Raw genomic sequence first — 72089 nt, 5'->3', positions numbered from 1 at the left:
TCAATTGTTGGAACCAAAAGAACTTGGAGGGAGAGAGTATACACACAAAGAGAGATTATATTACACAATATACCTTTGTAAAAGCTTAAGAGAGTACACACACTAACTTTGCTAAGCTTAAAACTCTCTCTAAAATCTCACTCTCTCACACACTAAAAGTAAAAATTAACATAACCCTATATCTATAAGCACTTCACCGCCTGGACTTTAGACATGAACTTTTCATCTTGGCAGTCAAAAATTGTGGGCTGCGTTTCCTTCAAGTCCAAGTTGCAAGCCACCAGTTCACCTTTCTTCGTACTTCTTGAGATCTCCAGCAGCAAGTATAATAATATTTTATTGTTGTGCCCAAGATACTTGTACTTTCTTCATGATTTTTCTTCTCCGGCGGCTTAGAGAGACGTGGGGTTGTAGCACACGTTTCTTTGACGGTTGACAAACCAACTAACTCTTGCTTACACATAGCCAAAAAAAAATTAAAAGACAAATAAGCTAATCAAAACACAAAACCAATTTTACTATTTTTAACAAAAACGAGATTGAACAATTTTTCTCATTGGTCCAAATCCTCAAATGACAAAGCATGAAATGACATTTAAACAGAGGGATCGTGTTCAGGCATCCCTTAAGAGTTCGCATCACTTCGTCAAGTTTTTTTAGTCAATCTTAAGACACATGGCCACGAGGATAGAAAAAGAGGAACTGCATATTTGCATTTGGATGCTGAGCTGCATAAAGCACACCCACGATATGAGCCTTCACACCACAAGCCCGTGTAGACAGAACCTCCATTTCACAGCACAGCCACTCTCTCTCTCCCTCCCCCCCTCCTGTTATGGCTGCTCGAATTTTCTGTCTCCTCCCATTGGCATTCCTGTTCATACTAGCAAATTCCCAAGGACAGAAAAACATCAGCCTCACCGATACTCTCACTCCCACCTCCAAATCCTCATGGCTCTCGCCTTCCGGTGTCTTTGCGTTTGGATTCTACCAGAGAGGCAACGGTTATTACGTGGGAATCTACCTGCCAGGGACTCCAAATAAAACCGTGGTTTGGACTTGCAACAGAGATGACCCTCCGCTTCCGAGCAATTCCACTCTGCGTTTCGATGGAAGTGGCAAAATCGTTTTGTCATCAGCACAAGCACCGGAGACCTATGTTGCCACTCCTAGTGGTACGACTGCTTCGGCCACAATGCTCGATTCAGGGAACTTCGTTCTATACAACTCTAACCAGGAAGTAATATGGCAGAGCTTCGACACACCGACAGATACCATCTTAGGCGGTCAACGTCTACCGGCAAAACAAGAGCTGCAACGAGAGTTGCATTCAAGTGCTTCGGTCACTGATCCATCTACGGGTCTCTTTCTTGCCATCATGCAGTTAGATGGAGTGCTTGCCTTATATCCCAACGGCAAACCATTTACTCCCGAATACGGTTACTGGGATTCCGGGACGCCTAATAATGGTCAGGATGTGACGCTTCATCTTGAGAATGATGGGTTTCTCTACCTGTTGAAACCCCCAGGCATATACCTTGCGAATTTCACCAGCCAAGGACTTCCTAAAGAAGATATGATCTATCTTGCCAGGATTGACCCAGATGGGATTTTCCGGCTATACTCATACAACATAACCCGGAATGACGATTTGTTCGTCAAATGGCATGAACCAATCGACATATGCAGCCCCATAGGCCTATGCGGGCTTAATGGGTTTTGTGTGAATAATGGTCAGGATTATGCGTGCCAGTGTCTTCCTGGATTCGTACCTGTTGAGGACGGCAACGGGGCTGCAGGGTGTAATAGCACCATCACCGCAGAAAGCTGCAAGAACGCCGCGGCCAGCTACGACATGCAACTTGTTCGCACCATATGGAAGGATGCCACGTATTCCGCTCTTACATCGTTGACCAGGGACGGATGTCTAGAAGAGTGTCGGCAGGATTGCAATTGCGAGGCTGTTACATACAACGCCAGTCAATCCTGCAACAAGCAGAACCTTCCTCTAACATTCGGTGGGAGAGACTCTGACGGGAACTCACAACTTTATGTCAAGGTAGGTCATGCTGGACCTCAAGACGGCGGAAGAAATGGCTCTGAGCAAAAGCATACTCGGAGAGACATTCTGATTGCAGTTGGATCATTGATTGCTTTTGCAATAGTGATGTTGGCGGTGTCTGTAATTATTGTTCACAGGAATCGTTTCTGGGTTTACGAAAGGTCTCCAAAGGAGGGATTTCTCACAACAATTGAAGATGTTGCTCCTACATCGTATACTTTTGAAGACCTGAAGAAAGTGACCGGAAATTTTTCGGAAGAGATTGGCAGGGGAGCATTCGGAACAGTCTACAAAGGCACGCTGATGAAGAATGAGCACAGCAGCAAAGCCGTAGCTGTTAAGAAGCTAAAAGAGATCTCATCCGATGGGGAAAGGGAGTTCCTAGCTGAGGTGAAAACTATTGGAAAGACTCATCACCGGAATTTGGTCCGACTGCTAGGTTATTGTCACGATGGAGAGAATAGGCTCTTGGTGTATGAGTACATGAGCAATGGGTCACTTGCCGATGTACTCTTTAAAGCCGAACACCAAGCCAGTTGGGATGTGAAAATGCGAATAGCTCAGAATGTTGCCAGAGGGCTTCTTTATCTACATGAAGAGTGCGAGACGCAGATCATTCATTGTGACATAAAGCCTCAGAACATATTGATAGATGACAACATGCAAGCAAAGATCGCTGATTTTGGGCTGTCGAAACTGCTGAAGCCAGATCAGAGCAATACCACAACAATGATAAGGGGTACAAGAGGGTATGTTGCGCCGGAGTGGCACAAGCAACTGCCAGTGACGGTGAAAGCGGACACTTACAGCTTCGGTGTTGTGCTGTTAGAGATCATCTGTGGCCGAAGGTGTGTGGATTCGAGCCTTCCTGAGGAGGAAGCTGTTCTCGAGGATTGGGTTTACCACTGCTTCCAGGCCGGCGAGCTGGATAAAATAGTGCATTATCAAACTATTGACCAAAAACAATTGGAGAGGATGGTTAAAGTTGCACTTTTGTGTATCCAAGAAGAGCCAGCTCTCCGTCCTTCGATGAGAAAGGTGCTGCTGATGCTTGAAGGCACGGTCGACGTTCCAATCCCTCCTTGTCTTACTTCCTTCCTCAGTGTTATCTGAATCAATCTTCGCAATTGTAATTATCGCCACCAAAACCTGCTCGATTTAGAGTAAAATTGAGCTGGTCTACTATAGGTATTTCCAGAGCAGAGAACATGTTTTTAGGTTTATCCGTGCAAAGTGTATTGTCTGTCTGTCATTTCAACAGAAATAAGTTCCCTGTTCTGTCCTATGCAATTCTTCGTTCTTACAGGAAGTAAAACAACCTTGAGTTTATCTCAACAATTCTTAACTTTTCCAAGGTTGCAGATATAGTTTATCAGTACGAGTCCTGTTAGCTAACCATGAATTTAAGGATGCGTTTTGAGGGAGAGGAAACAGCACTATTTTGCCTATGGACCATTGCCCATGTAAATATTGGATGCTGTTCTTACTAATTGGCTGACTCATGCGAAAGGTTGACGGAACTTCCCGATCTTTCAGCCTAAAACCGGCTTATGCAGATTCAGAATTATTCAGAGACGCCAAAATTTTTGCCATAATCTCTTTTTTGCCCTCCTAAACAGGATTCACACCTATTTTATGTGTCAAGAATCTGAGCTTTAAATCAGTAATCTTTTTGTATACTTAAGGAGGATATCAGACGTCTCTAGCGTGATAAGTGCGCTGAGAAGCAAACTCAACATTGACACAAGAAAGTGAACTTCTCATTCCTTTCGGTTGTTAATGGGGGCGCGCTTTCCTTTAAGTATGGTCAGATTTACACATGAAACTATACTATCCCAACATGAAAAAACTTATAGTATAGTTGAAGTTTATATGGTATACAGCACCACTCTCTTCTCACTCCCCCAGCTACCTCTCTCTCTCTCTCTCTCTCTCTCTCTCTCTCTCTCTCTCTCTCTCTCTCTCTCTCTCAGTTTCTCTATTTTCTTCTCTAGTTGATCTAATTTTTAGTTCTGGTTCTCTCTCCTTTTGCTGGTTGTGCATCAAAGTCATATACATTAGGGGTGAGCATAAATTCAGGATAAAATCGAGAACCTGAGATTTGGATATGTGAGAATCAATTTGGTTTTAGATTTTAGGGTGCGTTTGGGAGAAGCTTTCGAATGGGCTTTAGGCATCAAAAGCCCCTTGGGCCAAAATAAGAGTGTTTGGGAAAAACTTTGGAAGCCCCTTGTTGGCAAAGCTGGCATTTTGTAAGCTGAAAGCCCAAGGCAGGTGAGGACCTCCCTTGGGCTCTCAGCATTCTCGGCATGCCCATGTATTGTTCATTATTTTTTTTTTTCTCGAAATCATCCTCACTAATTTTTTGTTTTCCCGTTTTTTGCCCTTGTAGGAGCACTGTTGATGCAAGCCTAGGGGAGGCTTTCTCAAACAATAGGATCGGGAGAGTGACTCGCGCACAAGAAACGGGACGAACAGTAATTTCAGCACTGCGCAAGCTCAGGAGAACAGTTGTATCTTTGTCGATACAGGTCGGATCAACCTGATTCCAAAGCCAAATGAACAAAGACTTCTGGATCTACAATTTCTCTTTTTTTCTTGGGTTTTCTGAAATAAGCACTGTAGGATAGTCGAAATTGGGTTGGAAGTAACGAACAGAACAGGAAAAGATAGGAACTTCGCTGGTTGCTCTTCTAGGCCTCCAAGGAAGTTGAGGGGGGGCACCAATTCTTCTAGATCGATGACTGCAACTCTTCAAGGATGCAGATTTCGAAAGCTCCGACTCTTCAAGGACGGAGTGAAAACTCTTCTAGGTTTTCAAGGATATGAACTCTACAAGGTTCATGATGCTTGCTTCAAGCAAAGCTTTTCATTTATCAAAATTCATCAAAAGTTGTCTGTCTTCTACAAGGGATTGGCTTATATCATCAAAGAAATAAAAACAGAACGTTGAAACTAGGAGAAATAAAGACAAAGTGTTGAAAACTAGGAGAAATAAAAACGGAGCATTGAAAATAGGAGATATAGTAAAGGGCATGGAAACTATAAACTAGTAAAAGCGTCACGCGAGCTTCCAAGGTGTCTTTCAAGCTTCCGGGATGGACTCAAGATGTCGTTATGGCTTCTCGGTTTCGTCAAGCTTTAATGCGAGCCGATCTTCTTGGTCGAGAGAGCCGGTCTTCAATGTGGGTTGCATCAACTGTTCATCTTCTCCGGGCGTTCTACCTGACTGCGAGCGGTCGGTGACTGGTAGAGGGACGCCGGCGTGGTTGCGACAACCTAGGCGATCGTCGTCAGAGAGTCGGGCGACCTTCGTGAGTCGCAGAGCTCGCCGTCACCCTTCGTGAGTCGCGGTGACTCAACGACCACGGCGAGGGGCCGCCCCGGCGAGTCACGGTGGCCCAGATCTAGGATGCCGAGGCTCAGATCTAGGCGGCGACCTCAAATCTGAGTCGCCGCGACCTTTACCTCGCGATCTGGGTCGCCCGACCCTCGGCGAGCCGCAGCAGCTTAGATTTGAGTCGCCGCGACCCAGATCCTCGCCGATCTGGGTCGCGCAACCCTCAACGAGCCATCTGGTCGCAGATATTCGCCAACGATTGTCGCCTACCGCACCTCGACTTCCGCACGGAGGTCGCCGAGGCCACTCGAGCCATCTAGTCGCAGGTCTAGTCGTGACCAAATCTGGTGCCGGAGGCTCAAGTGACGACTAGATCTGCAACCAGATGGATTGTGACCTTAGATCCGGTCGCCTACGATCCTCCGGAGCGTCGCGCAACCCTCGCCAGACTACCTACCTCTGCCGGACGGCTTGCATCGAACTGCCCGCCCTCGCCGAACCAGCTGCTCCTCATCGGCGACTAGTTCTTGACCAACCAACTCTCATTTTCTTTTCTTTTCTTTTCTTTTTATAGAATTTTTGAAAAACAAAAGCCTTTTGCAAACATGATGTTTCCAAACACCATTTTATTCAAAGGTACTTGAAAATGGACTTTCAAAGTACAATTTATCAAACACAATTTCCATTTTGAAAAACCATTTTTAATTCAAAGGTCTTTGCATTTTTCCAAAGGCTTTTCCCAAAAGCCTTCCCAAACGCACCCTTAGGATATGTATTCGACACACCTAGAGCCTAAAATTTAGAACAAGTCTTTATATTTTTCTTGTTCTATGTTTTTACATAATTTTGCGGCATTTTATGGTGTCCAATAATGAGTATGTATAAGTTTTTCATTTTCAACGATATCCATGATGAGGACTTTTATTTCATATTTTTTGTGTGTTGAAATATGATTTGTAAATGGTTCATTATAATAAATGGTATTCATTAAAAGTCAAGATTCATCATAATCGTACATAATTATAGATGAAACTTGCACAGACTTTGGAACCTTTCATAGGGCAATCTCTAGATTCTAAAAATTAGGAAATCTGTTTTGGTTGATGGGCCGTGACCTTAAATGCTGACCCCTAATATACGTAGGCTTGTTTACTAGACTTTGACAAAGGGAAAGTCATCTCACGACCTAGAATAGGCAACCACGTAAGACTTACTAAAATTTTAAATTACTTAGCTCCTCACGTCCATAATTTCCGGCATGTTCTTTGACATTATCTTCACTTCTTGCGTGCCGGCTGGATAAATAGGTTGGTCATCTCCTGATTTGTTGGGATCATGTGGTCTCGGCTGCACATGTTTTTTCTTTTTTTCTTTTCCTGGAGTTACTTTTGTTTTCTGTGTGTCCGCAAGAGAAAGACTTCCACAGGCTACACCTATTCCTGGAGAAGATTCCATCCATCCTTTGGCATTAAAAGGGAGTAGCATGAAGACAACCGAGAAGACGAATTCTTCCATGCACACAATATTATCTAACGTGTGGATTTGTTTTGTTTCTTTCATCGATTCCTTGCACGGCAGCCGAAATGTCTGAAAACGATCGTTTATATTTGTCGCGACCTGTTTTTTCGGGGTGTGAACCACCTAGGGTTTTGGCTAATGGATTGTTAAGCCTAGACTTAACTCGGGCTCTCCCAAACCCATACCAATTCGCGACTTAGGTTTAAATTCTTAATATACAAATCATTTTCAATTAGGAGTCGCCACTAATCTATTTTTTTGGTGGGTCGATTAGAAACCCAAATAAAGTAACGGGAGATTTACTTTATTCCTACGAACCAGAGATTTGGGTACGGGGACTTGGTTACGCTAAATTTCTCTAACGCCCTTTCGGTACCTTTCTTTTTATTTTGAAAAATGTTTGGCAAGCAGTTTGGATTGATTTTAAATCTATTTTCCTAACATGTGAGGTGGTCATGCGGGTGCGCAATCCATCAATTTAACACCCAATAAAGCAAATAGAAAATGCGGGACTTACCTCGTAGCAACGAAAGCATCTGCAATGTTAATTCAAAATCCACATCAACAACCTTGGATATGATTTCTAATTAACACGCAAATTCTCTTTTTTGTTTTCACTTATTTAATGAAAATTATGCAATATGCGATGCAATATTAACTAGATAACCTAACTCAAATGACATGTAACTTCTAGTTGAATGGGCCTAGCAACAATACTAAATGACATGCATTTCAATGAATCTAACCCTAATGACGTGCATATGAAATTTTTTTATATTAATTTTCGAAAATTCATGATAAATAGAATGCTTAGCCTAAACATGCAATATTCTAATTCAGGCATATTTCAAGATAAATAAAGCAATCAAGTCCATTTAAAATTACCCGAAAAATGTCGTACATCATTCGATCAAGGGATAATATTTCGCTAGTAAAATCGATAAATTGATCTTAAGCCTTAAAGATCAAAATATCAATTTAATTCCCGCTTGATTAATTATTTCATCTAAAGCCTTATAGATGAAATAATAAAAAATCATAGTGCGGTTGCGAATTAGAATAAATCCTAATTGAAAGTTATGTCTATCACTCACGGATATGAAACTGGATATAAATAGACATATATTAAGCAATAAAATATCCAAATATACGAGAGATGTGCATCTTACCTAATTTGATGATATCCTTCCAAAATTTGGACCAAGTGCAATCGAACCGAGATCGCGACCGGTTTTCGACTGCGAACGGGGACGACGCTTCACGTAAGAGTCGTCACGGCAAGGAGTGAGCTTGGTAGGGTTTTAAGGAAACCTGCAAAACAGAAATTTCTTGAGCTGTAGAGAAGGCCGCCTGTGGCGTTTGTCCCAGCGTGGATCGCGCACGATTTTCCGAAGGATTTGTGTTCTTTTCTTTAGCTCTTGTTCTCCACGTTTCGCAATTCTCACTGAGTCTCACCCAGTTGACATCAGATTGATGATGGTGCGTTGTGGGTGATGGTGGGATCTCTTGGTAAAGGATGACCGTGGGCTCACGGTCAACGAACCTGCAAAAATAAGAACTTCGGGATCGACTTAGTTTGGATGCGAATGGGAACGGTGGCTTTACGGCTCGAATGGACAGCAACTCGTCGTTGGGCGTGGCACAGATCAAAGCGGCAACGGGTCGTCACGGGCTATTTGAACACGGCGGGGGCAGCAGAGGCGACACGCCAAGGATAGTCACAATCGAGCAAGTTCGCGTCCAAGGATAGAGATGATGACCAGCTATTGCGAAGACTCGGATTGAACAGCTGGTGATGAAGAGAGGTAACAGGCGTGTCCTCGATTGGCAGATCATCCAAGAGCCACCTCCCTCTTTGTTGTCTTTTATCCTGGTCTTCAACTTTTAACTTGGATGAGTCAACTTATCGATGACACTATGACGGTGCTTGCTAGTTGGAGATGCGAGCGATGGAGAGCAGTGGCAAAAACATGTCACGGCTACCGTTGGGGCACAGCGAGACCGAAGGGGACAATTTGAAGCCGCGACTGGCTACTTTGTTGTGAAGTTGCTAGAAGTGGTGAGAGGCAATCGCGTCGGAGGTGCGACCACTGGTCTGGTCGCGGAGAGGGCGCTGGCGTGGAGAGTTGTCTCCGCTGAAAGCTGGCCGAAATCTCTCCCTCTCTCCTACGTGATTTCTTATTTCACGAATCTGTGGCCGGCTATTCTCAATTGTGTGGCCTCCTCCTCGCTTTGGTCGTGAAGCGTTCCTTTTATACGTCAACGGGCAGGGTTACGAAGAAAGAAAGCAAATCATGATATCATGATTTGTCCTTTTCTTCCCTCCTTTTGACCGTGAATCCATCTTTTGACGATTCGTGCATATTTCTTTCCTTTTGATCGTATATGCTGAATAATTTTTATTGATTTTATTTCTTCCAACTAAATATCAGCTCACGAGTTGGTCGATTCCGTATATTATGCTAAGGATAAGCGCCTTGTTCATGAAAGGAAAGATCCATATTTTCAATTGCCAAAAGTTCAAGATTATGCTGACGCCACAAAGGAATCGGTGAAGTATATTCCACAGCCTTGTAAGAAAATATTTAGAGTCTCATTCTCCTGAGTCCATCTACCATTTTTAATCCAATGCGAATGCAATAAATAAAAAATGAATGCACTTAAAATTATATGCTATGTAATTACCTTTTTTTTTTTTTTTTTTTTTTTTAGAGCTTAAAGATTAATCCCTATTTTTTAATGCAATAAATGACTAATCAGGTCACCAAAATTTAGGTGTCAACAATATTGATTAAAATAATTAGTCAATAAAAAATATTTTCAATATCGATAACAATTTATATTCATATATTTTCGTGGATGTTGAAAATATGTTTTGTTTATTGAATTTTGTAAGCTATACAAATGATCATTTTAAGAAAATATTTTAAATTAGTCATTTTTCATGAAACAAACATGGTCTCTTTCATGTGTAATAAATGATATTGGGTTCTTCATTGTGTATAATTAGAGAGCTTGTCATGAGTTCTCTACAAGCAAGAACAAGCAGAGCATTCCTTCAATTAAACGTAGGATCTCATGTGAAACCATATGAGGTTCTTTTCTAAAGAGAGACCGCCATTTCCTCAAGATGTACTGGTTCCATAAAAGTCTAGTCCTAATATCCAAATTTTTTCCAAGATACAATGGAATGAATATGAAGACATGTTTCGACTTCAACTACAGTAAAAGCACCGCTGTCTCCATAGAAGCTTCGTTTGGTCGAAATTGGTTGCCATTGCATTGCCTCACCGTAATATACTGGTGAGCTACATCCAAGGACCATCAATCAAAGAGCACATTGTCATAAGGAAAAACTCATTGCCCCGGTCAGTAATTGAGATAGATAGATAGATAGATAGATAGATAGAGAGAGAGAGGAAAAAATGAAAGGCGTTGGAGCACGCGCAATTTCCGCAAGAAAAGTTCTCGCAAGAAGACGATTTCTTTCTCATGCAGAAGAAAACAAAACAAGACTTCAACGGGGACAGTATAAGAAGCCCTCTCTTGTTACCGACGGCAAAGGAGACAAGAAAAGGGACCAACTTTGGTACATAAACATAGTGTTATTCACATAGAAGAATGGGAGACATATAGACCTATCGAATCCTAATACATGTCCGAACTAGGAACACATAAGAAAAAGTAAGAGATTGGGCAAAGGTTCGTTTTCTTGCAATGATCTTAATTTACCAATTTGGGTATAAAATAGCGAGCAGTAATTATGACGATCTTATTCAATCTTAATTCGATGATTAGTGACGGAGTGATTGGTTAAGACTTGTGACCCTCCTCGAATCAATAATGAATAAGGTGGCTTGTAGAAAATTTTCTTTACATTAGGGATAAATGCTCGAATTATCTAAAATAAATTGTGGATAGAAAACCCTTTGTATCATGGCATGTACTTATATTATTTCTCTTTTTCCCGTAGAATTCTAGAGGATATAAGTTATGATGGAAATTACGTACGCAACTTACCTTTTCTCTTCTTCCGAGAGGAGGGATGGGGGGAGGGGGGAAGACATAAGTTTAGGGGTATTGCCTAAAATGTGAGCCTATAGCTCTCATTTAAGATACATGCTTTTTTAAGCTCGCACCTCGTGCGATGTTAGGTATTTAAGTTGACGCTTTGAGCATTTTTTAATGAGAAGTTGCCACAATCTATTGAGATCGACTAGAAGTCAAGTGAGCCATGAGAGCGAATCTCGCTTCCTACGCAATTAGAGATTTATGCAGAGAGTTGGTTATATTGATGGATTAACTAATGCATTTTCAGTACCTAATATTGTTCATTTCAAAATATATTTATCAAGCAGTTTGGATTGATTTTAAACTCATCAATTAACATGGAAGGTAATCATGCGGGTGCAAAATCATTAAAGTAAAAATCAACAACCAAGGAAGCATTAAATTAATTGAAAGGAAAAACAAGCATTTAACGCTAGTTAATAAGAAAGATACCATTCCTAACTAAGCCAAAGGTAAACGAAAATTAAATACTGAAAGCACACAAACAATTGATAATTCATCTCAAAAAAGGAAACGGGGAAACCCCATCACAAAGCCCTAAGAGTTTGTTTAATTTTGAGCATGATTTTTTATCAAGTGATTTCACACATTTTTTTATGCTAAACCTTTTTTAAACCAAGATTAACATGAAAAATCTAATGAAACTAGTCAAAATCTAATTTCTAAAGTTTTTCTATCTTTTTTATAGCTTTTTCCAAAGAATTCTGAGTTTTTGGAAATTTTTTAATTCTTAAAAAAGGCCTCGGGTCGCGTCAAAGGATCTAGCCCGAATATGGGTTTAACCCGGACGATAGAGGTCCAGGTTGGGTCGGGCCTGAAGATGCAAAGCAGAAAGCTTCTCATTTGTCCACCATCCATCCTCACCCTTTACGAAAGTCACAGTTGGCAACTGTAATGAAGAACAGAAGTGAGGAATCGCGACCGTGACCAACGAAATGTGAACAAGGGGATCTACGGTTTCGGTAAGACGGACATAACTTTCATGAGTACCACAGAGGCATTTCATCGAGCGCTTGGTGGGCATCAACTGGAGGGCCGATGATCACTCAACCCGTCAACCGGGACATCAAACGGCGATCGAGATAGAAACAGACAACCACGCAGGGTCCAGAGGCAACAAAACGCAGCACCTCCGGGTTCGGAACTCCAGCGAAACATTTTTTTTTTTTTTTTTTAAATTTTTAACAAAGTTATCGATGAAACTAATAATTAATAAGAAATTAGAATCAATTTATTTAAATAAATCCATGATTTTTACAATGACCAAAATTTATCATTATTCAAAATTCAATACTTTTATTTTTGAAATTATTTTTAATTTCATTTAAAAAATAATCCCCAAATTCCACCCCTTATTTCGTTCGTCCTTTTCCCTCCACCCCAAGTTTATTTTACCCCTCCCCCTCACACCATCAGATCTCCTTTCTTATTTTTTTTGGGTTTCTTTATGAAAAACCCTAACGAGCCGCCCAGCCCTCCTTTTCCTTATTCCTCCTTGCCGCTCACCGCACGACCTCCTTCCCTCCTCTCCTCTTCCTCTCGTCGCTGATCCATCGCAACAGTGGCGGCCCTCGCCGCTCTCTCTAGCCGTCTCTCGTCGTCGTGGTGGCCCGTTTGTGGCTTTGTCTCGCCGGCGGAAGTTTGCCTTCTCTCTTCTTTCTCTATGTTCGGCTTTTCTCTAGCCGTCTCTTGCCATCGTGGTAGTCCGTTCGTGGCTTTGTCTCGCCGGCGCTCGCGGCCTCTACTCCCTCGCCTCCACCCTCCATCAGTCTTCCAGACACATGTCAAGAAAAGTTGACCGCGTGTTGGAAAATTTGATATGCATTGACCGCTTGTCCGACCGTGTTGACGTGTCTGACACGCTCCGACATGTGTCGGACACGACACGGAAGCATGGACAAGCATAAAGCACACCCACGATATGAGCCTTCACACCACAAGCCCGTGTAGACAGAACCTCCATTTCACAGCACAGCCACTCTCTCTCTCCCTCCCTCCCTCCCTCCCTCCTGTTATGGCTGCTCGAATTTTCTGTCTCCTCCCATTGGTATTCCTGTTCATAATAGCAAATTCCCAAGGACAGAAAAACATCAGCCTCACCGATACTCTCACTCCCACCTCCAAATCCTCATGGCTCTCGCCTTCCGGTGTCTTTGCGTTTGGATTCTACCAGAGAGGCAACGGTTATTACGTGGGAATCTTCCTACCAGGGACTCCAACTAAAACCGTAGTCTGGACTTATGACCGAGATAACCCTCCGCTTCCGAGCAATTCCACTCTACGTTTCGACGTCAATGGCGGACTCGTTCTTCAGTCAGCACAAGAACAGGATAAATATGTCGCCTCTCCTACTGATACGATCGCTTCGGCTTCAATGCTTGATTCGGGGAACTTCGTTCTATACAACTCTAACCAGGAAGTAATATGGCAGAGCTTCGACACACCAACAGATACCATCTTAGGCGGTCAACGTCTATCGGCACAAGATGAGTTGCATTCAAGTGCTTCGGTCACTGATCCATCTACAGGTCTCTTTCTTGCCATCATGCAGTTAGATGGAGTGCTTGCGTTATATCCCGAGGACACTCCATTTACTGCCGAATACGGTTACTGGGATTCCAAGACGCCTAATAATGGTCAGGATGTGACGCTACATCTTGAGAATGATGGGTTTCTCTACCTGTTGAAACCCCCAGGCACATACCTACTCAATTTCACGAGCCAAGGAATTCCTAAAAAAGATACGATCTATCTTGCCAGGATTGACCCAGATGGGATTTTCCGGCTATACTCATACAACATAACCAGGAATGACGATTGGCCCGTCAAATGGTCTGAACCAAAAGACAGATGCCTCCCCAAGGGCCTATGCGGGCTTAACGGGTTTTGTACGAATGTTGATCAGAATTATACGTGCCAGTGTCTTCCAGGATCTGTGAAGTACGGCAACGGGACTGCAGGCTGTGAGAGGAACATCACTGCAGAAAGCTGCAATAACCTCACGGTCAGCTACGACATGCAACCTGTTCTTGACACCACGTGGGAGTACACCACGGATTCCGCTCTTACATCGTTGACCAAGGATGAATGTCTAGAAGCGTGTCGGCAGGATTGCAAATGCGAAGCTGTTACATACAACGCCAGTCAATACTGCTACAAGCAGAACCATCCTCTAAAATTCGGTAGAGTCACTGAAGGGATCTCAAACCCACAACTTTACGTCAAGGTAGGTGGAGGCAATGGAACAAAAGGTGATGATGGAGGTGGAGGCAATGGAACAAAAGGCTCTGAGCAAAAGCATACTCGGAGAGTTATTCTGATTGCAGTTGCATCATCGATTGCTTTTGCAATAGTGATGTTGGCGATGTCTGTAATTATTGTTCACAGGAATCGTTTCTGGGTTTACAAAAGGTCTCCAAAGGAGGGATTTCTCACAACAATTGAAGATGTTGCTCCTACATCGTATACTTTTGAAGACCTGAAGAAAGTGACCGGAAATTTTTCGGAAGAGATTGGCGGGGGAGCATTCGGAACAGTCTACAAAGGAACGCTGATGAAGAATGAGCACAGCAGCAAAGCCGTAGCTGTTAAGAAGCTAAAAGATATCTCATCCGATGGGGAAAGGGAGTTCCTAGCTGAGGTGAAAACTATTGGAAAGACTCATCACCGGAATTTGGTCCGACTGCTAGGTTATTGTCACGATGGAGAGAATAGGCTCTTGGTGTATGAGTACATGAGCAATGGGTCACTTGCCGATGTACTCTTTAAAGCTGAACACCAAGCCAGTTGGGATGTGAAAATGGGAATAGCTCAGAATGTTGCCAGAGGGCTTCTTTATCTACATGAAGAATGCGAGACGCAGATCATTCATTGTGACATAAAGCCTCAGAACATATTGATAGATGACAACATGCAAGCAAAGATCGCTGATTTTGGGCTGTCGAAACTGCTGAAGCCAGATCAGACCAATACCACAACAATGATAAGGGGTACAAGAGGGTATGTTGCGCCGGAGTGGCACAAGCAACTGCCGGTGACGGTGAAAGCGGACACTTACAGCTTCGGCGTTGTGCTGTTGGAGATCATCTGTGGCCGAAGGTATGTGGATTCGAACCTTCCTGAGGAGGAAGCTGTTCTCGAAGATTGGGTTTACCACTGCTTCCAGGTCGGCGAGCTGGATAAACTGGTGCATTATCAAACTATTGACCAAAAACAATTGGAGAGGATGGTTAAAGTTGCACTTTTGTGTATCCAAGAAGAGCCAGCTCTTCGTCCTTCGATGAGAAAGGTGCTGCTGATGCTTGAAGGCACGGTCGACGTTCCAATCCCTCCTTGTCTTACTTCCTTCTCCAGTGTTATCTGAATCATCTTCACAATTGCAATTATCGCCACCAAAACCTGCTCGATTTAGAGTAAAATTGAGCTGTTCTACTATAGGTATTTCCAGAGCAGAGAACATGTTTTTAGGTTTATCCGTGCAAAGTGCTTTGTCTGTCTGTCATTTCAACAGAAATAAGTTCCCTGTTCTGTCCTATGCAATTCTTCGATCTTATAGGAAATAAAACAACTTTTGAGTTTATTTCAACAATTCTTAACTTCCCGAGGTTGCGGATATAGTTTATCAGTATGATTCCTGTTAGCTAACCATGAATTTAAGGATGCGTTTTGAGGGAGAGGAAACAGCACTATTTTGCCTATGGACCATTGCCCATGTAAATATTGGATGCTGTTCTGACTAATCGGCTGACCTCATGCGAAAGGTCGACGGAACTTCCCGATCTTTCAGCCTAAAACCGGCTTATGCAGATTCAGAATTATTCAGAGACGCCAAAATTTTTGCCATAATCTCTTTTTTTGCCCTCTTTAACAGGATTCACACCTATTTTATGTGTCAAGAATCTGAGATTTAAATCAGTAATCTTTTTGCATACTTAAGGAGGATATCAGACGTCTATAGCATGATAAGTGCGCTGAGAAGCAAACCCAACATTGACACAAGAAAGTGAACTTCTCATTCCTTCAAGTTGTTATTGTTAATGGGGGCGAGCTTTCTTTTAAGTATGGTCAGATTTACACATAAAACTATACTATCCCAACATGAAAAAACTTATAGTATAATTGAAGTTTATATGGTATACAGCACCACTCTCTTCTCACTCCCCCGAGCTACCTCTCTCTCTCTCTCTCTCTCTCTCTCTCTCTCTCTCTCAGTTTCTCTATTTTCTTCTCTAGTTGATCTAATTTTTAGTTCTGGTTCTCTCCTTTTGCTGGTTGTGCATCAAAGTCATATACATTAGGGGTAAGCATGAATTCAGGATAAAACCGAGAACCTGAGATTCGGATATGTGGGAATCAGTATGGTTTTAGGTTTTAGGGTATGTAGGGTAGGTTCCAGGTTTCCACATACCTAGAGCCTAAAATTTGGAACAAGTCTTTATACTTTTCTTGTTCTATGTTTTCACATAATTTTGCGGCATTTTATGGTGTCCAATAAAGTTTATCATTTTCAGCGATATCCATGATTAGGACTTCTATTTCATATTCTTTGTGTGTCGAAATATGATTTGTAAATGGTTCATTATAACAAATGGTATTCATTAAAAGTCAAGATTCACTATAATTGTATATAATTACAAATGAAACTTGCATAGACCTTGGAACCTTTCATAGGACAATCTCCAGATTCTAAAAATTAGGAAATCTGTTTTGGTTGATGGGCCGTAACCTTAAATTGCTGACCCCTAATATAAGTAGGCTTGTTTACTAGACCTTGACAAAGGGAAAGTCATCTCACGACCTAGAATAGGCAACCGCCTAAGACTTAGTAAAATTTTAAATTACTTAGCTCCTCACGTCCATAATTTCCGGCATGTACTTTGACATTATCTTCACTTCTTGCGTGCCGGCTGGATAAATAGGTTGGTCATCTCCTGATTTGTTGGGATCATGTGGTCTCGGCTGCACATGTTTTTTTCTTTTTTTCTTTTCCTGGAGTTACTTTTGTTTTCTGTGTGTCCGCAAGAGAAAGACTTCCACAGGCTACACCTATTCCTGGAGAAGATTCCATCCATCCTTTGGCATTAAAAGGGAGTAGCATGAAGACAACGGAGAAGACGAATTCTTCCATGCACACAATATTATCTAACGTGTGGATTTGTTTTGTTTCTTTCATCGATTCCCTGCACGGCAGCCGAAATGTCTGAAAACGATCGTTTATATTGATTAAAATAATTAGTCAATGAAAAATATTTTCAATATTGATAACAATTTATATTCATATATTTTCGTGGATGTTGAAAATATGTTTTGTTTATTGACTTTTGTAAGCTATACAAATGATCATTTTAAGAAAATATTTTTAAATTAGTCATTTTTCATGAAACAAACATGGTCTCTTTCATGTGCAATAAATGATATTGGGTTCTTCATTGTGTATAAGTAGAGAGCTTGTCATGAGTTCTCTACAAGCAAGAACAAGCAGAGCATTCCTTCAATTAAACGTAGGATCTCATGTGAAACCATATGAGATTCTTTTCTTCAGCTAAAGAGAGACCGCCATTTCCTCAAAATGTACTGGTTCCATAAAAGTCTAGTCCTAATATCCAAATTTTTTCCAAGATACAATGGAATAAATATGAAGACATGTTTCGACTTCAACTACAGTAAAAGCACCGCTGTCTCCATAGAAGCTTCGTTTGGTCGAAATTGGTTGCCAATTCATTGCCTCACCGCAATATACTGGTGAGCTACATCCAAGGACCATCAATCAAAGAGCACATTGTCATAAGGAAAAACTCATTGCCCCGGTTAGTAAGAGAGAGAGAGAGAGAGAGAGAGAGAGAGAGAGAGAGAGAGAGAGGAAAATGAAAGGCGTTGGAGAAAGGCGTTGGAATTTCCGCAAGAAAAGTTCTCGCAAGAAGATGATTTCTTTCTCATACAGAAGAAAACAATAGGGGCGATCGGTTCCCGGTTTGGTCCGGTTCCAAGGTGGAACCGGGAACCGGACCGGGAGAACCGGTTCCCAATTTTGGGAACTGTGGACCGGACCGTTTGGTCCTAGGACCGGGAACCGGACCGGACCATCGGTTCCGGTCGAGTCGGGTCCGGTCCAACAAAATCGGCATTTTCCTTTTTCATTAAAGAAAAACCATGCTCCGGACCGATCAATCCAATTCGGTTCCCGGGCATTCTAATAAAACTACTCACACATGTTTCCATGCGCTACGTGCAAAATATTCACGCTTCACTTGCGTGAATATCAATCACAATTTATGTGTTTCACGCTTAATTTTAAGCATAAAAGCCATGAATAATTTGATTAAAAGTTGTGCTTAGTTTAGGTTTTATAGACAATCTCTCTTCTATGCTTTGAATGTTTAGTCGATATCAGACTCTTTGAAGCTTGAAGTGCCTTGTTGTTTGCAAGTGAGGGGAGCAAGAGAGAGAGTGTGAGCACGAGGAACTCCTAGAGCCTTGTCTCACATCAAGTAGAAAATGAAACTAACAAGTAAGTTTTCTCTATAAATAAAGAGTAACAACAAAGCTTTGGTGGTCTCTTGGCCACATAGAAGATTGTTACCTCAATTGCAATTGTAATTGCAATAAGTTTCATATATAATATTCATATATTATATATGTTTATATATTATATGTATATAAATTATATATAAAAAAAATTGGTCCGGTCCGGTCCGGTTGGTCTGGTTCCCACCTTGGAACCGGGAACCGGACCAACCGGCTGCTGGTTCCAAGATTAGGAACCGGGAACCGGACCGCCGACCGTGGGAACCGCCCAAAACCGGCCGGTCCAATCCGGTCCGGTCCGGTCCCGGTTCAGGCGGTTTCCGTTGCACACCCCTAGAAAACAAAACAAGACTTCAACGGGGACAGTATAAGAAGCCCTCTCTTGTTACCGACGGCAAAGGAGACAAGAAAAGGGACCAACTTTGGTACATAAACATAGTGTTATTCACATAGAAGAATGGGAGACATATAGACCTATCGAATCCTAATACATGTCCGAACCAGGAACACATAAGAAAAAAGTAAGAGATTGGGCAAATGTTCGTTTTCTTGCAATGATCTTAATTTACCAACTTGGGTATAAAATAGCGAGCAGTAATTATGACGATCTTATTCAATCTTAATTCGATGATTAATGACAGAGTGATTGGTTAAGACTTGTGACCCTCCTCGAATCAATAATGAATAAGGTGGCTTGTAGAAAATTTTCTTTACATTAGGGATAAATGCTCAAATTATCTAAAATAAATTGTGGATAGGAAACCCTTTCTATCATGGCACGTACTTATATTATTTCTCTTTTTCCCGTAGAATTCTAGAGGATATAATTTATGATGGAAATTACGTATATGTGTCGCAACTTACCTTTTCTCTTCTTCCAAGAGAGGGAGGGGGGAAGACATAGGTTTAGGGTTTGCCTAAAATGTGCCTATAGCTCTCATTTAAGATACAAGCTTTTTTATGCTCGCACCTCGTGCGATGTTAGGTATTTAAGTTGACGCTATGAGCATTTTTTAATGAGGAGTTGCCACAATCTATTGAGATCGACTAGAAATCAAGTGAGCCATGAGAGCGAATCTCACTTCCTACGCAATTAGAGATTTAGGTAGAGAGTTGGTTATATTGATGGATTAACTAATGCATTTTCAGTACCTAATCTTGTTCATTTCAAAAGATATTTATCAAGCAGTTTGGATTGATTTTAAACTCATCCATTAATATGGAAGGTAATCATGCGGGTGCAAAATCATTAAAGTAAAAATCAACAACCAAGGAAGCATTAAATTAATTGAAAGGAAAAACAAGCATTTAACGCTAGTTAATAAGAAAGATACAATTCCTAACTAAGCCAAAGGTAAATGAAAATAATATACTGAAAGCACACAAACAATTGATAATTCATCTCAAAAAAGGAAACGAGGAAACCCCATCACAAAGCCCTAAGAGTTTGTTTAACTTTGAGCACGATATTTTATCAAGTGATTTCACACATTTTTTTATGCTAAACCTTTTTAAACCAAGATTAACATGAAAAATCTAATGAAACTAGTCAAAATCTAATTAAAGTTTTTCTATTTTTTTTTATAGCTTTTTCCAAAGAATTCTGAGTTTTTGGAATTTTTTTTAATTCTTAAAAAATGCCTCGGGTCGCGTCAAAGGATCTAGCCTGAATATGGGTTTAACCTGGACCATAGAGGTCCAGGTTGGGTCGGGCCTGAAGATGCAGAACTGAAAGCTTCTCATTTGTCCACCATCCATCCTCACCCTTTACGAAAGTCACAGTTGGCCACCATCCATCACCGGAACAATGAACGCAAAACACACCACGCACACGAAAGCAACAGTAATGAAGAACAGAAGCGAGGAATCGCGACCGTGACCAACGAAATGTGAACAAAGGGATCTACGGTTTCGGTAAGACGGACATAACTTTCACGAGTACCACAGAGGCATTTCATCGAGCACTTGGTGGGCATCAACTGGAGGGCCAATGATCACTCAACCCGTCAACCGGGACATCAAACGGCGATCGAGATAGAAACAGACAATCACGCAGAGTCCAGAGGCAATAAAACGCAGCACCTCCGGGTTCGGAACTCGAGCGAACCGAAGAACCGCGAGCCCCGGTCCGGCGGCCCGAAAACAGAGCGACGCGGAGCGCACCTATGCGCTCGGGCGATGGGGCCCTGCCCGGCTCGGCAGCGGCGGACAGTGGGCGGGCTCGGGATGGATCAAGCCATGACCGGCCGCCTTGGTGTCGTCGAGACGGGATCCTCGGGCCGAAGTGTCTGAACTAAAAAAAAAAAAAAATAGACTTACCAGAAGAACGACAGACGCGGGAAGTGGGGTCTCGAGCGCGGCCGAGCTTCTCTCTTGCTCTCTGCCCTCTCTCAACTCTCGACTTCTCTCTCCGCTCTCACTCTCAGTCGTTCTCTCAACCTTTCTCTCGGACCTCACTCTCTTTCCCCAAACGAATCCCCCCTTCTGGCCGACTCTCCCTCTCTCGCTTTTAAGCTCGACCAGCAATCGCGCATGGCTCCTGCCACTACCAGCTGCCTTGCCGGCCTAGCCCCGATCCTGGGATGATGCTGCGCGATCCTCTGCCTCGCTTGCTCCTCTGGCTTGCACCTTGCTTTCCCATTTTTCTCCAGAGAGCGTGAGAGAGGAGGGGAAGAGGAAGAGGAAAAGTAGACTGGGCCGGTGAAGGAAGGATGAAATAAATTTCCTCTTGCATGAAAACCCGACGAAGAAAAATAATCCACATATATACTCGCTATAGAGAAATTAGATCTCTCTTCAATTCAAAATTCTCATTAGAGACTCTGTCATTCCTTGCCTAAGATTTTCACGTTCTTGCAGTGGGTGGGGCTCTAATTTTTGGATGACAGATTGATCTTCTTAATTGCTGCAACCCCGAGACCAAGGCTATGGTACGACGTAACCACGCGCAAATGCATTGTAAAAAGAGTAATTTTGTTTGACGATTTGAAGATGCGAATATACAGACATGAGTCACTAAATAAACTGGGATCATTCAGACTCAACAAATGACTATATCTAGTCTTAGTAATATATATGTTGACACCTAAAATTGCCCAATTGACTATCAACTTGGACTTGATAAGACCAAGCAAAAAGACAAAGCTAACATAATTTTGGTCAACAACTATAGATAAGGCGATGAGGAGTTGCTGACAAGCGATATAAGAGGAAATTACTAAGTATTGAGCCACGAAATGTCAGTAAGTAAATTTTGGTTCAATCATCTAAATAGAATTGCAGAGATTGTTTATATCAGCATCATCTGTGCCATGTAGGACGGTGTCACATCAGCGATTTCTTGTTAAAATTGGTTCGAATGACTAAATTGAAAAATCTTTAAAATATTTAAGACTAAATTAATAGATTATCAAAATGTTTAGGATTAATTTGTTACAGTTGAAATATTTAGGACTAAATTGGCAAGTTGTCAAAATGTTTAAGACCGAATAGATTTAAGAATTTTTGTACAATTTTCTCATTGTTTTACAATCCTAAATAATTGACAATGTTGGACAAAACAAGCAATCGAACAATAAAACTTCAGTTAAAGAGATAATTCAAGTCAATTTGAGGAAATGCAAGTTAAATAGGACTTCTTGCTTTCGCATCAAGTGAGTTCATCCATCTGGACACAAACACGATTAATTACCAAGCACGTCAATTGTTATAATAGTAATTGATTACAAAAAAAAAGCCATAGAAACTAAAGATTAAATCAAATTACAGAGCTTGATGCAAGTTGGGTATACATATCTATGTCATATGACCAGATTTTAGCAAAACCTGATTAATTTAAACCCAGGTACAAATCAAAACGCACAAAGTGAACACTTCATGTACTATTAACATGATCAGTATGCTTTGCGACCTTTTCATGAGCCATCATCACATTGCTCTAACAAGTTAAAGGTAAGTCACAAACACCAATAAGCGGAGTGCTAGATTTGTCGCCCCACAGATATCCATAAACACAGCTTTAACTATGTAAAAGAAGAAATTTAGGTAAGGTAACAGGACAACCATATTATAGGAAAGTATAAAATTAGAATAAAAAAGAAATTAGATAGGTGGTAAAAGATTAAAAAATGGCAATTAGTAAAGGCCCTACATGGGAGCTTTGCATGGATGTGTCGCCCTATAAAGGCCGCTTACAATACTTTTTGGGGAAAAAGGACATGACAATTATTATAACTTTTGTGTGGTACTTATTCAACTGCTATATTTTTCTTTCTCATTTTCTTGACTGTCATAGCTTAGTACATCACTCACTTGAATGTTATAACTGTTTTTTTTTTTTTATCACTTGAGTCATATATAACTTTTCATGCATTCTTTTGAGTGCCATGACTTTTTAAAACGTTCACCACGAGTCTTATATCACGTCAAATTTTCGGCACTTGGGTGAATGTTTAAAAAAAAATTATGACACAAAGTGATTAGTTGAAAGTTATAATACTTTTAGAAATTATGGTACTCAAGTAGTCGAAAAATAATATTATTGTAGTTAAAAAATTATGGCACTTGTGACATGCAGTCCTTATCCCCACTACTTTGATATATGACTTTCCCATGCACTCATGCAGAAGAAAACAGAGAAAAGGCTTAAAGCCTTCTAGTGCTTCCCCATACGCGTTGAACGGATCAACCGTGGAAGAAACTCTCTCACGTTTTGGACAAAAGCATTGGAGAGGCATGTGGAAAAGAATAGAAGAAAACGACAGTTTGGTACGAAAATGAAACACCATTAATGTATGCTAATGAAAGACATAAACCAATAGGATAAAAATGTATTATGTCCTTATCCATAAGAAATAAGTATATTGAAAGTCCTAAAAGTTATTATAAGAGTGCAATTAAATTTTAAAATTTTCAAAAAGTATAATCAAATCATAAAATTTATCAAATTTGTATAATCGAGTCCCAAAAACTTATCATCATTTTCCATTCGTCAAAATTATACAAAGTTAGTAAAAGAACTCGAATACATCAATATGACAAGTATTAGAATTTGATTACACTTTTAAAAGGTTATGATTCAATTGTATTTTCGTAACAAGTTTTAAAACTTAATTATACATTTTGAAAACTTTAGTACTCAATTGTAATTTTCTGACAAATTTTAGGATTTCTAGTTTGCTTATTCTTAAATAAAACTGTAGAATAGTGCAACTTACGGAAAATTGGAGAAATAGAAGGCGTTGGAGCGTGCAATTTCCGCAAGGAGTTCACGCGAGAAAACAATGACTTTCTCATGCAGAAGAAAACAGAAAAAAGACTAAAAACTTCCAGCGCTTCCCCACATGCGTTGAACGGATCAATGGTAGAAAAAGCTCTCTCTTGTTATTGATAAAACATTGGGGAGGCCTGTGGAAAAGAAGCGAAGAAAACGACAACTTGGTACGAAAATTGAACACCGATTGATGAATGGAATGAAAGACATATAAACCAATCGGATAAAAATTATCAAGTCCTTATCCATAAGCAATCTTATTCATCCTTAATTTGATGATTACTGAAGAAGTGGGTGGTTAAAACCCCCAAATTAATTGTAAATTGGGTAGCTTGTAGAAAATCTTCTTTTCTCCGGTGATATATGCTCTAAAATAAATCGTGGGTAAGGAGTATTGTGTATTATTACATATGTTTATTTTATTTCTCTTTTTCCGATGAAAAATCGGGTAATGATGTTAAATGTTATACTACATACATCATTCGTTGGCGGTGAAAAATTCATTGAAAATTTTACCTTGAGCACTGAATTAATGTTGAGACATTGGAAGCAATTATTGCATAAATTAAGTCTACTTGTAACGCTTCAAGTTCGACATTGTATGAGAGACTTTATTGAGTTATCATAAGTAAATGATCCCAGCCAGTGTAATTACACTTTGGGTACTCCTTCACCTCTTGTGTGATTACACTTAAATTTTCTCTTTGAGGCATGGTCCACACGGATGAGTCGAGTCGTCATAAACAACATCAAAGTGGGGACCCTTTTATTAGATTGTATGGTTCGAGGATGGATTAGGCTTAATTGATTCGAAGAGGGTTAGGCAGTGATTACGAGGACGAAAAGGCAATATTCTTTTGGGGATTGGACCCACGTATAATGGACTTGATTTTTAAACTACTAGGTCAAGCTGTTTGCTTATTAAGATGTAAGACTCGCGTTGAGATCTAATATGATCGGTTTTGTCCATTGCAACACCCATAGGCTAGTTTATAAAAATAAGAGTTATGTTATTTTTTTTATGAATTTTTATTTACCACTGACTTATTAACTTTTTTCTGATTAACTTAGAGTACATTGTCAACATTTATTTGTATTGACTTATAAGCTTTTTTCCGATGAAGTTACCGACGAAATTTTTAGTTACAAATGATCACTTGTGTTACTTCCAAAAATATATATTTTTATCTTTTTTAATATACCAAGTTGTCTATTTTTTTTTTTTTTGTCGAGTTCTCTTTCTATTTCTACTCTACACTCACTCTCGGACTTTTCCCTGCCTCTTGCGGGCGTGAAGTCGAAATCCTCACAAACTTATGCGTCCCCACCCCATTCCTCCATGAGAAAGTGGGGATTTGAACCCTTCACCTCCCCCTTTCATGTTGGAAGGGTGGCCACTGGGGATGAATCCCAATGGTTACCAAGTTGCTAGGATAAGTATACTAATAGTGCCGTAAGTTGTGTACGACGCTCACTTTGGTGTCAAAAGTTTTCGCCAGATCACTTAAGTGCCAAATCGGAGGAAAAACGATCACTTTGGTGCCACCGACGACAGATTTCGGCCAAAATGATTACATGGCTTTTATATTTAAAAATAAATAAATCGATAAGCCTTTTAAACGACGTCGTTTTCCGTCTTCCTTAAGAAAACGACGTCGTTTTGCCGTCCTATGTGGATAGCCTCACAAAAACGACGTCATTTGTTAATTTTATTTGGAGATTGAAATTAGGGTTTTTTTTGTCCGCCATTACTTGTCCACCGTCGCTCGGCCACCGTCCCTCAGCCACCATCACTTGGCCGCCGTCCCTCGGCCATCGTCGCTCGGCCGCTATCCCTCAACCTCCATTGTAGTTGCTTGCCACATCAAGACAAAAGTAAGAAAGAAAAAAAAAACGAACAAAAAATCCCGAGAAAGAGGGAGGTGTCGACGATGAGGACGGAGGAGGGAATGGCGGGGCCACGGCCACCGCCTTCGTAGCAGCTGACTTTGCCGACAACCTCCATGGCGTTCCAGATCTTCGCGGCTACTATTGGCCGGATCGCTCGTGCTTCTGGGGATTCTGCGAGCTTGCGTTTCCTCTACACCCAGCGATATTTCTTGGGAAAAGGCGATGGTGAGGCTAAGATTCGTGAATTTGAAAGGTTGATAAGGTGATTAAAAATGGGGGAAAACTACTGGGGGAGGGCGGAGGCGAATGCGTGGTTTCTTTTCTGGAAAATTATTGGTATTACTGGTTCTCTGCTGTTGGTGTTGTTGGTTTGGTGCTGTTGGTGTTGCTGGATCTGTTCGGGGAAGAAGACGAATCTTCTCAGGGAAGAAGACGACACAAAACGGCGTCGTTTTGGTGTTAGGATGCTAAAACGACGTCGTTGAAGGCCTAAGTGATCTAATGGAAACTCCGGTGAGCCACATCAGCATAAGAAATTAATAAAAAAAGGCCACGTCAGAGGCCGATTAGATCGACGTTAGCACTAAAGTGAGCGTTTTTCAAATTTTTTGGCATTTAAATGATCCGACGGAAACTTTTGGCACCAAAGTGAGCGCCGTACATAACTTATGGCATCATTAGTATACTTATCCCCCAAGTTGCCTATTGAGTTGCCAGCTTTTTCTACCTTTTTCTAGTAACATTTTTTTAATTTACCAACTCTTTTTAGAAATTACCAACTACAATTAAAGTGATTATAAACTATTTTATGTTTAAGTTGTTAATTAATTTTGTATTATCAACTCTAATTTGAGTTAATTACGAATGTTTATTAGAATTCTTTCTTCAAATTATCAACTTTTTACATCTCTACAAATACAAAAAACTTTTTTTGAACTTGAAATCCTGGATCCAACAAGTGGATGCTCAATCAAATCACATCGTTTTGACAAAATTGAAGCTTTGCCTTGATAAACAAACGTCGTTCCTTTTCGACCGCAGATTAATAATGAAGTCCAAGTCTTCAAGCGCATTGCCGTGCTGAACACACTGGAGGTCATAATGAAATCCAAGTCTTCAAGCGCGTTGCCGTGCTTAGCACACTGGAAGTCTTGAGATGACCTTGGCCAATTCTTTCTAAAATGTAGACTTTTCTAGAGTCAAGGTCTCTGTAATAGAGAGAAGGAAAAAAAAAAAAAAAAAACATTAGGCACATTATCTTCCAATCTAGATGCTTAGCTCTATAAAGTACAAGCAAGGAACTGATTCTTCACACCACAAAACAAGTTCAAACATCAAGACAGTCTCAAGAGCTACATGATCTCGCTTTGCTTTGATGGCTGATTCAACCCTCCATTGCATGCGCTTCACTTCTATAGTTGCTCCCCTTCCCATTCTTCTCTTATTTGCATTCATCTTCATAACTGCTACTTCACAGAGACAGACAAACATAAGCCTTGGTGATCTCTCACCCCTTCCTCCAACAACTCATGGCTCTCACCTTCTGGCCTCTTCAAATTCGGATTCTACCGGACAGACCGTGGTTACTGGGTTGGAGTAACTCTAGGCGGAACCGTGGTTTGGACGGCCAACCGAAACAACCCTCCAGTCCCGAGCAGTTCCACCCTGCTCTTCACCAATGACGGGAGACTCGTCCTGCAGTCCACAGGAGCGCAAGATACGCTCGTCGCCAATGCTAGCGAGAAGGCAGTCTTGGCTTCCTTTTCCGATGCGGGCAATTTCGTCTTGTATAACTCGAGGGGGGACAAAATATGGCAGAGTTTCCATTCGCCAACTGATACCCTCTTGGCAGGGCAAAATTTATTACCGGACCATCGGTTGCTTTCGAGCGTTTCAGATAGCGACCCATCGATCGGTATCTTTTGCCTTGACATGCAAGCAACTGGGAACCTCGTGCAATATCCGATAGATAGTCCACTGAACTATTACTGGTCGTCCGACACCTTTGGATTTAGTGACGGTGCAACACTAAATCTCGACAATGATGGCTCTCTCTACTTGTCAAACAGAACAGGTGAAATTTTCAAGAATATCACCCGTAGTAGGGGACCTCCTAAGGAAGGAATCCTCTATCTTATGAGACTCGATGTAGATGGGATTTTGCGACTGTACTCATACAACGGGACCAGGAAGAACTTGGCCGCGGAATGGAGTTCTTCTAATGACAAATGCAGCCCTGGTGGCATATGCGGCTTCAACATGTTCTGCGTGATGGTCGATCAGAACGCCGAGTGCGAGTGTCTCCCAGGATTCGTGCCTGTGAACAAGGGCGACTGGAGATCTGGCTGCAAGAGGAAGTTCACCGCCCAAACCTGCGAGGAAACAAAACCCCTCCCTGGATACAACATTGAATCGGTCAATAACACCGTGTGGGAGAACACCACCTATGACTCACTGACGTCCTTGACCGAGAAAGAATGTCAAGAAGCATGTCTGCGGGATTGCAATTGCGAAGCTGTGATATACAAAGACGGAAACTGCGGAAAGCAGAGGCTCCCTCTTAAGTACGGCAGGAGAAACCTCCACGAGTTGAGCACTCTTTATATCAAGGTTGGTGAGACTGGATTAAAAAGATCTTCTGGGAGAGAGATTCCAATCTCGATTGCATCTTCTGTTGCTTTTGCATTAGTCACACTAGCTGTGTCTGGATTCATTGTTTCCAAGTATCGTGCTCGGGTCCACGTAACATTTTCCGAGGAGGGAAATACTAGAATAGTAGAGAACGTTTCACCGAAATTATATACTTATGAAGAGCTGAAGAAAGTGACCAAAGATTTTGCCGAACAGATTGGCAAGGGAGCATTTGGCACAGTTTATAAAGGCACGCTGTCCAATGGCCGCGAGGTTGTGGCTGTCAAGAAACTAGAGAAGATCGCATCTGATGGGGATAGTGAATTCCAAACTGAGGTGAAAATTATTGGGAGGACGCATCATCGGAATCTCGTCAAGCTGCTCGGCTATTGTGTTGATGGACACCACAGGCTTTTGGTGTACGAGTACATGAGCAATGGATCACTCGCAGATTTGCTTTTTGCACCAGAAAGACGACCTCGTGGGGATGAGAAGATGGGAATCGCTCGGAACATAGCTAGAGGTCTCCTCTATCTACATGAAGAGTGCGAAACCCAGATCATTCACTGCGATATAAAGCCCCAGAACATACTAATCGACGAGCATAAGCATGCAAAAATATCCGATTTTGGGTTGTCAAAGCTGCTCAAGCCAGATCAAACCAACACCATGACAAGGATCAGAGGAACGCGCGGGTACGTTGCGCCTGAGTGGCACAAGAAACTGCCAGTGACAGTGAAGGCGGATGTTTACAGCTTTGGAATCATGTTGCTGGAGATCATCTGCTGCCGAAGGAGTGTGGATTGGAAGCTCCCCGATGAGGAAGCCGTTCTCGAAGAATGGGTCCACAACTGTTTTCGAGCTGGGGAACTAGAGAAGCTTGTAGATGATGAATTAATGGACAGAAGACAGTTGGGAAGAATGGTTAAAGTGGGTCTCTGGTGCATCCTGGAAGAGCCATCACTTCGTCCTTCAATGAAGAAGGTGCTTCTGATGCTCGAGGGCACAGTGGACATTCCAATACCTCCTTATCCTTCTTCGATAATCAGTGCCATCTAAACTCTCCACAGCTGCGCCCCTAGCCATCAGGGACTGCTCTGACATGAGAAATAATGTATTAGATTGCTAATAACAAAGTTATTAATTAATTTTGCGTTGTTTACTCTTTTTTGAGTTAATTATCAGCATTTATTAGATTTTTTAAATTGCCAACTTTTCTTGTCTCCGACAGCCAAAAAAAAAAAAAACTTCGCCTTTATTTGGAATCCTTGATCCACGACTGACTATTGGATGCCCAGTCCAACCACATCATTTTGACACAACTGAAGCTTTGTCTTGATAAATAAATGTGGTTCCCTTTCCACCGCAAATTCTTGGTGAAGTCCAAGTCTTCAAGCACTAAATTTTTGCTTTGCCTTGCTTGACCCACTAGAAGTCATGAGATGACCTTCGCTATCATTAATGCTATTCTTTCTATAAATCCAAAGCTCTATAAAGCACAGAAAAAGAGTTGATTCTTCGCATTAGAAAACAAGTTCAAACATAAAGATAGGCTCAAGAGCTGCATAATCTTACTTTGCTTTGATGGCTGATTCAACCCTTCATTACAGGCGCTTCACTTCTATAATGGCTGCTGTCACAACCCCTACTCAACAAGAACAGAGACAATGATGTGATCGTCCTTTTTATCCAAAGAACGTAGTCTCAAACATAACCATAATTCAATCTATATCGAAATATGTACATTCATATATATTTAATAAAAAGTCATATTGTTATAATATCAGAGTTTTCTATAGACTGAAAAATAATATTTACCGCTTAAGTTAGCCAACCCAACAACTATTGTCAGACATATATATAACTCTAGCTAACAACTAAATCTAGCAACCTCAACTCAATCATACAAGCTAACTAAGTTTGTACCCAAAAATTCAACCCCAAAGGTCTCCATGATAGCACTCTCGTACAATAGGCCACTAGCCAAGGAACCTAAAAAGCATTAAAGCCGAAACATATTGAGCATTCATTATACACATTTGAGACACAAAAACATAAGTGATTTACACTAAATCTAGATTGTAACAAACCTTCAAGATCAAAATGAGCTATATATTACTTGAACATAATGATACTCATAGTAGAAATACCATTTTCATCACTAAAATCAAAACAAATAATCAATGGTCTAGTCCACCAATCAATCGCATCAATTACATGTCAATTGTCAATTCTATTGTCCAATCTTGTGTTCAAGAATATAACCATGATCACACATAATACCACGTGACAAAACCAACCAAGATTCCCCATCGAGTAGTTCTCTACCTATATTGTTGATAACTGGCCCACAAAGATATCCTTAAACTAGTGTACATACACACAAATCCCTTAATGGGTTGATAGAGGCACTTAGCATAATCTATCAACCTCAATCTCCAATAAGCCACAACCAAAATCAGAAAGCATATTAATACTTTGATTCACAAACTAAATCGTATAATTTTTCACAATTCAATAATCAAAATACCTTTCATAAATCATAATCATAAATCATGAACTTTTTCATGATCTTTCCGTAAAAGGTTTCACAAACAATTTACAACCAACTAACTCAAACCATAATCAACAAATACTTTTCCATTTAAAATGAACAAAATGGTAGTAAAATCTTGATCCATATTATGTGCAATAAACATGTCATTTCAGTACTCATAGTATATCTAATCCGTATCGCTTACTCAAAGAAGAGATGGTACCAGTTACTCAGAAAAGCTTAAAACCAATTTATGACGGTTACTTGAGCTAACACACCCATATTCCAATTACTTAATTGGAAATGACATGAAAAAACCGAGTAATACGCTACTATAATGAACGACTCATCTAAACTATGCCTATTCGTTGATAAAATGACACATGTGCGCTAACAAAGAAACTTGTATATAGCAAACACTCATCTTCATCTGTTTGTGTAAATCAAATGTGACTCGAATGCGGGACTTCAGAATTTTGTTACAATCAAACCAAACTTCGGAATCGATTTTCATTGAACCCTGATCAAATTGTACTTCCAAATCGATTTTCGTCGAACTCCATAATTCCATAATACCCTTATCTATCATTTCCATATAAATCTAAAACTAAAAAACTCATCAGTTGAATCTCGCCGTTCAACTTTTCATAACTCCAAATTTACAACCTAACTTTGAAAATTTCTTCAATTAAATGAATAATAGGCTTGAATACATACTAGGCGTCACAATTTGGATTTGATTTGGCTTGTTGGGATGTCCGTATGAGTGAAAATTCTCTCTCTCTCTCTTTCTCTCCACCTTTTCCTCTCTTCACGAACGTGCTTCTTCTATTTTCAATTCCTTGTTCTGTCCACTGCTTGCTCTCACGTGAATTATCTGGAGAAGAAAAAAATGGGCCAGGCTTTAAACTTAACTAATAAAATAATGGGCTGGATTTATGGCCCATATATTACAGCTCATTTCCCTTTCTTCCCTCATTTGCATTCATCTTCCCACTGGCAACTTCACGAAGACAGATGAACATAAGCCTTGTTGCATTCAGATTCTACCAGAGAGACAGCGGTACTAGGGGGGAGTCTTCCTTGCGAGAGCTATATTAAGAGCCATGGTCTGGACGGCCAACTGAATTTCCGATCGTGAGTTATTCCACCCTGCTCTTCACTGGCCACGGGAGACTTGTCCTACAGTTTGCGGAAGCGCAAGAGATGCTCGTTGCCAATGCTAGTGAGACGGTGGTCTCGGCTTCCATGCTTGATACGGCAATTTTGTTCCCCATAACTAAAAGGGGGACAAATTATGGTAGAATATTGATTCGCCAACCGATACCCTCTTGGCAAGGCAACATTTATCATTGGGTCAACAGTTCTTTTCCAATCTTCAAACAGCAATGATCGGTATCTTTTGCCTTGACATGCAAACCTATGGAAACCTCATGCAATATCTGGAAGATATTTCATAGGCACGAACTTTGCAGGTCGTGCGGAACCTATGGAGTTAGTGAAAATGCGACAGTTATATCTAAAAAATGTCGGGTCTCTCTACCGGTTGAACATAAGAGGTAAATATTTAAAGAATATCACCTCTAGTACTTGTTGGGAGAAATGCTTTGGATCAAGAAGAATTGGAGTAAGATTTTGAGGCGTGATAACACTATCTTTAAGAAATTATTTGCCTCTCAACATTGTTAATGGTACCTGGAAAAAATCTTCCATTATAGAATAAAGTCTCAAATAACAATACCATATATCAATTTTGATATATCTCCAAGAACTCTCAAAGGAAAACAATTGTAAAGAAGCTTGTATTTTTGGAATGAAAATTCTACAATATTTGATAATTATTGATACCAAAAATTTGACATACTTATCTTAGTCCTTTTGAATGGAAGCAATCCATTTGAAAAATGTTGCAAAGTAAACAGATTCTTTCTCAAAAGATACATTGAAAAAAAATTAGCAAAATAACTGCACAAAAAAATAAAAAAATAATGAACAAGGATTAATTCTAGCTATGATCCACAATCTTGCACTTAATAATCATGCGCCTACACGTGAGTATTGTAGGGTCTAGCCCATAGCCCATTGTCTTTATTTAAACAAGTTAGAGGACATTCACATTTATACATGGCCTACATGCTTCTAACTTTCCTATGTGGGATAAGGAAAGTTTTTATTTATTTTACAAACAAACAACTAACAATTCCCTACTTTGTTTGTAAAACAAAATTTCTGAACTAAAATAAAATTTTAAGAAAATATATAGCCAATTTTTTATAAGATTAATAAAAATACATAAAGCCCTATTTCAAGTTAAACTTTACTTCGTGTAAATATCTGAAAATTCTATAAAAAATTTCAAGTAGCTATGCTTTAAACTTGTCATTTTCATAATAGAATCGGATATCTTATTTTAACGATGATAAGTTTATAATTTACTTAGCATGGGTCCTCCTAAAGGAGGAATCATCTATCTTATGAGACTCGATGTGGATGGGATTTTGAGGCTGTACCCATGCAACGACTTGCCATTGGAGTGGGAGTCTTCCGGTGCCAAATGCAGCCCCGGTGACACATGCGGACTCAGAATGTACCGCACGATGTACAATTAGAAAGCCGACTGCAAATATCTCCCAGGATTTGCGCATGCGAACCAGTGCAACTGGACATCCGGGTACAAAAGGAAGCTCACCGCCCAAACCTGCGAGGGAACGAACCCTGGATAATGGATACAACAGTTGACTGGTCACTTTCACTCTGTGGGAGGACGTCACCAAGGAGGAATCTCAAGAAGCATGTCTGCGGGATCGCAACTGTGAAGTGTTGATATGCAAAGATAGAAATTGCACGAAGCAGAGGCTCCTCTTAGATACGATGATTGGTAAGTGAGACCGGACCGGAAGAAATGGTTTTTCAGAGAGAGAGATTCTAGTCGTGATTACATCGTCAATTGCTTCTGTATTAGTCACACTAGCGGTGTCTGGATTCATTGTTTACAATTATTACGCATAGACCCTTTGAACCAAAAAGAAAAAGAATGAAAAGGAAAAGGAAAAATAAAAAAAAAATCAATAAAATTATAAAAAATAGAAAAAATATTTAAAATGTATTGAAATTTATCCACGTTATCGTCGATCGTGCTATTTAGGATGGTTGACATTGACTAGACTACTACATCAATGATTTCCAACCAAAATTAGCCGAATGGATTCAATTAGCAAAACTAAAAAATGTTTGGGATTCAATTGATAATATTAAAATGTTTAAGATTGAATTCACAAAAGTGCAATAGATTTAGAATTTTTTGAACAATTTACCTATCTTGCTATGCTGGTAATAGAAATACCAAGCGGTCTGATCATACCTTACGAGTAGTTCTAGTCATAGTTTAACACCTTTATTATTTGTCGTTTGATTATGAAGATGAGATACCAAAAGAGAGTTTACAATTGCAAATCCTCCAACAAACTTTGCATGCGATATAGTCAAGTGAGAGAAGATGTGACATAGGAATCATTCATGTCTCTCACTTCCATCCCTGGCCAATACCATACAAAGGAGTCCAAACTCAAAAATCAGGTACCCGGATGAAAATCACTCTAAAATTACTTGATCATCCCAAAGAGAGTGGTCAATCATGAAGAAAGCAGGACTTAGGTGTACATAAGCCACAAAAATCTTCAGTCAAGATTCCCACAGAAAAAATATACGCGTGACTTTCGGGCACCATAGGTTCCCCGTATCCAGCAAGGTCTTCTAGATTCCCATCCTCGTATTCTCTCACTCTAGATCATTCCAATTCTATTAACCTCCATTTGTTTCACAGCAAATAAATGATTTAGTAAATATTTTCCATAAAAAAATCACTTGCGTTACTTAAAATAATTAACCAATGGAAAATATTTTCATTATTGATAACAATTGATTTAAGTATTTTTGTGGACGATGAAAATATTTTTTATTCATTTATTTTTGTAAGTGATATAAACGATTGTTTTAAGGAAATATTTTTAAATCATTCAATTTTTGTAAAATAAACGAAGCCTTAATTTCTAAGTCTTTAGCTAAACCATCAGCCAATATCTTAGTTAAAGTAATGATGCAGAAGAGAGGAATTTGAATTTTTTTTTTTCAATTTAATTCAATATATATTAAAAAAAGAATACACAATCCTATTTATAAACTTTATTAGATGACTATCTAAGATAATATATCAATCAAGATATACACGCAATCTTGAGAGTTACAAAGAGTCGACTTAATTATCAAATATCTCTAATATAAGAAGTTTTCCTAGAGAAGTCCTTAATTATCTCTAACAATCTTAATCTTTGATTGTCATCATGTGAATTCTATCTATCAAAAGATGGATTCAGAAGTGCTAATCACTTTCGACTCATGCTATTGCAATAATAATGTGAAAGGACCACCGATGACAATCCTAGTCGTAGCCCCTGTTTTTGTTTCACATTCCAGAAAAGTGCCTTGGCATGAAACCAACACATAACCAATGAAAGAGTCTCTCACAATTAAAATATCAAGGCTTCAAGACCGAAATGAGTTCTCGGGATAACCTTCGGTGTATGGCAATGTCTCTTTCAAGCACACACCGACTCTATAACTTGTTTGAACAGGAAGACGATTCATAATCTGTCCAGCAATTACAATCCATTGAGGAATGTAGAGCCACATGTTTGCCCGACTACAATTGCGGTGCCGTGATATACAACAAAGGAGTGCAAAAAGCAAGGCCTCCCTTTGAGGTTCGGCAGGAGAGACCTCAGCAATTCGAACATAGTTTCCATCAAGCTGAGTACCGCTACATTGGATGCAAATGCACCGAAGCACGTCAAAAAGCAGATCAGGATTGACATTTTGGTCGTGAGCATCTCATTGATTGCTTTGGCGTTGATAATTCTAGTCTATCTCGGGGTCTGCGTTTACCAGAACAGGCTCTTGGGACATCAAATGTTTATAGATCATGGAGTAAGCATCGGATCGGTAGAGAATGTTGGGCTGAGATGCTTCACTTATGAGGAGCTCAAGGAAGTGACCAAGGATTTTAAGGATGAGAATGGTAAGGGGGCCTTCGGAGCAGTTTAGAAAGGCATGCTGCTGAATCTTTGAAAAGTGGTAGCCATAAAGAGGCTCGAGAACATCTCATCTGATGGGGACGTCGAATTCCGAGCTGAGGTGAAAATCATTGGGAGGACTCGTCACTGGAACCTGGTCTGCCTGCTCGGTTATTGTCAGGATGGGAACAACAGGCTTTTGGTGTGCGAATATATGACCAATTGCTCACTCGTGGATCTACTCTTTACACCAGAAAGATAGCCTCATTGGGTTGAAAATACGAGCATCGCTCGCAATATAGCCAGAGGCCTCCTTTACCTCCACGAGGAGTGTGAGACGCAGATTATCCACTGTGATATGAAGCCTCACAACATACTAATCGACCAGAATAGGAGGGCGAAAATATCTGATTTTGGACCATCGAAGATGTTGAACCCGGATCAGACCAAGACCAAGACTAGAATCCGGGGAACCAGTGGGTACGTAGCACCTGAGTGGCACAAGAAATTACCTGTGACATGAAAGTCGACATCTACAGCTTCGGGATTGTGTTGCTGGAAATAATTTGCAACCAGAGGAGCCTGGATTGGTGCCGCTCTGAGGAGGAAGCGGTTCTCGAAGAATGGGTTTACGGATGCTTTCAGGCAGGTGAACTGGCAAAGCTAGAGGACTTCGAGGAGGTCGAAATAAGGCAACTGGAGAGGGTGGTTAAAGTAGGCTTGTGGTGCGTCCTGGAAGAGCCATCGCTTCGTCCCTCCATGAGGAAGTGGTGTTGCTGATGCTTGAAGGCAGCGTGGATATCCCCATGCTGCCTTCTCCGACTTCCTTCCTCAGTTCCATGTGACTGTCTTCTTCATCTCTTCCACTTCCCTCCTCGCCGAAATTTGTCAATAATGTGAGTGACTTGAGCTCAAGCATGCGACTATGCTTGGTCTATTTTCGTTTTCTTGGCTTTAATTACTGTTGTTTGATCCAATTCCAGTTGCTTAGTGTATTTATAATAAAGGATTAGCAAATGCGCTCACTTTAGCAAGATGGTTGATGTTGGCTACGCGCAGCAGAGGTTGGATCCACCTTTCCAATACATACTGTGAGCGGACCACCGAACCATTGGAATGAACAGATTCTCACAAGTCAGTCTCTTCTGCATGGAATGTAGACAAAATTGGTAATCTTCTTTAGGGCTTAAACACATGATCAACTAAGTTATCAAGGGCGCGGAATGCTTATTAGTTGGAAACGTTAATGAATAGACGACTTTTACCAATTACGCTCTACAATTGGGAGATTACCAACTAAGTTAGAAAATTACTAGGCGATCATTTTGCGGGCATACTTGATCGAGCTCTTTGCAAGAATTTCTTTTATATATTTGGAGGATGGACATTGGAACCGCTAAAAAAATTCCTCTCGCCGAAAACCAGATGAGGAAAAATAATCCACATATACACTCTCAAGAGAGAAATTAGATCTCTCTTCACTTCAGATATCTCATCAGAAACGCTACCATTCCTAGATCTCTCTTCACTTCAGATACTCATTGAAAACTTTACCATTCCTTGTCAAAGATTTATCACGTTCTTTCAGTGTATGGAGCTCTAATTTTTATTTTATATTTTGGTTACAGATTGATCTTCTTAACCCCGTGGAGAAGACAATGATGCGGCGTAACCACGTGCAAGCATTGTAAAAAGAGTAATTTCGTTTGACGATGAGAAGAAGCGAATATATGGATATGAGCACTGACTAAACTGGGATTATAAAAGAGACTCAACAAACGATTATATCTAGTTTTAGGGAAAAAAAATCGACTATATTGACATCCAAAATTTCCCATGTCTTGTGACTGTCGACTCGGACCGGATAAGACCGAACAAGAAGACAAAGCTAAAATAAAATTTGGTAAGTCCTTTTGGCCGGCCACCGCACAAGGACCACCTCCACGCAATCGATCATCATTGCCTCTGATCATCATTATCAGCCGGCTGATCTTGTTCCGACGATTAAGGTGAAAAGGAGAAGTAATCGCCGATTACCATCCACGAACATGTCCGCCCATAGAACGTGACAAAATGAATATGATCTCTACTAGCTCTAGCGATGAAAATAGATTGGTCCACATATTAAAACATCGGATCTCACTTCCATTAGTCACCACATATTACTATATCATAATTACATTATTTCTAAATCCCAACTTGCCAAAACGATCTCATATCAGTTTGCAATCCCGTCCATAAAAGCCAAATCTAAGATATTTAGCGTAGGAAAATTACAGATCAATAATCAAGATTTTCGAAATTTTTGGTGCTCCTCACTACCCCAGATCGTCTCCCACGTCAAGTAACGTTCGAGCTTCGTGTGAGGGGACGTTTCTATCCCAATCTAGTCTAGAATTGGAGTTTTTGGTGTGTACGATGTTGGGGTTTTGCTTCTCTTAGGTTTCGTTGGTGCACAGTCTTGTTTCAAATGAGCAGAGGAGTTTTTGAAGGCTTTGCTCTCACAAGTGTAAAATTTGTGTGTGTTCAACCTTATTACTCTAAATGGTGATTTGATTAGGGTTGTCAAACCTAGATGCACATTGCTAAAAGGCAAAGCCGTAGCAACAAATAGAGATCTTGATGTATGCTTAATATTGAAGATGGATTTACTGACTAGCCACCAATTTTGATTTAAAGAAGTGACAAATCTGCTGTTTGAGTGTGTGATCCTAATCTTTTTTTGAATATTTATCTTCTTATCTGGACTTTTTTTGGGGGGGGAGAATTTGTTTGAGATTTGATTGGTTTCTCTACTGTATTTATGTGGAAATGAATGAAATTTTTCATTTGACAAAAAAAGGAAAAAAAAAAAGATTTCCAGCGATGGCCTTCCCGATTCAGGAAGAGGATTTCCCGTCCTCGTGTTCTACCACTAAAGATTATTCCAATTCTCTTAATTTTCAGTCTTCGGCTAAACTACAGGTTAATATCATTATGTGAATTTTATATACAATCAAAAGATGGACATAGAAGTGCCAATCACTTTCAACTCATGCTATTTTAAAAATAACGCGAATGGTTCACCGACAAAATAGTCTCATAATTAAAATAACAAGGCCTTCCAGATTAATATGATTTCTTGAGACAACATTTTGGTGTTTGCCCAATGCTTCTTTCAAGCACACATTATTTATTGGGAAAAGAGTACCATGAATTTCATAACTTTTATACGGCGCTCACATGATGGTCATAATTTTTACTATTACTTTTAAAAAATTGAGAAAAAAGAAGAAAAAAAATTAATTTCATGCATGCATGATTGATAGGCGGATCACTTATTCAATTGACAGGCGCCAATCACAATCAAATGTATTTTTAATAAATGAAATAGTTTCATGCATGCGTGATTCATGTGATGCTTCAAAGGTTTGGATGTATTTGAATTATCAAGAAAGGAAAGCGAAACATTTAGACAAATGAGCATCTCAGTTATGGAGCACATTTAATTGCCAAGGCTAGTTTGGGACACATATCATGCATTCACAAATGTTGCATGCATTTTAAATATGATCCAAACCTTGACAATTCCAATGCCTAATCAAAGTTGAAAAGATTTTAAACAATTAATGTTGGAAGCATCACATGTACCAAATTCACTTTGATATGCAGAATTAACACTTTAAATCAATTTTGGAGAAAATGTCATCAAAAGATCATTTCAATTTTATTTTTTTGAGTCGATCTTTTTCACAATTAAAATAACAGTCCTTCCAGATTAATATGATTTCTGGAGATAACATTTTGGCATTTGCCTAATGCTTCTTCCAAGCACATGTTATTTATTGGAAAAAGAGCACTACAAATTTCATAACTTCTATATGACACTCACATGAGAGTCATAGATTTATTTTTTCCGATTACTTGAGTGTCATAACTTATTCACGAGCTCATTTTTGCATCGTAACTTTTTATTTTTATTTTTGATCACTTGAGTGCCATATGACTTTTCAATTGATCACTTTATTGTCATAAGTTTTTAAAAACATTCACTACAAGTGTCATGCCAATGTTGAATTTCCCATACCTGGGTGAACGGTATCAAAAAATTATGGTACTTAAGTGATCAATTGAAAGTTATGACATTGAAGTAAACATTTTTTAAAAGTTACAACATTCAAGTGGTTTAGGAAAAGTTATAATACTCAAGTAAATGTCTATGAAAGTTGTAGCACTTGTAGTGATCTTCTTCCCACCGACAACTTAAAAAGAGAGAGGAGACTTGACTTAAAAGTTTGTTTGAATGGGTCATTCCCAAGAGCACTCCCAGGTTAAACCCGATTGGCCATCACAGGAAGTGGAGGACTCGCATGGTCCTTCCAGGCGACTACGCCTACCACTTGACACGAGGTAGGAATTTTTTTTTAATCGGTGGATTTATTAGACCTCATGAGAGATTCATCCAATCTAAAAATTCAAGTTAAGATGTGCTGTGCGTACACGGGGGCCGAACCTAAAGCTAATGCATGTACACATAAGAACGAGATTGAACAAGTTTCCTGGATGGTCCAAATCAACAGACAAGTAAGCAAATTTTTGCGATTTTTGCAAATTAGATATTGTTGACGTGGACATCAACCTTCATACGTGGTTAGCCTATGCTAATGTGAACAATTTTTGTAATTTTTTAAAATTTTGAATATTTTCTATTTTTTTTTTTTCACTTTCTCTTCCCTTTTCCCTATGGCGAGTGCCACAAGTGAGGGTGGTGCTCGTCGATTGCAAGCAATGGTCGCCCTTTTTGGCCATAGGTGAGCCTAGGCAAAGGGTGGTTTGCAAGGGCCATGATGCCCTTGCTAGATTTGGTGGGGGCGATGGTTGCCCAAGTGAGGGCGGCCTCACCTGTGGCTAGTCAAGGGGAAAAAGGAAAAGAAATAGGAAAAAAAAGAAAGAAAAGAAAAGAAAAATAAAATATAAAAAAATTGTCAAGTAAAAGGAGTAGCGTTCACGTTATCAATTTTCGGTCAAAATTGACCAGAAAGATTATCTTAAAATTTGGGACTAAATTGAAAAATTTTGAGTTGAATTAATCATAATACAATAGGATTTAGACTATTATGGCAATTATTCCCACTATTTTAGTATAGATAAAGATAATATTAAATTTATGACTCGAGTTTGAGATTCGCTTGACCTTAAAGCTGCACAAATGAGGAAATAATTAAAAGGAGGAATTTTGCCCTTTGGAGTGAAGCCGCCGAAGTTTTTTTAACTTTCGAGGGATGTCGCTGCAGCTCTACGTAGAAGAAGCGAAGAAAGAAGCCCTGCACGTGAAGATTTGTTAAAGTGGTGGGCCCACACGCACACTCAATATTACAAGGATGGGCTGATGGATAAATAAAAAGGGGAAGCTCTCTGCATGTACGCGTGAATCCAACGTTGGTGGGGCTAGGTCAACTATTTGACCGTGGGCACACGATTTTCTTCTTTGGCGTGCGTGTGAAGTCGGTTTAAAAGAAAAGAAAACTCTACGTATGAAGCTGTACGTTCGACGATCAACGTACCCACACGTCAGCGCCGCGTGAGTGCTTAGTGTTCTGTTGTTGATCATGAAAAACTGGTCTTGAAGCGCCGTCTCATTGTCGAGTGCTTGTGAGGAATTTTCTTTGTCGTGAATTACATCTAAGAAAGATTAGTGTTTGTAGTCAATTAAATCTTGTGGTAAGATTTGCGTGTAATTCCTTTGAGAGATTATTTCTTGAGGAATTTTGGGGCTAAACATTACGTGCGTTATTGGATGTAATTGGGGCTTGGAAAATACCGAGAGAGTTTTTGAGTGACTTCTTGATCTAAAGTGGAATTCGTTGCTGCTCTCCCCGTGGACGTAGGTCTTTACGATTGAACCACGTAAATCTGGTATCCAATTTATTTTTTTCTCTGTCTATATTATTATTCGATCGCTCGCCTTTTCGCAACAGATAATATAATAATGATAAAAATGCACATCATTTTTTTTTTTCTGGTCGAACATAATGTTCACCCCTTTAATATAGTTAAAAGATAACAATAATGACAATAACAAATTCACCCGTGGGCAGCGCGAGTTAATTGAGATCTCTCCTCCAGCGAAAAAGATCAAAGGTTCGAAACCTTGCATTTTTAGCGGTTAAAGTGAGTGGTTTCGGCGGTGGGTTTTACTGGGCTAATTTCCCTCGAGATATAGTTGCTGTTGGGCCTCCACCGTGTGAAGGCTCATGAGACCCCAAATCAGTGAAGCCGACAAGGGCAGGCTCCTGTGGATCCTTGATCACCAAAATAATAATAATAATAATAATAATAATAATAATAATAATAATAATAATGACAATTACAATTCACATTATTTCATTTATTAGTAAGGCTGTGGAACAGTAAAAGTTGTGGCAAATTGGAGAATAAAAAGGCGGTGGAGCGTGCACTTTCCGCCAGAAAAGTTCTCGCAAGAAGACGACGACTTACCAACTTAAAAGAACAAAAGAAGACTTATAAAAACTTCGGGTGCTTCCCCACCCGCAATGAACCGATCGACCGCAGAAGAAGCTGTCTCTCCCTCCTTACTAAAATAATCAGTGAAGAGACTTGTGCAAAAGTAGGCCCGGCTGCTAAAATCGACAGAAGTGAGCAACTTGTTGGTCAAAGCTAAAACAAGAAGAGGCAAAAAAAAAAAAAAGAAAAAAAAAGGACAACAACGGAAGTAATTAATGTAGAAATTAGGAACCCTGCTGGAAGACGGTGTGGTTCGACCATTGACTAAACTCAAGCCATCCAATCATAACAGCACCGCGTCAGCGAGTTTATGAAAACAAAAAAAGAAGAAATCTCTGGGAACATGGCATTTGAACGTCCGTGTCTGGAGTCTCATGCTTTCTTTGAACAAGACTTTTCTAGAGTCAAGACCTCTAGTTATTATTTCCATTTTAGAAGCTGATGTTGCTCTATAAAGCATGGGCCAAAGAGCTAATTGTTCACACCACAAACGAGTTCTGTAGCATTAAAAGTAGACCTCAGTTTGCTTTAATGGCTAATTCCGCCCTTCGTTGCAAGCACTTCATTCGTATGGTTGCTACGCTTCCCTTTCTTCTCGCACTTGCATTCATCTTCTTCACACCTGCAACTGCACAAAGACAGATCAACATAACCCTCGGTGCTTCTCTCGCACCCAACACCACCACCTTCAACTCCTTCTGGCTCTCGCCTTCCGGTGCCTTCGCGTTCGGGTTCTATCAGCGGGGCGACGGTTATGCGGTCGGGGTTTTCCTTCCACGAACTCCGCGTAAAACCATAGTCTGGACCGCTAACCGAGACTATCCTCCGGTCCCACGAAATTCCACCCTACGTTTCACCAGCGACGGGAGACTTGTCCTGCAGTCTTCAGAAGCGCAAGAGACGTTTGTTGCCATTCCGAGGGAGACTGCGGTCTCAGCTTCTATGCTCGACACTGGCAATTTCGTTCTGTATAACTCAAGGCGGGACGTCATATGGCAGACTTTTGATTTGCCGACTGACACCCTCTTGGCAGGCCAGCATTTATCACCAAGCCAACAGTTGTGCTCGAGCGCTTCCGAGAGCGACCAATCGACTGGTTTGTTTCGCCTCAAAATGCAAAAGGATGGAAACCTCGTGCAGTATCCTGTAGCTACTCCAGAGACGGGCGAGCACGCTTACTGGGCATCTGGCACCGCCGGAGTCGGTGACAATGTGACACTATATCTCGATAATGACGGTTCTCTCTACCTGTTGAACGCAACAGGTACATATGTGAACAATATCACCGCAAGTAGAGGACCTCCAAAAGAAGGAATAATCTACCTTTTGAGAATCGACCCAGATGGGATCTTGCGACTGTACTTGTACAACGCGACCCAGAATGCGGATTTGTCAAAAATATGGTCGCTTTCTGACAACAAATGTATGCCCAAGGGCTTATGCGGGCTCAACGGGTTTTGCGCCATGAATGATCAAAATCTCGAGTGCAAGTGTCTTCCAGGATTCGGATATGTGAACCCGGGGAACTGGACATCTGGGTGCGAGAGGAACTTCACTGCAGATAGCTGCACGAGAGCAGACGCAGCCCCCAGGTACACTATTCGACCGGTCTCTAACACTGTATGGGAGGATACTGCGTATGCTGATCTTACCTTTTCTACCAACGAAGAATGTCAAAAGGCATGCTTGCAGGATTGCAATTGCGAAGCAGTGATATACAATGCCCAATCCTGCAAAAAGATGAGGCTTCCTTTGAAATATGGCAGGAGAGACCTCACTAATGCAAACATACTCTCCATCAAGGTAGGGAGACTGGATCTAATGGGACTGGAGCGAATGGCTTCAAGCCGGAGGAAAGAAAAGGCCTTCTCGGAGAGACATTCTGATTGCAGTTGCATCATCGATTGCTTTTGCAATAGTGATGTTGGCGGTGTCTGTAATTATTGTTCACAGGAATCGTGTCTGGGTTTACGAAAGGTCTCCAAAGGAGGGATTTCTCACAACAATTGAAGATGTTGCTCCTACATCGTATACTTTTGAAAACCTGACGAAAGTGACTGGAAATTTTTCGGAAGAGATTGGCAGGGAGCATTCGGAACAGTCTACAAAGGCACGCTGATGAAGAATCAGCACAGCAGCAAAGCTGTAGCTGTTAAGAAGCTAAAAGAGATCTCCTCTGATGGGGAAAGGGAGTTCCTAGCTGAGGTGAAAACTATTGGAAAGACTCATCACCGGAATTTGGTCCGACTGCTAGGTTACTGTCACGATGGAGAGAATAGGCTCTTGGTGTATGAGTACATGAGCAATGGGTCACTTGCCGATGTACTCTTTAAAGCCGAACACCAAGCCAGTTGGGAAGTCAAAATGGGAATAGCTCAGAATGTTGCCAGAGGGCTTCTTTATCTACATGAAGAGTGCGAGACGCAGATCATTCATTGTGACATAAAGCCTCAGAACATATTGATAGATGACAACATGCAAGCGAAGATTGCTGATTTTGGGCTGTCGAAACTGCTGAAGCCAGATCAGACCAATACCACAACAATGATAAGGGGTACAAGAGGTTATGTTGCGCCAGAGTGGCACAAGCAACTGCCGGTGACAGTGAAAGCGGACACTTACAGCTTCGGTGTTGTGCTGTTGGAGATCATTTGTGGCCGAAGGTGTGTGGATTCGAGCCTTCCCGAGGAGGAAGCCATTCTCGAGGATTGGGTTTACCACTGCTTCGAGGCTGGTGAGCTGGACAAACTGGTGCATTATCAAACTATTGACCAAAAACAATTGGAGAGGATGGTTAAGGTTGCACTTTGGTGTATCCGAGAAGAGCCAGCTCTTCGTCCTTCGATGAGAAAGGTGCTGCTGATGCTTGAAGGCACGGTCGACATTCCAATCCCTCCCTGTCTTACTTCCTTCCCCAGTGTTATCTAAATCATCTTCGCAATTGCAATTATCGCCACCAAAACCTGCTCGATTTAGAGTGAAATTGAGCTGTTTCTACTATATGTTTTTATGTTTATCCGTGCAAAGTGCATTGTCTGTCTGTCATTTTGACAGAAATAAGTTCCCTGTTCTGTCCGACGCAATTCTTCCTTCTTATAGGGAGTAAAACAACCTCGAGTTCATTTGAAAAATTCTTAACTTTCCTGAGGTTGCAGATACAGTTTATCAGTATGAGTCCTGTTAGCTAACCATGAATTTAAGAATGCGTTTTGAGGAGAGGGGACAGCACTATTTTGCCTATGGACCATTGCCCATGTAAATGTTGGATGCTGTTCTGACTGATCGGCTGACCTCATGCAAAAGTTCGACGGAACTTCCCCATCTTTCAGCCTAAAACCGGCTTATGCAGATTCAGAATTATGGAGACACCAAAAAATTGCCATAATCTCTTTTTTGACACAAGACAGAGAACTTCTCATTCCCTTCGGTTGTTAATGGGGGCCAGCTTTCTTTTAAGTATGGTCAGATCTATACACATGAAACTATACTATCCCAACATGAAAAAACTAATGGTTTACTTCCAAAAAAAAGCACCAACTTTAGGTCGATGGACAAATCTAGCCCAAACTTTTTTTTGTCTCGTAAAAAAGCACCAACTTTAGGTCAATGAACAAATTTGGCCCAAACTCTTTTTTGTCTCGTAAAAAAACACAAACTTTAGGTCGAGTGACAATTTTGGTCCAATTTTTTTTTGTTTGGAAAAAAAATCATCAACTTTCACTTAAATTCTAAATATGGCCACCCTTCACTGATATTCATTAATTGTCCTTAATCCATGTGCACTTGTTGGCTAACACCATCCATGTTCTTCTTGTTTGAGCCATAATTTGAAGAATAACAGTGAAACTATGCCATCTCCTATACTTCACTAGCAAGTAAAAAAATCTCCCAATTGAATTTCTCTCGCTAGACTTTATTGTTTTGTCGTAATATGAAAATCACTGCCTGTCAAGAGAAACCATGGATGAGATCCACCAACCTCACAGCTAGAACATTTTCTTTTGAAATAAGGTTAACTTCAAATAGAAAGTTAATGGTAAGGGTTAGATTTTGGATAGGAGTGAAAGTTTGTTATTTTTTATGAGACAAAACAAAAATTGGGCCATAATTGTCACTTAACCTAAAGTATGTGCTTTTTTTACGAGACAAAAAAAAGTTCGGGTCGATTTGTCCCTTGACCTAAAGTTTGTACTTTTTCATGAGACAAAAAAAAGTTTTGGCGAGATTTGTCCATTGACCTAAAGTTGATGTTTTTTTTTTTTATTTTTTTTTTATTTTTTTTTATGGAATTAGCCCAAAAACTAATAGTATAATTGAAGTTTATTATGGTATACAACACCACGCTCTTCTCACTCCCCCAAGCTACTTCTCTCTTTCTCTCTCTCTCTTAGTTTCTCTATTTTTTTCTCTAGTTGATCTAATTTTTAGTTCTGGTTCTCTCTCCTTTTGCTGGTCATGCATCGAAGTCATATACATTAGAGGTGAGCATGAATCTAGGATAGAACCGAGAACCTGAGATTCGAATCTGTGAGAATCAGTCTAGTTCTAGGTTTTAGGGTATATAGGGTAAGTTCTAAGTTCCAACGCACCTTCAACCTAAAATTTGGAACAAGTCTTTGTACTCTTCTTATTCTATGTCTTTGCATGATCTTGCGGCATTCTATGGTGTCCAATAATGTGTATGTAGAAGTTTTCATTTTCGGCAATATCCAAGATTATGAGTTTTACTTTGTTAATATTTTATATTTTTGTGTGTCGAAATATGATTTGTGAATAGTTCATTGTAAAAAATGGTGTTCATTAAAAGTGTGATTTATTGCAATCGTTCAATTAAGAGTACAGATGAAACTTGGATAGACCCTAGAATTTTTGACAGGGTAAACTCCGGATTCTAACAATTAAGAAACTTGTTATCATTGATGGGCCGTAACCTTAAATCGCTGACCTCTAATATACATAGGCTTGTTTACTAGACTTTGACAAAGGGAAAGTCATCTCACGACCTAGGCAACCGCCTGAGACTTATTAAAATTTTAAATTACTTAGCTCCTCACGTCCATAATTTCCGGCATGTTCTTTGACATTATCTTCACTTCTTGCGTGCTGGCTGGATAAATAGGTTGGTCATCTCCTGATTTGTTGGGATCTTGTGGTCTCGGCTGCACATGTTCTTTCTTTATTATTTTTCTGGAGTTACTTTTGTTTTCTGTGTGTTCGCAAGAGAAAGACTTCCACAGGCTACACCTATTCCTTGAGGAAGATTCCATCCCTCCTTTGGCATTAAAAGGGAGTAGCATGAAGACAACCAAGAAGATGAATTCTTCCATGCGCACAATATTATCTAACGAGTGGACTTGTTTCTTTCATGGATTGCCTCCTACGGCAATTGAGATGTTTAAAACGATCGCTTGTATCAATCAAAATAATTAGTCAATGGAAAATATTTTCAATATCGATGACGATTTATATTTATATATTTTCGTGGATATTGAAAATATATTTTGTTTATTGACTTTTGTAAGCTATAGAAGTAATCATTTTTAAGAAAATATTTTTAAATTAGTCATTTTCTATGAAACAAACATAGTCTCTTTCATGTGTAATAAATGAGACTGGGTTCTTTGTTGTGTATAATTAGAGAGCTTGTCATGAGTTCTCTACAAGCAAGAACAAGCAGGGCATTCCTTCAATTAAACGAAGGATCTCACGTGAAACCATATAAGGTCCTTTTCTATTGAGCATTCCTTCAGCTAGAGAGAGACCGCCATTTCCTCAAAATATATTGATTCCATAAAAGTCTAGTCCTAATATCCAGCATTTTTCCAAGATACAATGGAATGAATATGAAGACATATTTCGACTTCAACTATAGTAAAACCACCGCTGTCTCCATAAAAGCTTCGTTTGGTCGAAATTGGTTGCCATTGCATTGCCTCACCACAATGTATTGGTGAGCTACCATCCAAGGACCATCAAAGAGCACATTGTGATAAGGAAAAACTCATTGCCCCGGTCAGTAATCGAGAGAGAGAGAGAGAGATTGGAAAATGAAAGGCGTTGGAGCACGCGCAATTTCCGCAAGAAAAGTTCTCGCAAGAAGACGATTTCTTTCTCATGCAGAAGAAAACAAAACAAGACTTCAACTTACCGACGGCAAAGGAGACAAGAAAAATGAACCAACTTTGGTACGTAAACATAGTGTTATTCACATAGAAGAATGGGAGACATATAGACTTATCGAATCCTAATAAATGTCCAAACCAGGAACACATAAGAAAAAGTAAGAGATTGGGCAAAGGTTCGTTTTCTTGCAATGATCTTAATTTACCAACTTGGGTATAAACAACGAGCAGTAATTATGACGTTCTTATTCAATCTTAATTCAATGATTAGTGATGGAGTGACTAGTTAAGACTTGCGACCCTCCTCGAATCAATAATGAATAAGGCGGCTTTTAGAAAATTTTCTTTACATTAGTGATAAATGCTCCAATTGTTCAAAATAAATTGTGGATGGAAAACTAGACCCGTCAAATGGGTGGGTCGGGGCGGGTTTGGGTTTGGTAAAAAATGGGTCGACCCATATTTGATCCATTTAACCCATTTGACCCATATTCATGTAGTGTAAATCAAGTGATCCATACTCGACTCGATCTGTATTACTAAAACTTATTAATATTTTAAGAAAACCCACTTCTACTATATGTTAATTGGATTAAAACTTCAAATTAAATTAAAAATAGTAAATAAAATTAAAAAAGTTAAAAAAAAAAACCTATAAATTGAAATATTTATAAAGAATTAGACTATGCACATGCTTCTCTTATTTGAAGTGAACATACCATTGAATAACTAAAAACGTAACATGAAATTTTTTAACTAAATCAAAAAAAGCTTATTTTTATGATTTTCTTATAAAAAAAGTATTGTTAAAACATTTTTATGCAATACAAATTTTTAACAGTTTTTATGCCATACAAATTTAAAGGAAATTTTTTATAACTTTTTAAAATATTTAAAAAAAATCGAATTTTTAATTTTTTAAATATTATTTTTATAATTTTTATTTTTTAAATATAATTTTTAATTTTTCATAATTATTTTTTCTTTTTCTCTTTTCTTTTTCTTCTTTTCGATCGGTCACCAGCCATGACGACGGCTGGCGACCGGCCAAAGGCGAGATCGAGCTTGCCGACGTCGGCGGGGCTCGATTTCACTAATCCGGCGAGGCCGAGGCCTCGCTCGACGCCGGCAAGCTCAAGTCTCGCCAGTCGTCGGCGAGGCTCGAGCCTCACTAGATTTGGTGAGGTTGAGGCTCCACCGGCATCAAGTGAGGCTCGATCTACATGTCTCCCTGTTGAACGCAACAGGTACATATGTGAACAATATCACTGCAAGTAGAGGACCTCCAAAAGAAGGAATAATCTACCTTTTGAGAATCGACCCAGATGGGATCTTGCGACTGTACTTGTACAACGCGACCCAGAATGCGGATTTGTCAAAAATATGGTCGCTTTCTGACAACAAATGTATGCCCAAGGGCTTATGCGGGCTCAACGGGTTTTGCGCCATGAATGATCAAAATCTCGAGTGCAAGTGTCTTCCAGGATTCGGATATGTGAACCCGGGGAACTGGACATCTGGGTGCGAGAGGAACTTCACTGCAGATAGCTGCACGAGAGCAGACGCAGCCCCCAGGTACACTATTCAACCGGTCTCTAACACTGTAGACTGGATCAAGGTAGGGGAGACTGGATCTAATGGGAATGGAGCGAATGGCTTCATGCCGGAGGGAAAGAAAAGGCCTTCTCGGAGAGCCATTCTATTTGCAATTGCATCATCTACTGCTTTCGCATTAATGACACTGGTAGTGTCAGGATTTGTTGTTTACAGGTATCGCGTTCGGCTATGAAATACTTCCCAAGGAGGGAAGCGCTACAATGATAGAGAATATTTCGCCGAGATCATTTACTTATGAAGAGCTGAAGAGGGTAACCAAAGATTTCGCCGAAGAGATTGGTAGGGTGCGTTTGTTTGCGTTTACTGTTTAAAAATTGTTCAGGGAACATAAATAAAAAAAAGTGTTTCTGTTCACAAACAATTTCTGAACAAAAAAACGCGTTTGGTAAACTTGTTCGGGAACAAAAAATAAATAGAAACACGTTTGCTAAATTTGTATAATTTTTTTATTTCTTTTATTTTTTCTATTTTTTTCTTTTTCTTCTTTTGGCCGGTCGCCGGCCTCGGCCATGGCCGGCGACCGGCCGACGAGGGCCGGCGGCCTCGCCTTGGGTGGGCGAGCTCGAGCTCGCCCGGATCCGGCGAGGCCGAGCCTCGCCGACGCCGGGCGAGCTCGGCCTCGCCCGGATCTGGCGAGATCGAGCTCACCCGGCCCGACGTGCCGACATCTCGCCGGGCTGGGCGAGCTCGAGCTCGCCCACCCAAGGCGAGGCCGACCCTCGCCTAGCTACGGCGAGGCTCGGCCTCGCCGTGCTCGGGTGAGGCCACCGGCCCTCGTCGGCCGGTCGCCGGCCATGGCGAGGCCGGCGACCGGCCAAAGAAAAAGAAAGAAAATAAGAAGAAAAAGAAGAAAAAATAAAAAAGTGTTTCTAAGTTTTGTTTCTGTTTGTTTTGTTCCTGAGAACAAAAGAACAAAAAGGAACAAACGCACCCAAACGCGTTTCTGTTCCTTTTTTGTTCCCAGGAACAAAAAAACAGAAATTTCTGTTCCTGGGAACAGAAATAGGTGCCAGCCAAACGCACCCTAAGAAACTAGAGAATGTCTCATCGGATGTTGAAAGCGAATTCCAAAAAGAGGTGAAAATTATCGGGAGGACTCATCACCGTAGCCTCGTCCAATTGCTTGGTTATTGTCTTGACGGACACGACAGGCTTTTGGTGTACAAGTACATGAGCAACGGGTCGCTTGCGGATCTGCTCTTCACGCCTGAGAAACAACCTTGCTGGGATGAAAAAATGGGAATTGCTTGAAACATAGCCAGAGGCCTCCTCTATCTCCATGAAGAGTGTGAAACCCAGATCATTCACTGCGATATCAAGCCACAGAACATACTAATCGACGAATGTAGGCGAGCAAAAATATCCGATTTTGGGTTATCAAAGCTGATGAAGCCAGATCAAACCAACACCATGACAAGGATTAGAGGAACGAGGGGTTACGTTGCACCGGAGTGGCACAAGAATTTGCCAGTGACGGTGAAAGCAGATGTTTACAGCTTTGGCATCGTGTTGCTGGAGATCATCTGCTGCCGAAGAAGTGTGGATTGGAGCCTTCCCGATGATGAAGCCGTGCTCGAAGAATGGGCCTACAGCTGTTTCCAGGAGCGCGAGCTAGAGAAACTAGTCAATGATGAATCGACCGACAGAAGACAGTTGGAGAGAATGGTGAAAGTGGCTCTTTGGTGCATCCTTGAAGAGCCATCGCTCCGTCCTTCGATGAGGAAGGTGCTTCTGATGCTGGAAGGCACGGTGGACATCCCCGTACCTCCTTGTCCTTCTTCCTTCCTCAGTGCTATCTAGACTTTCGCCAACACTGTGCCGATCATCATTGACAGAAATGCATTTGATTGTCAATACCATGTGTAGAAACTGTCCTGAGAGGTTTATTCATGCGAGGCGCGATACTTGTTTGCCAATATTGTTCTTTCTCTGCTATTCTTTCTTCTGGGAAGTTAAAATAATGCAGATACTATTTTTACAGATTCATTGCTTTCCAATAGAGACAGATATGATCATAAGTTCTCTGTTTCCTTATAGTGCTATTCTGCCGGATACGATGAAAGTGCAAAGAATGGGGAGGAGGGAGAGGAGACAGGGAAGTTTGCCTATCAACTGAATTTGAAAACATGTTTCGTAATGTGAGCGGTGGTGTCGTTCTGCTGTAAAACTTCTTACGGATAAAATATTCGACGATTCTACTTTCCTGTTAAAAGAAATTGGAATACTTTTTTGTGTCAGTAGATTTAGAAAGGAGCTAGTGTCGAAAATGAGAGTAAAGGAAAAATTACCCCTCAACTGATTTTCAATAACTTGTGGGTAATTTCTCAACATTTTTATTAAATTATCGAGTCAGCATATTACTAATGTTTTTTTTTTATCCTTCACTAATTTTTCTTTGTCTTTCTTGCCAATGCCTTAAACTTACCGAATCTCATATGAATTTGCCCATCTTTATTGGAGTGATTTAACGACTTTTTGTGATTAAATTATTAATTGATTTTGGATTATCAACTTTTGCTTGAGTGACGGCATTCATTTTTTTTTAATTATAAAATTTTGTTACCATTACCAAATTTTATTTGTCTTTCTTACAGATGTCTTAACTTTACCCTTTCTCATTTGAATTTATCAGCCTTTGTTTTTGTGAAATATACGCTTTTGTCCCTTATTAAGTTACTAAGGGCCCATTTGGCAACTTGCCAAATAGTGTTTGTTTCTATTATTTTGTTCTCGAGAGTAGTTTTGGAACAGAATTGCGTTTGGTAAATTTTTGTTCCTAAACAAATTTGGCGTAAAATCGAGAATTAAAAAAGTTGATTCTCGTTCTTGGGAACAATTCTAGAATCAAGCACCTATTTTCTCTTTTTCCTTTTTTGTTTGTTTGTTTGTTTGTTCTTCTTCCCTCTTTCTTCTTCTTCATCTGCTGCCGCCGCTGTTGTCGTCCGCCGCCTACCGTTGCTGGTTGTCCAATCGATCCGGCGAGCTCGCCAGGCCAGGGCAAGGTCTAGCAAGCTTGCCGGAGGCAAGCCTAGCCGCTAACGAGAGATTTGGCAAGGCCAAACCTTGCTGGTGGCCGGGCAAGCCTTGCTCGGGCCTCCTCGACCACCCGCAAAGCTCAACTAGCCTCGCCGAGGCTTGGCTAGCCCCATCAAGGCTCGGTTGACGAGGGCCGGCCTCACGCGAGGGCCGGTGACGCTGCGATGAGGTCACTAGCCCTCATTTGGCCGATTGCCAATCATCCCAAGGCCGGTGATCGACAACTTGAAGAAGAAGAAGAAGAAAATGAAGGGAAAAAAGAAAAGAAGAAAAAGGAAAAAAAAAGTAATAAATTTATTTAAAAATTAAAAGAAAATAATTTGGAGTATAAATTTTGAGTACAATACCAAACGCAATTCTATTCTAGAATCAGAAATTTTGTACATTACCAAACGCGTTCTTTTGTTTAGAAATTGTTTCCAAGACCATAATAAAAAAAAAAAAAATCACTTATGATCAAAAAATTATTCCTGGAAATAGAATTATTACCAAACGTGCCATAATTTACCAATGTAACTTACTACTTTACTCATAAAGCCCGCAAATTACGCAGTGGGACTGACTCATTTCGTCCAGCCATTCAAAGATGGGTCGGAGAGATTAATCGAATCAACTCTTATCTTTTATTTGTCAGAGCTTGGATACAAAATTACCGCTCACTTTTCCCGTATAGTCCACTAAAGCAAAATCAAGGCCTTCACCTATTTTGTCATAGTAATGTATTTCACCTCAAGATGTACGCAACTTGCGAAAGATTTTATCTTAAGTTAATGTAATCCTACCACCATTAAGCATAAGAGCCGCACAAGCTATTCAAAGGCATTTCACCACTGATGGCCATTTCACTATTCTTGCGCATTCCATTTGTATTGATGTTCCCAACAGCAACTTCACAAAACCAGACCCATCATAAGCCTTGGCGCTTTCTGTCACACCCACCGCCAAATTCCTCAAGGCCCTCACCTTCCGGTCTCTTTGCATTTGGTCAAGAGAGGCGATGGCTGGTCAGTAGTGACTTTTCTTTCCAGTAACTAAAACCGGGGTCCGGACTGCCATCGAGACAGTCCTGTTCCAAGCAATTTTATCACCGCATTTCACTATGGATGGGAGGCGTGTTCCGCAGTCAGCCACTTCTTGAGAATTTGCTGTAAGGGCCGATCTTTGAACTTGCCAACGATATTGTCCGTTTTAGGTCAGAGCCCAGTCTTGTTCTTCTAGGTTTCGCCCAGAAAAGCTCTCCTTGGTAATTAAGACTGGTGCTGCACATTATAAGGCACATTACCTCACTGTCCCCAAGTGATGTGGGATTCAGTCCATTCTTACCCCCATTGCCATCAACACGAGGTGTGCTCTTGGTCCATCTCTCACAAGACTGGGTCATTATAATTGCTGTTCAAGCTTCTCTGCTCGATACAGGCAATTATGTACTTTATGACTCTAAGAAGGATGTAATATGGCAGAGTTCGATCCACCGAATGATAGCATTATGGGAGGCCAGCATCTATCATCAGGTGAACAGATGTTCTCAAGCAGTTCTGCCACTGACATCAGAAGGCATCTTGCGTCTCGACATGAAAAAAGATGGAAATCATATGCAATATCGGGTAAATACTCCAGACATACCGCCAAACGCTTGTCGAGCAACAGCGAAATATGGAAGAGCCGATAATGCGGTGCTCTATCTTGACAATGACAGATTTCTACCTATTGAACACCACAGGTCATAAGATAAGGAGTATCACCAGAGGAGGGTTTCCTAAAGAATGAATAATCTAGCTAATGAGAATCGATGCAGATGGGATTTTATGGTTTTACTTATACAACACAACCAAGAAAGTAATTTGTCCACCGAGTGGTCATCTACTGATGAAAATGCAGCCCCAGAGGCATCTCCGAGCTCAATTGATTCGGTGCAAATAAAGATCGAGATGACCGAATGCTCGCCCCTCAGAGGACATCGCGCCAAAATCATATTCTTACAAATAGATGGAGGACTGGAGATTTTGCAGAAGAAATTGCTGTTAAGAAACTATACAACATCACATCTGATGCGGAAAGCAAACCCCATAGAGACATCAAGCAGGTGCTGATAGAAAGAACTGCATAAAAGACCCAAAGAGACCATATCAAGCGAAGAAGATAAACCTGAGAGCAGGTTTGCTGACTGATTGAGGAACAACAACTAGCTCGAGAACCATCAACTGTGCTATTACATCACGTCTGTACAAAAACATAACATGGTGAAAATCCATGCTACCACACTTTCCAGCGTTGCTTCAGCATCGGTCCGGCTTCCATGTATTGCACATTAATTGAAAAGCACTCAGCTTTAGTTACAAAAGCACTATGATCTTACATTGCAGACAAAAGAGACAACCTTCGCACAGCAACCCATGAATCTTGGTGCTGTCTGGGCTCTTGAAGACGTGAATCTCTTCCTGTATGTTCTCGTTTTGCTAGCTGGGTATGCCTCATCTCCTCTGCCACCCACCCATCATCGCCTTCATTTCGAAGCTCTTGCCAGGGCATCGAAGACGGTCTTCACGGTCACCTCCTCCACGATCACGACCTTGTCCCTCGATTTCGAGCCCGAACCGATCGAGACCTGCCTCTTCTTCACCCCCAAAACCTGCCCCAGAGAACAAGAACGGAAACCAAAACAGAGGATCTTCAATTAGAAAAAATAATAAAAAAACCAATCTTTGCAAGCTTCGCATTCGAGATTGCTCTTCATCTCCGCAATCTTCGCTCACGCGATGCCCTAGCCACGCGCAGGGACCGACTCGTCGCGTGAAAGGGGAAGATAACGAACCGAGCTCATGTACTCGAGCAGCGCCGCGTTGGCCTCGCCGTCCTTGGCCGGCGCGTCGATCTGGACCCCACCGCCTCGTCGCTGAGATCTTCCACCGGCATCAGAACAACAACGACGAGATCAGAACGGAAGAGACAGAGAGGGTCACGGAATCGAAGGTGATTCCGGGAAGGGGCGCGACGGCGAGGGGGAGGGGGAGGGAGGATCGGACCTGTGATGGAGGCCGACTTGGAGCCCGGCTTGGCGTGTATGGTGATGGCGACGGAGGAGGGAGGGACGGGGCGGAGGCACGAAGGGAAGCTCTCGGCGGCGGCGGCGGCGGCGGCGGCGGCGGCGGAAGAGGACCGAGTTGACTGGCCCGCTTTCAGCTGCGATTTGCTCTTCCTCGGCGGAGGCATCGCTTCGGACTCCCCCTCCTGCTGAAATCAACTTTTGTTTTGGAAATATATATAAAGCTTAATATAATTTTTAATATTTATACTTGATTTTCGAATATTAAAAGGGTGCTAATCAATTACATTCGAAATTCGGACAGCTCTGAGAGTTAATTTAACTTGGCTGGTTATTAAACTTAGGTAAAGATAATTAATCTATGATTGCAGAAAACTTAACTTTTTTAAGATTTAAGTTGTTGGCCTAAATGGAAAAACTTGCTTTCCTATGATACAGTGTGATTTACCATTTTTTATGTGAAATAACTCCTCAGAATGGTTATAAGTTGCTCTATGGTTGAGTTATTTTTTATAGACGAAAATAAGTAATTTCAAGGTATCTTTTTACAATAAGGTTTACAACTTTTTCAATTAATAAAAAGTATGATTTAATAACCATAATTTGTTCGATAATCCAACTAAGTATTGAAAATTATATAGTCAAAATTCTCCTATTACCATAAGTAAGGAAGGAGTTACTGTATTTCTTCAATAAAAAAGAAAAAGAAGAATTGATGGTAATTGAAATCTTGTCAAATATATTAATAAAACTTATCAAAAATAGGGTAGGTTTATGTTTGAGAAAAATCAATAATATTGGGTTATCAACTTTCAATTATCATGGAACAATTTCTTTATCCTATTTTCAACACTTAGATTGTCAGCGCTTCAAATTCAGTTTTTACAATTTTTGCACTTAACTTCACTTTTTCCAAACAGTTTTTGCTTAGTAACCCCGAATTACTTTAAATGAATTTTGAATTATCTATAAGCTCTTCATGTGAAAATAAACAAAACATATCACTCTCTATGTAGTAAAAATAAAAAAGCAAGAAATTCTATGTGGCTAGCTTTCCAAATCTGAAAGTATCTGCGTTGATGTCTATAGCGATATTCATATATGAATATTTTATGTACATTGAACTAAAGATTCAATACCTGAAAGTTTATATATCAATGTATTATTTAAATTTCACAAAATTATGAAATATATATGCATCAATCCACATATCAATGTTTAAGTATTATGAAATTTCTACGAATTTCGGATTTTAAAAGGCACTAAAATACATGAGTCCGAAGATTTTGATTAAGCAAAAAGTATGAAATATGAAATGAAAAATCAAACTAAACTGGCAAAAGAAATCTTAAGCCTCAGTGCTGATTTGAATTGAGATGGAATGGAAGATGGAAATTACTAACAAATCTGAACTGGGAACAAAATACAAATACTAATGTTCATCTGCTACTGAAAATTGAAGACTTGCGAATGATTCTGAGCACACTGTAACTCAAAATTATTGTAACATTACGTCCATTCATGACTAGGAATCACGATGAGATCCGAACTCGAGTTCATACGGTGGCGGTGGTAGTCGGACATGGAGAAACCGAAATTTCAGTTGTTCCATCCAACATCATCACCACGGATTTCATCGAAGGACGAAGAGCCGGCTCATCCTGGATGCACCACAGGCTCACTTTCACCAGTTTCTCCAGCAACCACTTATTGACTTCCTCGCCCAGGACCAACTTGTCCAGCTCTCCATCCTGAAATGCCTCTATGCCGAACTGGAAAGAACGATCGCCTCAGGAGTCGACGCGTAGACGTCTATGTGCCTGCAACAGAATACGATCTCCAGGAGTATGATCCCATAGCTATAGACATCTGCCTTCACTGATATCGGGGTGCCCTTGTGCCATTCTGGTGCCATATAGCCTCTCGTCCCCCTGATGACTGTGAAGGTCCTGGTTTGATCTGGCATCAGTAGCTTGGCCAGCCCGAAGTCAGAGATTTTGACCGCCCAGAAGTCATCCATCAGGATGTTTTGGGGCTTAATGTCGCAGTGTATTATGGGTGTGTCGCACTCTTCGTGTAGGTAGAGGATTCCCCGGGCAGTTTCCAAGGCGATTCTCATCCGCTCGTTCCAATCAGGACACCTTTCAGATCGGAAGAGCAGATCTGCAAGGGAGCCATTGCTCATGTAATCATAGACAAGTAACCTCTTGGATGCCTCAGCACAGAAGCCGAGCAACCGAACCAAATGCCGGTGATTAGTGGCGCCGATGACGCGCATTTCCGCATGGAACTCCCTTTCACCTTCGTTGAGCAGCTTCTCTAGTCTTTTGACAGCAACAACTCTTTTGCCCCTGTACAAGGTTCCTTTGTAGAATGCACCGAAAGATCCCTTGCCCAACTCTTCCTTGAAGCCGTTTGTTGCTCTCTTCATCTCCTTGTAAGAAAATGGCCTCAAGAGTAAGTTCCTCCGTCAAGCCAAAATTTCCACTTTCCACTATCTTCTTGTACTCAAGTACTCACAACTTGAAGGCAAAAAAGACCAGCGACTGCCAGGGCGATGCACGAGCATGTTGTAAGGCCTACAGTCACCAAAAGTAGTTGAATTGTTTCTTCCTTGCTGTCGACATTTTCCAGCACCTGTGAATCAGAGTTATTGGTGTTGGCAGCTTCGATACCTTTTGGTGAAGACTGTTGTGAGGCCTACTCCCACCTTGAAAAATGCTCTGAATGATTTTTCAGGAACTGTCCAAGCATACATAAGAGGAAGCTTTTGTTTCGTACAAGTTCCTTGATCGAAGTCGTATAAAGCTACCTCATAATCGCAATCTTCCAAGCATGACATGTTGCAATCCGCTACTTCCATTGTCACCTGAAAATAGGGAGGGTCCTGCCAGTACAAATGGTCGATGGATTTAAAGGTAAATGATGATAAGTTTTCTTTGGCGTCCTTACACCATTCTTCCTTGAAGTTCCTCTCACACCCACTAGACTGGTTTGTACTGTCAACATAATCCGTACCAGGAAAACACCGACATACTGGTTGCTCGATAGTACAGTAACTATTGAAGCCACATAAGCCCTTCATTCTGCACTTATTATCTGGTTGGGTCCACATCAAGGATACCACATCGTCGCAATCAAGAAGCTGAAGACTGCAATCAGGCAACACAGAACTGCAAAGGAACCCAAGCTAATTGATAAGATCAAAATAAGCACCTTCTTTCCCTTGGTCACATGTTGATTGGGCTGCTCTGGTTTTCCAGGAGGGGCAGGCATTAATTTCTTGATCAAAACTGTGGAAGATTTATTTGGAGTTGTAGCTGCATACATGGTGGGAAGCTTGTTTTTCTCACAGATATCACTGATGTGCAAAGCAGCTTCACAACGGCAGTCGTCTGAACAAGACCTGCTGCATTCTTCAAGGGAAAGTTGTATCACAGAATAAGGATGGCCCCCTATCGTGGTACTGTTCATTTGGACAATACTAAAAGACAAGGCAGACTCTTCGGCCCTGCAGAGTTGTTCATAGTTAGACCTCCTGTAACAGCCGAGGAGATCATGACTTCCATCAACAAAATCAAACCCTGGCAAGCAATGACACCCTGCCTTTTTGTCTGTGACTTTGCAGAAGCTGTTTGATCTGCAAAAACCTTCTATATCACACGAGGAATCCCGTGCTGACCATATTACCGACACATTTGAGTTCAAGGCATCACCATAACTGAAAATGTGCAAATAGAGCCTGAAATTTCCATCACAATCCAGCGTTGCACGGTAAAGTAGAATGCTCTACTGATCTATAAGCGCCCATCCTCAAAGAACAAGGCTACTCTATCCTAGACCAATGTGTATGTGACGTTGCTTTCTGTTAGGGCATTGGTGGACCAATATGCATCGGTATCAGCATTAGTGGAATTAACATCGTATGCAACGAGGTAGCGATCACCCTGCATTACAACATGAAATCGCCCACTCGAGTGGTCTACTGGAGATTCGCTTGAAACCAATTCCTTATAATTTAACACATGTTGACCAACTGCAAGGGTGTCTGTTGGAGAATCAAAGCTTTGCCAAATTACATTAGACGGGTTATTATAAATGACAAAATTACCAGAATCAAGCATCGAGGCTGTCTGCCGGCTTTTGCCATGAAATGACCGGCTTGGCTTGTCCTCCCTGATAGGTTCGAACGACGAGCTTATAGAAGGTGAACTCAATAGAAGAACTAAAATAGAGAAGAGGATCATCTCGATTCGCTGTCCAAATAACAGTGTTGTTGTAATATATGGGCCATAAAATCCAGCCCATTATTTTTAATAGCCAAAGCCCAGCCCATCTCTTTTCCTTTCCCCTCAATTAGGGCAATTGAGCGTGAGCATAAATGGAAAGAAGGCAGCGACGGCAAAAGGAAGGAAAATTTCCCCTAAATTAGTGCTATTGAGCGTGAGCATAAATGAAAAGAAGGCAGCGACGGCAAAAGGAAGGAAAATTTCCCTAAATTAGTGCTAATGAGCGTGAGCATAAATGAAAAGAAGGCAGCGACGGCAAAAGCAATGAAAAATAAAATAAAATAAATAAGCGCTCATGAAGAAGGGAAAGAGGAAAGGAAGAAGAGAGAAAGAGAAAGAAATTCTAGCGCACACTCAATCCGGACACCCTGACTAGCCGAATAGACTATAAATCACATTGCGTGGTGAGTATTCAAGTCGATCGTTCGTCTAATTTGAGTGCTTTTCTAATTTATGACACAAATTCAAACTTATGTCAATTCTGAACTTCGAGGTTAGATTGAGGAGTTTTTAGGCTGTGGTTTTGTGGAGATGAAAGTTTAAGATGTGATGGAGCCATGGGGCTTGACGAAAATGGGATCCGAAGTACAAGTTAATTGGAATAAAATTCTGAGTTACGCATAACAGGTAGTACACATAGGGAAAAAAATATGAACGTTTGCTTTAAACGAGGTTACTTGGTTGCGCATCAATGTCGTTTTATCAACAATTAAGCATGGTTTAGACAATCGTTCATTGAAGTAGTGGTTTTAGTTGGACTTTGATATCATTTTTGGTTAACTACTAGGAATTTGAGTACGTTTGCTTGAGTAACCACCGTGTATTGGTTTTCAGCTCTTCTAAGTTAATGATGGTATCTCTTCTAGGAATTTGTAAACTCATGTCTTTAAAATAATAGAGATTTGATATTTGATGAGTTATGAATAAGTATATTTGTTGCATAAAAGTCTAAATTGGGCAATTACTACCTTTTAATATTTGAGGATGATTTGAAAATGGTTCTACGAAAGGTATTATGAAAGTATATTTATATATATGGCATTGTGAACTGGTTTATGAAATGATTTTTGAAATGATATGATACTCTACAAAAATATTTGTAGTGAATGAGCTTATTTGTGAAAGGTTATTTGTTGGTTTAGGGTGAGAGATTACATATTTGGGTTTATGAAGAATTCTGAAATGATGTGAGGAATATCTTGTGAAATTTGTTCATTTTGATTAACGGAGTTTAGAAAGATTATGCTTTTTATTTTGTGAAATCAATTGCTAATAGTGATTGTGGATTTGATTGTTGGTATTGGAGGATGTGAATTTGGTGCTCAATATGGCCGTGAGTCTAGTGAGTGGCTTGTGAGTATGCGCATATTAATCTAGGATATCCTTATGAGCCGAGCCACTAGCTAATAATAGGTGGAGACCTAATTAAGAGGGGAATCTTGGTTGCTTTGTCACGGGCATTATGCATGACCATGATTAAATATTTGAGCACAAGTTTAGTCAATGGAGTGGACCATTGACAAGTGATTTGAGTTTGGTTAATGGAGTGAACCATTGACATGTGAATTAAGATATAAAATGGACAATTGACGTGTGGTTAGATGAGATTAATTAATAGAATAGACCATTGATAATTGATTCGTTACCGTGAACTGATTTCATTATTGATTTATAAGTAAAAGAGTTTATTGGAAAAATATTATCTACTTTTGATATTTTGCGTATATAGTACTCTAGCTTTGGAATTGATAACTAGTGATATGGTGTTTGTAAATATGCAAAGTGAATGTTTGATTCGCTTGGAAGAGATGCACTACTCACTAAGTTGTGATTGCTCACCTCTCTATTTTTCAATCTTTTTCAGGTTCTTTAACTAGTATGAGTAGTTTGGAAGTGATATCTGCGAGGGGACTTTTGAAAGTTGGATTTTGGTGGTTTGAGGTTGCATTCTTCGAGTGCAATGTGGCCGTGTTACCCCATTCTTGATGGTTTTGCAATATGATGGTAATTTGGATTACCAACAAGCCAGATTCCCATAGCATATTTGCCGCCTTCTGGATAAAACCCGAAGGCAAAGAGACCAAAAGGCGAAAGCCATGAAGTCTAGCTGGTGCTCAGAGAAAGTGAAGATCCAGCATGTATCAACTTGGAGGAGGTATTAGAGATCATTTGTTGGTCACCGACAACCATGGAAAGCAATAGTAGGATGCAAGCAACCTGCAGAGAGGCCATCAGAGAGAGAGAGAGAGAGAGAGAGAAGAAAAGTTCTATATTAATCTGTAAAACCTGTTATTAGTTTTGTGATTAAGTACAGAGTGAAGGAAGAAAGAAACATTTGAGAAGGACACTGGAAGTACTACTTTACAAAAGAAGACTTACTGCATTTTTGAAAAAACAAATTTTAGTTTTTTCCCACTACAATTTTCATTAAAGAGGAACTTTCTTGGTACTTTTCCAAGTCAATGGCTCTTCAAAGTCCTTGAATGCGCAAATACATGTTTTTTTTTGGTCGAAAAGTAATATTTTATTTATATTAAAGCTGAACCCAACCCCACATTCGGAGCATCATTACATAATATGACCCAAAGGCCTTGAGGAGGAGAAACCATCCAGTTGCAAGGGAGACTTTTGCTTCTTTGTTGTCGCGCAGCCCAATCCGCAGCTGTGTTGGTGGCCCACAAACAACAGAGCAGATCCACGTTGGGAAGTTGCTGCAAAAGTTGTAAGCACTTTGTCTAGCTTGCACGTGTTTCCCAAGTGAAGTCTTTCTTGTACTTGAGGGATTGCACGAGCCCTCTGCAATCGGTTTCCACTGAATCTACTTCCATCATACTCCAGGGCTTCAAGCATAGCTAGGGTTTCAATGTGAAGGCTCGACACCGCCCGAACCTACTTCGTGAAGCCATCCACGAGGCTACCGGAGAAGTCTCGAACTATACAAGCCACGGCTCCTTCCGTTGACCCCTCACAGATGGATCCGTCCACATTTATCTTCAAAGAACCAGCTACCGAAGCTGTCTAAGTTGGAGAGATCATGTTTTCCTCTTCTGTTCTTGCTTGCAAATGCCCAAAACCCCAATTTTTTTTTTTTTTATGACTCTTTTGCTGAAATCTGGCCAAATCTACCACTTTATAGGCATCCGGCTTGGTTCCCCAAAATATATAGTTGTTGCGCTCCTTCCACACCTGCCATAGGATATTTGAGATCATTTCCAGAGAAGGTAGGTTCGAGTTGTTGTTAATAAACTTCGCCAGCCATACATCAATTCGTGTGACCTCTTGGCCGATCACTTGTAGGTTGATTTTCGGGTGGCTTCATACCCATGCGGTTCAGGGACAAAGAAGATGGAGGTGCTCGACCGTTTCCATACTCTCTCGGCAAAGATCACATATCAGATCAGGTAAAATCTTTCGTTTCCATAGATTCTCCTTGGATGGGATGGCATTTTGACAAACGTTCCAAATGAAAATCTTGACTTTAGGGCTAGTTTGCATCTTCCATAGAACATTCCATAGTTTTCTTGGTGTTTGGTGGGAAGAAGATGGGTTTTCCTTTGCAAAGTATGCTATCTCTCGTTCTCTTAATATATTATAACCACTTTTGACTGTAAATGACCTGTCCTTAGATCCTGTGCATATCAGTTCATTTGTTGAAATTTGACGGTTAATTGGGATGGTAAGAATATCCTAAGTAGTTTGTTCGTCAAAGAGGTTGTGTAAAAGTGATGCATTACACTGATTTGTTTCAAAATCCATCAGCTCATAGACTTTCTGTGGGTTATTTCGGTTTGCTGGTCCTCCTATTAGTCCCCTCTTCAGCCATTTATCTGTTCTAATGTTGATATTTTGCCCATTTCAGATCGACCATCTCACTGAATCCATTATGGCCTCCCTTCCCGATAGTAAACTTTTCCAGCCCCATGAAGGCTTAGTGCCTGGATCAACATGCCAAAAGTCTTTGCGACAGAAATAATGCCCTTTTAACAATTTGCTCCACAAAGCATCCGGATTCTTAACCAACCACCACACTTGCTTACCCAAAAGGGCTTTGTTTACAGTAGTTAAGTCCCTAAAGCCCATACCTCCCTTGTCTTTTCTGATTTTCATGATATCCCATCTCATCCAATGCAAACTAGCTCTTGTCTCGCTATTTTTCCACAAAAAAATTGGCTATTTTCCTCTCTATAGCCTTACAAACTAAAATTGGAATTTTGAATATTGATATGGCATATTGAGGTAATGCCTGCACCACTGATTTCAGAAGGGTTTCCTTACTTGCTTTTGACATAATTTGCTCCTTCCAGCCTTCCAATTTCATATTTACCTTATTTAAAATCCAAGCAAACACCTGTTTTTTTTTTTTTTTTTTTTTTTTTTTTTTTTTTTTTTTATGTTCCCCAATCGAAGGGATCCCAACGTATTTGCCAGTTCGATCAAGCTCGGAACTCTCAACTCCCTTGTCATATTATCTCTTAATAGTTGGGGACACTCTCTACTAAAGAAAATATCGAACTTGTTCGAGGTTTACGGCTTGTCTCGATGCATAACAATACTGATTTAGAATTGATGTAACATTTTGACATTCTCGTATAGATCCTTTAAAAAGAATATAGAATCATCTGCAAATAAAAGGTGAGTCAAAGTAGGACAGAATTGATTCAGCTTGATCCCTTTTATACTCCCATCCTAAAGAGCTTTTCCCATCAAAGAAGATAAACTATTTGCCACCAAAATGAAAAGATAGGGTGATAAGGGGTCCCTTTGCCTTATACCTCTGGTAGGGTTGAAAAAAGGAAGAGGTTCACCATTCAATTTGACGCTGAAGGTAACTAGGGGTGTGCATGGTCTGGGTGGGCGGTTCCCGACCTCGAACCGGGAACCGCCCGCTAAGGACCAGTTCCGAAAAATTGGAACCGGGATACACCCGTTTGTTGCATGGATCCACCCGAGAACTGGACTGTCGGTCCGGTCCGGTTCCCAGGTGGATCCATGGAACCGATCTTGACGCGAAACAATTTTGGTTTCAACATAGAACGGTCAGGTCTATGAGTTGGGAAGGAGGGGAGGAGGTCTATGGTCGGGTTTTCGACATAGAACGGTCGCGAAACAATTTTCCGCAGTTGTGGCGGATGACGACCGACGTGAGGGGGCGAACAACAGCGGCGGAGGAGCAACGGCCATGGCGTCGACGCTCGGGGAGGAATCAAAATGGTAATAGGATTAGGAGGAACCAAGGAAGAGACAAAGAGAGAGAGAGAACCGAAGACGAAGGGAGTGAGGAGATAAGATCCAATCTAGGGTTTTTTTTAGTATTTTTTTTTTTAAATATTAAAAAGGTTCCGGTCCGGTCCGAGTGGGCGGATCCTCCCATGGAACCGGGACCCGAACCGGTACCCACCGGTTCCGAAAAATTGAAACCGGGAACCGGACCAGTTCCCTCAAGAACCGCCGGTTCCGGGCAGTTTCGGTCCAGTTCCGGGCGGTCCGGGCGGTTCCCGGGTATTTTGCACACCCCTAAAGGTAACTATAGTGACACATTGCATAATCCAATTGACCCATTTTGCACAAAAACCCATTTTCAACAAGCATCCTTCTAGGAAATCTCATTCAATGTGATCATGGTCTTTTGCATGTCTAACTTCTGCACAGCTTGAAAATGTTCCTTCCGGTTTCTCATCCTCAATTGATGTAGCACCTCCTGCACAATATAAATGTTATCTTGAATCTGTCTCCCACTAACAAAAGCACTTTGTTCCCCTAAAATCAGCATAGACAGCCATCGTTTAAGTCTATTTGCCAAAACCTTCGATATTATCTTATATGAGAAATTGCAAATGCTAATAGGGTGATATTGGTCAATTCGTTTTGGATGAGGTGTCTTGGGAATTAGGGCTATATGTGTTATGTTTAATGCTGGTTCTAAAATTCTCGAGTGAAAAAAGCCCCTAACTTCCTCAAAAACACCATTGCTGATGATATCCCAATGATGTTGGTAGAAAATTCCATTTAAACCATCTAGACCAAGAGCCTTCTATGCACCAAGTTGAAAAATAGCATTATGTACTTCTTCTAAGGATACTTCCGCCACTAGACATGTATTAATATCATCTCCAATTAGTGTTGGGCATCGATCCAATACTGGTTGGCAATTCCTTGGACCTACCGAGGTGTATAAATCTTTGAAAAATGATATGATGAGGTGCTGAAGTTGCTATTTGTCCCTTATCCACTGCTCCAATGTATTATTCAGCATAGTTATTTTGTTCTTGTATCTCCTCTGAATGGTTGCTACATGAAAATATTTTGTGTTTTTATCTCCCCATCGTAGCCAATTAATCCTGGATCTTAAACCCCAAAACATCTCCTCTCGCCTCCATAGGATTTCAATTTCTTCTTTCAAGAGCTTCATCCTATTTTCTCCTTGGTTCAAAATTGTGCTGTTTGTTAAGGATTGAAGTCTTGTTTTATGGCTTTTATACGACTTTGGCTATTTGGGAACTTCTTTTTGCTCAATTCCTTCAAAGCCTGTTTTACTGCCATTAATCTGTCTCTCAAACTTGCTTTATAATGAGTTGGAGAGTGTCATGCTTGTTTAACAATTTCCTTGCATTCTTCATCTTCAGTCCAGAAAGCCTCAAAGTGGAAATCTCTTCTTTTCTTTGCAGATTTAGCATTACTCATCAATAAGAGAGGACTATGGTCAAACCCAACAACTGGGAGAGCATACGCTTCTGCTTCTACTTCTGGGAACGATAACCTCCAATCTAGAGAACAAAAAACCTGATCCAGTTTCTCCTTAACCAAATCAGCCCTTGCTATATTATTTGACTAGGTAAAAGCACACTCTTTGCAATCAATTTCCATTAACAAGCAATCATTTAAGTAATTTTGGAAGGTCTACATTCTATAATTTTTTGCCATCCTCGTTCCAAACTTCTCCCAATAATACAATACTTCATTGAAATCTCCCAAACAAACACATGGAAGTCTATTAGAAAAACCAGTTTGCCTCAAATCATCCCATAATTTTAATCTATCCCGGAAGAGATTTGGAGCATGCACACAAGTAACTCGCATTTTGATTCAGCTTTCATGATCTTCACATATTAAGTTTATCATTTCCTGTGAACTAGATTCCACCTCTATTTCAACTTCATCATTCCATAGTATCGCCATACCCCCTACAATGCCTATTGGGTTCACCACAAAGTTGTTTTTAAATTTCAGCTGTCTCCTTACACGAGAGATCACATTTTCTCTATTTTTTATTTCTAATAACATAATCAAGTCGGGTCTTTCTTAAGCCACAATGGCTCTCAGGTTTTGAACCGTCGGTGGTGTGCCCAACCCCGACGGTTCCAACATATCATCCTCATTTGAAAGTTGGTGGCTTATTCGGGCTAGCCACCAAAGCCCATCCTGTCGTGCCTTCCGAAAGACTAATAGGAGTATTTGTAGTTTTGCTTCATCAAAATCCGCCAACTCTAAAAGGATAGAGTTATATGGGGTGTACCTTTTTAATTTCTTTGCTAGGGAACTTTTTAAAATTCTGCTCTCCTTTTTTTATCCTTCTTTTTTTGTCCAGGACGATGCTTATTAGCCGGCAAAAGCTGCTGTTTTGGCTCGTTAATGTTCATAATGCCCTTCCCTTTGTCCTGGTGCTGACCCACTTGGTGTTCAGGTATAGTAAGATTTTCTTCTGCCCTGTTTTGTACTTGAGGTGAGGCTATAAAATTTCTTTCTTTTTGCTCGCCAGTGTAAATGACTATTTGAGTGCTTAATTCTGGATTATTACTTTATGTTGGTGTCTCCTCCTCTTCATCCACCCGATCTCCATAAAAGATTTGCCAAAACGGACTGATCTCCTTTGCCTTTGCTTTTAACCAATGCCCAAACCTTTGCATCCTCCTATCTTCATATTTGTCTATATCAAAAGGAGCTTCTGCACAAGTTGTTGCAAAATGACCAATTCTTCCACAGGAATAACAAAAGCGAGGTAATCTCTCATACTTGAAATCCAACCAGACTTTCCCCTCTCCTAGGTTATATAGCGTACCTGGACTTAAAGGTGCATCCAGGTTTAGCTCTACTCTTGCTCTCCCCACTTTTTGAAAAGCCACACCCTTCTTTTCCACTTTTACTTCCTTCACATTTTCAAGGATTTTAGCTATATGAGATACTACCTCCTCAGAACACCATTCCATAGGAAGGCCTTGGATTTGAACCCAGAACACACAGCTGGTGAACTTATAACATTGCGCCAGTTTATTAGGCTTCCATGGTTTAAGGATCAACGGGTTGCTTGCAAAAGACCAAGGACTATTTGCTAACACTCTTTCTTTGTCCATCACAGAATCAAAAGTAAAAGAAAGGATGCCTGATTCACGTTGTGTAAATGTAACTGAATCTATCTTCCAAGCTCTCTTCATTGTGGTAATAAAAGCTTGAAAGTTTATGTTTCCTCCCGAATACAGCTTGCCAAACACTGTATGTTGGCATTCATCCAGTATCACCTCAGAAATCACATTTTCTCGTGGAGGAGCATCAACCTCAGTCCTCAAATTACCCAATCTTTTGCACATAACAGCCAATCGATTATCCACTTCCCCAGGTTCGTCCATAGTGCTTTCCAAGAAACAAACTCAGGACAAGAAAACGAGCCAACATAGGAAATGAAAGTTGCTATTGACTCCCTTACTTTCTGCTGATTATAATGCACAATGCAAGACCCATTCTACTAACATCATGGCGGATATTAACATCTCGTTACTTTTTCCGATCCAGCGTGGAAAACCTTAAGACCCATTGCACTATATCAAAAACAGAAAGCCCAGAAGAAATCCATGGAGAAATGACGGCATCCAACCTTTTCTTTGGTCAAAGCTCCGATTCATCTAGCAGTGATTAAAACCTTCCGAAGGACGAAGACAGGACTGTGCCATTGCCCGAGATTGATCATTTTTTCAGAGAAAAAGACGGTAGGGTGGGGGTTCAAGGGTTTACATGATGGGTTTCATGAATTTGTAATGGGGTTAATCGTGTTTTGGGTGTCGGAAAACTATTTGGAAATCTAGGGTTTTAGGGGAAGACTACCAAAGAGGTAGAGGTAAAGTCTTTACACTAGGAAGATTCAATGTCAGCATACAGGAATATATCCTAGTTCTTCTGTACAACACTTGCTTAGAGACCCTTGTGTCGGTCAAGCCAGGTCAACGACGGGGTGTCCAGCGACATTTGTGGAACAATTGCTACAGAACAGAAGATAATTTCTGAAGAACACATTTTGTCGTGTAATCGAATACTATGAGTGTAACAATTGGCTAACAAAATGTAAAATAAAAAGAAAAAGGAGGGGCACAGGTGGAGGTCACTTGGTTAAAGGACGGTAAACAGGTGGCAACCAAAAAAGAAAAAAAAGAAAAGAAGAGCTAAGGCCAAAGAAAAATAGAAGAAGAAAAGAAACAAGAACAAAGAGCGTGTAAACAAGCGGAAAAGAAAAGAAGAGAGGAAGCGAAGAAAGGAGTTCATGCACCCAAGTTTCGAACGTCTTGACAAGTCGGATTAATTTCAATTCACAAGCCCGGTAAGGATTGCAGTCATTCGTCCGTCAAATCGGATAAATTTTAATAGTTTAGCCATAAATTCGGAAGTACGTAAATTTTGAAAAACCAATTCGACTTAGGAGTTATTTAGCTATGAAATAATATAACAATAAAACTTTAGAGTGTCGTGAAACCATGGGGATATTACAGAAGTTAATTTAGTCTCACAGATTGGTTGAAATGAATTTTTAAAGCACTGCGTGCAAGCTACATGGAGCAAACAACAATGAATATGAGCTTCTTGTCGGTGCATAAGGATTGTTTGTGACTCCTGTGAATTTGTAGGCTTGTATCTTAAAAGTGATACAGATTTGATATATTATTAAAGAGCACGTTTACTACATAATTTGGATCAAATTTTATTATTATTGGTTATTTGTGAATGATATGAAAAACGTTCTATGAAGTTAATGTGAAAACGGTCATATGCACTATTTTGTGAATCTAATGTATGAAATGAATTTTCAAATAATTTGAAAAGTGAATTACAAAAGATATTTTGACTAATGAATTGACTTAAGAAGTGTTATTAGTTTTGGTTATGAACAATTTATAATATGTATTTTGAATAGCCTTTGTGGAATTTTGGAGGATAATGTTAATCACTATGAATCCATTAAGGGGTTTATGCATATTGTTTCAGGATATTCTATTGGGCTGAGCCATCAACTGATAATAATGGTTGATAAATGAAATAAACTATTGGCGTTTGATTTGTTATTATTAATTGGTTAAGTAATTCTAATATGTGCAAGATCTGTTGAAATCAAACAACTCACATTTGAAATACTACATATTGGATTGGACATTATTAAAATTTTGGAATTGTTTGATGAATATGTATAATGAATGCTCAATTAATTTAGGAGAAATAAGTACTATTCACTTAATAGTGTTTGCTTATATTGTGACATCATGAATTTCAGGTTTTGATTTCGATTGGATAAGATGGGCCTTTCGTCAACGTGACTATAGTGTTTTTCTCTGAGTTAGACACTCACGAGATAAATGGCCTATTCAGTGAAGCCATTCAGGGATTTTAAACGCAATAGACTTGAGAATTCGACCAGGAATCGACTGCTCAACCGTACTAGTCTGCAAGGGTCATTACGGCATTGTCAAAATTGATCAGAAATCGAAGATAGGTCGATTCGATTATGATGTGTGATCAAGTGTGGGTGATGCCACATGATTGCAAAATTCTCATCAATCGGCACTAAGCCAATTTTCTGTCATTTTGGGTACCCTATGCCCGTATTTGAAACATTGATATTTTCACGACCATCGGGAGTCACTAATGTGTCGAACGGGTTCATTGTGGTTCGAAGAAAATCAATCACGGGTCAATTGCACCAAAAATTCCTAGAAGCTACCCGATAGGTAAGGTCACACTAAAAGCGAGTTTGATTGAAAATAACCACGATTGAATTCGATTTTAGAAATTGGAAGTCCTGTCGTGTCATGGGTCATTCTAAGATCGTCGACTCGCCTTTTGAGGAAATTTTGGAGAGTTCGGGATTTTTTGGAAAAATCGGGATGGGCGATTCGGAAAACGAGCGAAATTCGATTGGTCGATTTGAAGAGATATTTGGCATCTAGTGTAAGCGAATCGGTGAATGAAAGTCGTTTGGGCTTTTTCTGAATTCAAATTGGACCTCAATCGAATTAATTTGTTCAGAAAATCGGATATTGAGAAAATTGAAACATAATTCGGTTTTGAGAGAAATTCGTGGGATAATGAAGCTATCCTATCTTGGTCTTGGTTTTGATTTCAAACTTCGAAATGGACGAAGAAATGGGCCAGGGTTGACCCTTTTTCAAAGTTGTTTTAAAGTCGATTAAAATTATAATCTCAATTTAGTTTTTTTTTTTTAGGATATCATTCTTTTATTTCTTTTGGGCACTCTCTCTCTCCCCTTCCACGCACGTTCTCTTTTCTTTTTCCTCGTGCGTGAACACCAGC

General features: G+C 40.4%; 5 protein-coding genes and 3 pseudogenes across 5 annotated transcripts; 6 read left to right on the top strand and 2 right to left on the bottom strand.

The window, feature by feature from the left end:
- Nucleotides 1-666: 666 nt before the first annotated feature.
- Nucleotides 667-3407, top strand: LOC104415866 (G-type lectin S-receptor-like serine/threonine-protein kinase LECRK1). Its single transcript, XM_010027249.3, has one exon. The coding sequence runs from the start codon at nt 836-838 to the stop codon at nt 3173-3175; it is 2340 nt and encodes a 779-aa protein (XP_010025551.3). The 5' UTR covers nt 667-835; the 3' UTR covers nt 3176-3407.
- Nucleotides 3408-13005: 9598 nt separating this feature from the next.
- Nucleotides 13006-15664, top strand: LOC104417854 (G-type lectin S-receptor-like serine/threonine-protein kinase LECRK3). Its single transcript, XM_010029059.3, has one exon. It carries the CDS (start codon nt 13006-13008, stop codon nt 15352-15354), a length of 2349 nt encoding a protein of 782 aa, XP_010027361.3. The 3' UTR covers nt 15355-15664.
- Nucleotides 15665-26934: 11270 nt separating this feature from the next.
- On the top strand, nt 26935-29451 carry LOC104415865 (G-type lectin S-receptor-like serine/threonine-protein kinase LECRK3). Its single transcript, XM_039299426.1, is given in 2 exon segments — nt 26935-27176; nt 27179-29451. Coding segments are annotated over 2 exon segments (2313 nt in total). The 5' UTR covers nt 26935-27052; the 3' UTR covers nt 29368-29451.
- Nucleotides 29452-33285: 3834 nt separating this feature from the next.
- LOC104417853 lies at nt 33286-36758 on the top strand (annotated as a pseudogene).
- Nucleotides 36759-42922: 6164 nt separating this feature from the next.
- On the top strand, nt 42923-45448 carry LOC104417852 (G-type lectin S-receptor-like serine/threonine-protein kinase LECRK1). Its single transcript, XM_010029058.3, is given in 3 exon segments — nt 42923-44238; nt 44240-44498; nt 44501-45448. Coding segments are annotated over 3 exon segments (2394 nt in total). The 5' UTR covers nt 42923-42948; the 3' UTR covers nt 45346-45448.
- Nucleotides 45449-49986: 4538 nt separating this feature from the next.
- Nucleotides 49987-52072, top strand: LOC104417851 (annotated as a pseudogene).
- Nucleotides 52073-55276: 3204 nt separating this feature from the next.
- On the bottom strand, nt 55277-56433 carry LOC104415864 (UPF0235 protein C15orf40 homolog). Its single transcript, XM_010027248.3, is given in 4 exon segments — nt 55277-55821; nt 56005-56075; nt 56078-56092; nt 56216-56433. Coding segments are annotated over 4 exon segments (399 nt in total). The 5' UTR covers nt 56403-56433; the 3' UTR covers nt 55277-55695.
- Nucleotides 56434-57791: 1358 nt separating this feature from the next.
- On the bottom strand, nt 57792-63374 carry LOC104417850 (annotated as a pseudogene).
- Between the last annotated feature and the right edge of the window lie 8715 nt (nt 63375-72089).

The sequence above is a fragment of the Eucalyptus grandis genome, chromosome 8 (genome assembly GCF_016545825.1).
Source record: "Eucalyptus grandis isolate ANBG69807.140 chromosome 8, ASM1654582v1, whole genome shotgun sequence".
Classification (NCBI taxonomy): domain Eukaryota; kingdom Viridiplantae; phylum Streptophyta; class Magnoliopsida; order Myrtales; family Myrtaceae; genus Eucalyptus; species Eucalyptus grandis.
Note: the sequence above shows the minus strand (reverse complement) of the source record. Positions and strands in the feature narration are given on the sequence as shown.

Coding starts and splice junctions, on each gene's coding strand:
- LOC104415866 (XM_010027249.3), top strand. CDS start 836: ATGGCTGCTCGAATTTTCTGTCTCCTCCCATTGGCATTCCTGTTCATA.
- LOC104417854 (XM_010029059.3), top strand. CDS start 13,006: ATGGCTGCTCGAATTTTCTGTCTCCTCCCATTGGTATTCCTGTTCATA.